Source organism: Nuphar pumila, chromosome 10 (genome assembly GCF_984573655.1).
Source record: "Nuphar pumila chromosome 10, dmNupPumi1.hap1.1, whole genome shotgun sequence".
Lineage (NCBI taxonomy): Eukaryota > Viridiplantae > Streptophyta > Magnoliopsida > Nymphaeales > Nymphaeaceae > Nuphar > Nuphar pumila.
This window is the reverse complement of record NC_143258.1, coordinates 82,146,081-82,218,169: the sequence shown is the minus strand read 5'-3', so window position 1 is coordinate 82,218,169 and position 72,089 is coordinate 82,146,081. Positions and strand designations below refer to the sequence as shown.

General features: G+C 36.2%; 1 protein-coding gene and 2 pseudogenes across 4 annotated transcripts; 2 read left to right on the top strand and 1 right to left on the bottom strand.

Annotated features, from left to right (window-relative positions):
• Positions 1-4,299: 4,299 nt before the first annotated feature.
• Positions 4,300-14,857, top strand: LOC149827055 (cytochrome P450 CYP72A616-like; annotated as a pseudogene). Its single transcript, XR_016434645.1, has 6 exons — positions 4,300-5,532; positions 12,814-13,022; positions 13,121-13,237; positions 13,669-13,694; positions 13,896-14,040; positions 14,445-14,857. The product of XR_016434645.1 is annotated as a cytochrome P450 CYP72A616-like (transcript).
• A 6,978-nt stretch (positions 14,858-21,835) lies between these two features.
• Positions 21,836-22,522, bottom strand: LOC149827054 (vacuole membrane protein KMS1 pseudogene; annotated as a pseudogene).
• Positions 22,523-49,795: 27,273 nt separating this feature from the next.
• Positions 49,796-54,911, top strand: LOC149827053 (transcription factor bHLH144-like). 3 transcript variants are annotated; one of them, XM_090019144.1, is made up of 4 exons: positions 49,796-49,949; positions 51,625-51,765; positions 52,425-52,611; positions 53,335-54,911. In XM_090019144.1, the coding sequence occupies exon 4, from the start codon at positions 53,549-53,551 to the stop codon at positions 54,332-54,334; it is 786 nt and encodes a 261-aa protein (XP_089875270.1). In that variant the 5' UTR covers positions 49,796-49,949; positions 51,625-51,765; positions 52,425-52,611; positions 53,335-53,548; the 3' UTR covers positions 54,335-54,911. The 3 variants fall into 3 exon arrangements, with proteins under 3 accessions (XP_089875270.1, XP_089875271.1, XP_089875269.1); XM_090019145.1 differs by having other exon boundaries at positions 51,580-51,765; XM_090019143.1 differs by having other exon boundaries at positions 49,796-49,990.
• Positions 54,912-72,089: the final 17,178 nt, after the last annotated feature.

Sequence of the window (72,089 nt, the reverse complement as noted above, 5' to 3'; positions counted from 1 at the left end):
AATTTTTTACGTTTCAAAAACCATGTCTGGATGTTGTAAAATCTTCATGTAAAGCATATTTCTTAATGAAAAAATTATAAAGAACAAATATATGAGGTTGATCGATGAGATGCATTGGAGTCCTTAGATTTTGGACCTTCCTTTGGTTGGAGCCTTCTCCATATATATAATGAAGACACTTTTTTTTTTGTTTACTCGCATAGGCAATTCAGATCATATGACAGCATGTTTCACTACAACAAAAATTACTATCTTATGCAATTCTCATCAAGAGGTCTAACTATAACGCTCCAAAAATTCAGAGACTGAAAATTTCACTAAAAATTTTTGCTTTTTTTAAACATAGCGGAAGTTATTTTTAAATCATAAACCAATTCTAAATCTTCGGACTCGTCACAGGTAAAAGAAAAACCACAATAATTATTTCAAAAAACATTTCATTCAATTGAATGAATATCAGAGTACATACAAGCCAAAATCACAAAAATTCAAATACAGTTCAAATTAACCTAATATACAACAAATCACAGTCGAGTCCTTGTGTACTATAGTATCTACTTGTTTTTGTGAACCTAAATTTTTTTAATAAAAAACAAGTGAAACAACTTAATGGCATCGTATGTACTAGTAGACTTCTCTCAGGTCTCTAGTGTATATGAAATTATGTATACAAAATATATCACAGTACATACATCCAAAAGACATTTGTTTCAAGCATTTTTTTCATAATCACAATACATATTCATATGGTAATTTCTTTAACTAAGTCGAATCAAAGTGTAATTAAGTAATCATAAAGAATTGCTTGCATCTCACAATCTTTTATGAATTACGTATATAATAAAAATAATTATAAAAACTGCTTGCATCTCATATTTCTTTTATAAATGTAAAATCAATTTACAAAATTAATAAAATAAATAATTATATATTTATATGCCTACCATATTATCTTTCAAATTAGATTGTTTTTGTATTAAATGTCATGCTAGCAAAGAATTCACAAAATTTAAGTGACTATCCTGATTCAACAACATCCTGAGGCACCACTCGCTCGGTTCACTAAGCATACATACTTTTAGAAGGTATTCATTCACAAATTTATTTCACATTTTACCCCTATAAGTAGAAAGTCAGACACAGAGTAAAGGAACCTTCGTCAAGGCTTCCCGCGACTGGCTATAATCGAAGTCAACTGCTACATATGCACATGGTTGGACTGCTGACATCTTTCAGTCGAGTCTATCCCTGTATTACTCGTCCTTTAGATTTCTTGATATTAGGTTCCCTTTTCAGGGATAGCTTATCTGCTCTTGGGTTTTCATCCTCACAACCCTTCACAGAGATTCCATAAGGATGAATGCAAAGCGTCGATACTACTTGACCGACTCGCTAGTTGTTTTACCATCAAACTAGCTCCACAAATAATAGTGCAATATCTCTTATTTTTTTGAGATCATCTTTCCAATGCATGCCATTAAAAATAAATGGAGCATGCTCAAAATTCACAATAGTTGCACTTTTGGATCAATACCCATAAATTATTTCATGCAGTCAAAATGCATCAACATACAGATACAAAATTTATCATAATTGCAATTAAACATAGATAGCATGAATCATCATCATGAAGCATGTATTCAATCATAAATTGATTCTAGAATCCCTGGTTAGAACTCAGAACTCATGACTCAACAACAATCTTGTATGCAATTTTTAGCATATATATCATATACAAGTCTCATAAATAATTTAATTAGATTTGGGGTTTTGAACCCATAATCCCTGTAAATAAAAATGATGAGTATTTTTTATTAATTTAGGAAAAATAGTGCCATCTCAGGCCTACAATATAATTTAAATTTCTTAAAATAACAGTATTTCTCTTTTGATTATTTCAATTTCAAATTAGACAAAATTGCTCATTCGATCTTATAATTTCTGCTTTTTTACCCTATATTAGATTACGATATTTATATTTTTATAAAAATTTGAACAATATCTGCATTATTTTAGTATGAAAAACCCAAAAATTATTTTGAAAAATTTAACAGAACCTGTCCTAATTTAGTATAAAAAATCTCAAAATTTATTTGAAATTTTTGGCAGAACCTCTATTATATATAGGAATAAATGGACTGAGATTTTGACATAATGACTGTATTTTAATTCATAAAGAAAATCCTAAGAGTTTAGGAGAGAGCTTAGGAAGTCCTATACATCCATACAAGGGACCAAATGAGTCCTACGAGTACATACCTTGTTTGTGGAAGTTTGGGCAACACTTCTCTAGTGTGGTTTCAAAGCTATTAAAATTTTTGGTAGCGCTTTTGCTACACGTTATCAAATTTTTTTATGGTGAACATAGATTTTGGTAGCATAATGGTGTAACATAAGCATATTGCTCGATTTAAATGAAGGGATACACAACTAGGTGCGGGTTGTTTTGGTCTACCACACGCGAAGTTGTGCACAGATGCAGGAGTAAAGGCATGTAGAGAGGTTCACTGCAAAAGAGGGAAGTCGAGAAGGCCACCAATGTTGCGGATCCTCCAGAACTCACGCCAAGGCAAGAGAGGAATTCAGACATTGCACAACACAAGGGTCAAAGCAGTCGGGTTGGCAGTGCGTCAGAGAGATCCAACAAGGGTTAGTCGGATAGAATTGCTAGAGATCAGGACAGTCAGCCGAAGTGGAGATCAGCCTCTTTAGAATGTTGAATGAAATAAAATGCTTATTTTGGCTCCTAAGTGGAGATCAGCCTCTTTAGAAGATTAGGCTAGTTAGACTAAATTCATTAGTCTAATTAGATCACTCTTCTTCCTTCCACTTCACTCTTTCTTCTCTAGTCTCTTCTCTACTTTCGATTAGATCTAGTTGATCAGACTGAGATGCATTTCGTGAAGGACAACATTCATTGCGCACAACGATCACATGCTGATGATGATCTGGAATGACTACAGCAGATCAACACAACATTGGATCACTTGATTCGTGAGCAGACGTTGGAAGAGCTTATTGCTCTTGCACGTCCATGTGATCTGTAGCTAAGTGCAATACCTCACTCTTTTCGATTTGCATGTTTTGCCTTTTGATTTTGCAGAGTTACTATTGCAGAACTTTCGTCAAGGAAGGCGATTATCTACAGCTTCAACGCCAGCAGATCGCACATGCTGCACGGATCTGAGGAAAAGGTGTGCGTCAAACACCGCAGCGTCTATGTGTGGCTAGCCTCGCGTTGTGCTTTGCGTGCAAGTTGTAATTGGCGTTTGAGAACGCTGGAATGTATAATGTGCATGCGCTAGAAGCACCGCCTCTGCGTGCGCCATGACTCCTCACGTTGTGTGCACTGAGCAAAACTCAACACCTGCGAGTGTTGAAAGTACTAAGTGCCTTCGAGCACTGAGCAGAGAGATCTCGACGATGAACAATCCTAGCCGCAACGTAACACCTATGTCGTAAGTGAACTATGACAGGTGCCTAGGCGACGCCTATGGATTAGTGGGTTCATCAACAAAGGAGGGTGGCCAGGAAGGCCTCTGGTGCCTTGAGTGAATCACGAAAAGTACCTTAACAAAGGTGAGGGTGCTAAGAAAGATGCCCATTACTAAGGGTTTTGCAAACAAAAGAGGGTGGCCCAATAAGGCTTTTGGTGTTGCGGTTGTCTGTGTAAATGCACCTTAATAGAGGCTTGTGTGCCTAGAAGTGCACTCTAAGAGGTGTACGGTAGTGAAGTCTCCACGTCATAGGAGGGTGGTCATTTAAGGTCTCCGGTGTTGTGGTTGCACCATGTGAAGTGTCTCGAATACACTTCAAGGATTAACCTAAGCAAGGGGCGTGCGTGTGCACGACTAAGTCGCAAGAGAGTTTAGATTTTCTTACCATTGCCTGAATAGAGCGTAACTTTTGCTGGTAAAGTTCTAAAAACTGATTTTGAACTGCCAGCACTCCTTCAGAAAATTTGAAGATTGTAGATAAGTAGTGGTAGGGGGCACGAAGGTTTTTGCCAGAACAAATCGTAAGAAGAACAATATTTGGGATCAAAAACTTAGAGGGAGGGAAACTAGGCTTAGAGAGAGAAAGAGAGAATAGATTAGAGAGAAGGGAGAACAATTTTTTTAGGAGAGAGAGAGCCCTAGGGGGCTATTTATAGCCCAAGGGGGCAAGGGGGTGCCTCCAATTGGGTGTCCTCTCCTGGTTCGTTTCCTTTAAAAGCATGTTCTGGGCCCATGGTTTCTTAAACATGGTTTTGCAAAACCGTTGGCCTTAAATGGTTTTACAAAAAAAAGTGAAAATTTTGATTATTTGATTATTTATTTTATAATTTCTGCAAACTCTATTTATTTTTACCAAAATAGCTTTGGTCTCATTCCACATAACCAAGTTGCCACTTGGGTTATAAAAATTACCTTTTTGCTCCTTTATGGTTTTGGCATTTACCTGAATATGCCCCTGGGGTGGTAAATCATCATTTTGCCGCTGCATAATTTAATTATTTCTCTGAAAATACCTTTGAGTAATTGATGATGTGTTTTCTACTCATAAATATAATATATTTTTATTGCATAAATGCATCATTTATAGGTTTAGAACCCTCACTTAGATGCATTTGGATTTCATTGAGCTACGGTTCAAATTTCTTTCGAATCGGACTTAAAACGAGAGAGAGATTGCATTTTTAGTGAAACGGGTCGGACCTCGGGGCGATACGGGTCAAAACAGATCCAATTGGCCCATCTGGGCCATGGATCAATGCAAATCACACCAAATCCAAACCATTTTAGACCCAAACCATTTTTGAAACAATTTGCTAAACACCTCTCAAAAACTAGGTGCCTAGCAAATAAAAATATTTTAATCATCTTTTTGGAAATACCAAAAAGAGGACTCTTAGCCTTAAAATCGAATTAGCAAACCCTAATTCGTGTTCTTGCCTTGGAAACGCGTCGCCCAGCTCGCCCTCCTCCTCTCCACCATCTTTAACCTCCCTTCTCCATGGCTCTCCTCCATTGCCCGCCACCACGACTACCTCCATTATCGTCCCCTTATTCTTCTTCTATACTTCCTCTTTTTTACCATTTCTTCACCTTCTCCTTCATTTTTTTTAATATGCGTGCTAACCTTCCACCATTGGTTGTGTTGTGCAGATCCAGCTGTTGTGAGGAGGCACTTCTTCCACAAGGTGCGCCGTCTGCACTAAGTGGAAGACCAGATTCTCCTAACCGGTCTCTTTTTCGCCATTTCCTCAATTGGTGTCCTCTTGAGCAGCAGCCCCAGCCATGTGCATCTATGGACAGAGGAACAGCACTCTGTAGCACCATTTGGAGGCACCTATTATGTCCAGTGTGACGTCCACACTGTTCGAAACGCTGGCCCTCTCTAGCCGGCCTCTCTTCCCCAATCTCACAACTCGGTGCACTCCAAAACAGCAACACGGTGCAGCAGCACCCATGGCAGCTGCAAGCTCGTCCCCCTTGGCTTGAACCACCTCTCCTCGTACCCCTCCATTGGTCGGATTGTCGCTTGGCTACAGTAATTTTTTTCTCACCTCCTCTTTTAGCGTAGAACCTAATGCATGTTTTTCTTCTGTTGTGTGCCTGCGTTTTCTGATTCTCAACTTTAGTATAGGTCTGTGGGTGCTTAGACCAGCATCGTAGGTCGAGTGTAAAGTTTTGATTTTCGCTGTTTTCTTTTTCCTATTTTGAGCATCTAAAGAAATTAATTTTGGTTGAGCACCACAACCGGGTAGAATCCATCTAGCCGGTTGTAGTATAGCTAATCTTAGATAGTTATTGCTTGTTTTGAATTCTGTATTAACTATAGCTTTAGTTAGTTTTAATATAGCAGAAATTTCTGCAGCATTTTAGTGGCTGATTAGTGAGTTAATTAATTTGTATCAATACCATTTTAGTTGTGCATTAGATCAGATCAAGCTTTAGCATAGTTTAGTAGTAGTTGCATGCCTAATTAAGTTCTTAACATATGATAAATTTAATTTGTGTAGTTAGCTTAGTCTCCTTTACATTTTAATTGATTCCATTTTCCTAGTGACTGATTTAGATTTTTGTGCTTGGATGCATATAGATTTTAATTAGTTGGTTTTTGCTGTTAGCAATAGGTTTGGATGTTTAATTTATGTTGAATGGATGTAGTTAGTTAGGAATTCACTTAGAAATATAGAATGGCTATGATGCCCTAATTCTGGTGGAATTTTGTCCACCCGATTTAGACAATCTAGGTGTTTCCATAAGTTGCTACTGTTTGTTTAGAATTCAGTTTATTTTATGGGTTTATAGTATTTCTGAAGGTATTTTAATACTAATTAGTGAATCTATTTAGTTTATAGCAATATAGCTTAATCGAGTATGAGTTTCACTTTGTTTTTGCATGATCTAGATGATATGTCATGTCACTCGATTGTGGTGGTTTGATGCTTATACGTTTAATGTGTTTTGGAATTCTGTTATTAGTAGTAGACTTCGATTAGTTTACTAATTGATTAATAGAGTAATTCAGTCCGATGTTAGGTCGGTTTGTGGCATTTGGTTGTAATTAGGTTGATTCTTGTGTAGCACCAGTTAGGTCTCTTTTCATTAGAATAGAGTTCCATTGTGCATGCTAGGTTAGGCTTGTTAATTCTCTGATTAGATTTATGATTATAGTGAAGTTTAGGTGATTATCAATTGATATACAGTATGTTAATTCATTCAGATATCTTAGATTAGTTATTCTCAGTGATTGTCAGTCTCTTTAGCCTTTGCTTTGTTATGTAGCCAAAGATCGACTAGAGTTACTCTAGTCGATTGTGGTGTTTTCTAGGTTTTTAACTTTCCTGTTAAATTTATAACTTTTGCAGGTTAATAGTTTACTCAGGTTTAGAATTAGTATATACACATTTGAGTTTGATAAGTGGGACTTTAGGATTTATTTTCTCATAGTTTTGCCCTTCGCATCATTTGATTTTTTAGATAGGCTTATCGCGTATTTTTCATTAAATTTGTGATGCTTATATCCGGAGCTTTCGAAGTGAGATTCGGAATCTGAAAGCTTTGCTGAACTCCTAGCTCTATTAGGAATACAACAGAATAAAAAAATCACTCGAATCGAACTCTATTTGGGCCATCTACGAATCATTTTCCGATTGCCTCTCAGAAAAAAAGGGTTTCACGTAGCGCGAGGGCAAAATAATCATTTGCAATTTTGTGTAGTTTTTCTAATTCTATTTTTTTAGCATTTTATTAGGTTTTTAACATTAGTCTAGAGTTAATTGTAACATTAGGATAATCAGTTTAGGGAATTAGCTCTGGTAGTTTCTCGTTTTACGTAGAATTAGATTAACGAGTACTTTTATAATTAATTTATAGATAGTTATTTCAATTTTTATAAATAGTTTTACTAACTTTGTTTCTGTGATGTGCAGGTGATATTAAGTTGCAATAAGAGCATCTCGTCTCAGTGATAGATTGTCGCAACAAGTAAACTAACGAAAATGCCCTTGTGTTCGTAGGCTTAAGTCATTGCGCGTCTCTTCTCTGTTCTTGTTCAATTTTGATTTCATTGTACTATTCTCTATAATTGAACAAGTTCAGTATCAATAAAGTGCAAATTTTAGTTTTGATTTGAGTATTTCCTGTTCCCTGTGGATTCGACCCGTACTTGCCACATTCGTGGAAAGTCAATTTTATTATTTGATTGGTGATTTTCTAAAATGCTTTCAACGATAAAATAATGTTTTAAATTAACACTTACAAAAATCCGATCAGTAATAAAATTACTATTTTAGCCCTGAATAATTTAAATATTTCCTAGCATATATCCCTAAATTTTGAATCTGGATTAATATCCGGATCTATTAAAAATATTCATTTGGATATTATCCATATCTGTTTAAAGGATCCAGTTACTATCTGGGCATGGATATGAATCAGTATTCAGAACAAAGAATGTAGATTCTTATCTTACTTTGATCAACCTTGTAGACCTCAAATCTCATTTAGATTTGACTCAAATTCGATGGGGTTCAAGCTTACTTAAAAAATCACAAATCATAATAAATAATTTGTTAAACCTTTAAAAAACTCAGGTATTATAACACTCTGTGGTCAAAGGAGATAGATGAATGGTATAACATAACAAGGGATGTCAGGTTTGAATCCTTTTGGGGCTACCTCCTCAGGATTCAGTATTCATATGCTTCCTCATCCTCAAGTTTTCACATTTCAATGTGAACTAAGCTTTGAACTAAAACTTTAGTAGTAAAAAGTTATTTGTGAATGCTTCGGAAGTCATATCGCCACTTTATTCTGAACATTCACATTTCATACATCCAATGTAGAAAGCTTTGAAGTATGCAAGTTTTAGAAAAACAAAGTTGAAGTAATCAATTTATATATATATATATATATATATATATATATATATATATATATATCAAATTTAGAATGCCAAGTAGGATTGTGTTATCCTACCAAACACTGGACAATGGGCCAGCCCAGCCCACTAATGGACTGGGCCGATCAGCCCCATTGGCAAAGGGTCATCACACGACCTGCCCATGAGGCCTGTGGACCTAATATATATATATATGCGAATTAAACATATTAGGCCCCATTTATGGTTCTGCACTCTATGTTTTAAGTGTTTTATGATAGATCTGAACCATTAGATGTGTTTAGCATGCTCGATTTAGTGGGAATCGACTATTGAATCATGTTTTTTGACGAAAAAATATGCTTTCCTGAGTCTAGAAATTTTTTTGCATTCATAGCCATTGATTTCGAATCACTGGAAAAACCTGTATACAAGTCAGATTTTGGCGATCCAAAAAGTCGGTTCCCACTAAACAAAACCTATATGAGTAATGTGTTCCTTAGGCTCCCTTTTTTGTTATGTCTCATTAGGCCCCTTCAAAAACCATAGTTTAAGTATTTTTCTCACGTCTAACACCGTAGATGTGATCTATAGGTTTTGTTTAGTGGGAACCGGCTTTTGAATCACCAGAATTTGACTTGTATGCAGTTTTTTCTAGTGATCCAAAATCAATGGCCGTAAAGGTACACGTTTTTTTTACTCATAAAATTATATTTTTTTGTTGAAAAACATGATTCAAGAGACGATTCCCACTAAATCAATCATGTTAAACACATCTAACGATTCAGATATATCATAAAACACTTAAAACCTATAAGCAAAATGAGAAATGGGGCTTAATATGTTCAGTTCTCGGATATGATATATATATATATATGTGTGTGTGTGTGTGTGTGTGTGTGTGTGTGTGTGTGTGTGTGTGTGTGTGTGTGACTATTGTGTTCCTTAGGCCCCCTTTTTTGTTAGGTCTCGTTAGGCCCCTTAAAAAATTGTAGTTTTAAGTATTTTTTCTCACATCTAACACCATAGATGTGATCTATAGGTTTTGTTTAGTCGAAATAGGCTTTTAGATCGCCGAAATCTGACCTATATACAATTTTTTTCAGTGATCCAAAATCAATGGCAATGAAGGTACCAATTTTTTTCTGGCTCAAAAAAAACATGATCCAATTGTTAATTCCTACTAAATGGAGCATCCTAAACACATCTAGCGGTTCAATTCTATCAGAAAACACTTAAAACCTATTGGGGCCTAATATGTTCAGTTCTCTCTCTCTCTCTCTCTCTCTCTCTCTCTCTCTCTCTCTCTCTCTCTCTCTCCAACAACTAGGCCTTTATCCCAAAACAATTGGGGTCGGCGATATGAACCAAAAAAGAAAATCATTCTCGGTCTTTCACATGAATCCTTCTCCTTCAATCATTTCTATCCAATGCCATGTCCTCGGTGAGGTTCAAAGCATTCATATCCTTTCCTATCATCTCCATCCAAGTCTTCTTAGGCCTACCCTGGCCTCTTTTAACTAATATGTTTTTCCATTTCTCCATCCGTTTAACTGAAGCATCATTAGACCTTCGCCGAATATGTTCAAACCACCGTAAACGATTCTCTCTCATCTTATTTTCAATGGATGCAACGCCTACCTTCTTACGTATCTCCTCGTTTCGAATCTTATCTTTTATTGTATTTCCACACATCCATCTCAGCATATGCATCTCAGCTATACTCATTTTTTGAATATGATGTCTCTTGGCAGCCCAACATTCCGTACCATATAGTAAAGCGGGCCTAATTGTCGTCCTATAAAACTTTCCCTTCAACCGCAATGGCATTCTACTATCGCACAACACTCCAGTTGCACTTTTCCATTTCATTCACCCAACCTTTATCCTATGATTTACATCTCCATCAATTTCTCCATACTTTTGAATGATAGATCCCAAATATTTGAAACAATCATCCACCGGTATTTCTTGCTCACCAAGCTTCACTATACTCCCATCACTACTTCGTTGCTTACTAAACCGACATTCCATATATTTTGTCTTACTCTTACTCAACTTAAAACCTCTTGCTTCCAATGTCTGTCTCCATAATTCTAACGTAGCATTAACCCCAGCTCTAGATTCATCAATCAAAACAATATCATCAGCAAACAACATACACCACAATACATTTTCTTGAATTGATCTCGTAAGCTCATCCATCACTATAGCAAATAGGAAAGGGCTTAATGCAGATCCTTGATGTAACCCAACCGTTATAGGAAAATTGGTTGTCATCCCTCCACAAGTACGGACATTGGTTACTACTCCTTCGTACATATCTTTAATTATACTAATGTACTTGAGAGAAACATCTTTCTTCATCATTGTCCACCAGAGAACATCCCTAGGTACTCTATCGTATGTCTTCTCCAAATCAATAAAAACCATATGTAAATCTTTGTTCCTCTCTCTATATCTCTCAATAAGTTGTCTAAGAAGATATATAGCTTTCATAGTTGATTTTTCAGGCATAAAACCAAATTGATTCTTCGATACCATGACAACCTTCTTCAACCTATACTCAATCATCCTCTCCCAAAGTTTCATAGTATGACTCATGAGTTTTATACCACGATAGTTCCTCTCTCTCTCTCTCTCTCTCTCTCTCTCTCTCTCTCTCTCTCTCTCTCTCTCTCTCTATATATATATATATATATATATATATATAAACACGAGTAATGTGCCCCTATAGGCTGCTTCAAAAATCATAGTTTTTGGTATTTTTTCTTACATCTAACACCGTAAATGTGATATATAGGTTTTGTTTAGTATGAACAGGCTTTTGGATCCCCAGAATCTGACCTGTATACAGATTTTTTCAGTGATCCAAAATCAATGGCTAGGAAGGCAGCAATTTTTTCCAGCTCATAACGATACATTTTTTCATCGAAAAAATATGATCGAAGAGTCGATTCCCACTAAATTTAGCATTTTAAACACATCTAAGGGTTCATATCTTTCATAAAACACTTCAAACTAGGGGGCCTAACATGGCAGAATGAGAAAAGAGGGCTTAATATGTTCATCGCTCTCATATATATGGGGTAATGTTTACTACCCTCGTGGGTAAGAAAACCTCCTGCTGAAAAATACATTTTTTTTTCTTGCACATTTGACCCTCCAGATGTGATGTATTAAAACTGACCTTTGCATCAATTTTGGAATTAGTTGAGATATCACAACCAACGTACACATAGCGTGTCACTAAAGTTAGTTGAGAAATGCTTGATACCCTCATGGGTGACACATACACCACAGGCTCACATGCATTCTTGCAGATGTTCTCACTCCACTGTCTAGCCCATGGAGAAATGCTTTGTCACTTGTATGATTTGCTCCACAATTTGGTGGGACTATAGATGTTCTCATTCCACTGTTTATCTTTGCCCATTGCGAGAAATGCATGTCACATGTATAGTTTTCTCCAGAATTTGGTGGTCTACTACCTGGGAAGGACTATCCTTCATGCCCTTGTAAACCAATAACTCTTCTCACCACATATAGCATAAAACCCCTCTTTCTCTCAGAGGTGAACATGGAGAGCATCTTTGGAGTAATTCTGGTTTTGGTCTCCTCTGCTCTTCTTCTTTCTTGGGTAGTGGTGGTGAAGTTGGTCTACCTACTTGTGGTGGAAGCCCAAGAGACTTACGGAGTGCTTTAAGAGGCAGGGAATTCATGGCCCTCCCTACAAATTCTTCTTTGGAAATGCTGGGGAGGCTTCAATCATGGCCGTGCAAGCGTTTTCCAAGCCTATGGAGCTGTCCCATGATATAGCGCCTCGAGTCATGTCGTTCATCCTTGAAACCATGAAAAATTATGGTAATCTTGATATGCTATTGCATAGTTTTTGGTGCTTCCTTTGTATAAATTCTATGGTTTCTATCATTTATTTTTATCTTACAGTGTAACTTGCTTTGGACTTTGCTTGTTTCTTCTACTTTAGAATTGCTTTTATATGAACTGTTTGAAATTCCAAGATCAAGATTTTATGGGTTTCAGCTATGGCCACCCTTTCTTATAATTTTTCCATTCTTCATTGTGGTCTTCCTGTATCTGAAAATGGTGTTACTTGCTATTCACTATAGTGGATTTCTTGGTACCAAAGGACTATTTGATATTCCAAGATCAAGACTTTGTGGGTTTCAGGCAGCCTTATATGCCACACTTTCTTATAATCTTGACATTCTTCAATGTGATTTCCTGTATCTGAAAATAGTGTTGCTACTCACCATAGTGGGTTTATTTATACCATATTATTTCAGGTTAGTCTAGTTGGAATCTTTCTTATAGCTTATTCATGATTTCACTTTGCCCTGCTTGAGATGACCTTCACTTGGTTTCTTGTTGGTTTTGTCCCAAGAGTTCCTCTGGTGTCTGATATGTTGAATGGATGCTCAGGTAAGGCATTTGTAGTTTGGTATGGAAATGTACCAAGAGTCGCCATCATGTCTCTGGCTCTTGTTAAGGAAATGTCCAACAAGTTTGGTCACTATGAAAAAACACCACAATTGAAGCTCTTGGCCACAGGGGTTGTTTACTATGAAGGTGAAAAGTGGGCCAAACACAGAAGGATACTGAACCCTACATTCCATGTAGAAAAACTAAAGGTGATCTTATGTTCTTTGTGCTGCCTTTTTTTTCAGATTATTAATAAATAATAATTGATAGATAATATTGATTTTGATTCTTTTGTTTGACTGGGTAGCAGGGGAAGCTCCCAGCCTTTTCCTCTGAAGTAAAGCGGCTATTTGAATCTCAAGCAGAACTAACCAAGCTAGTAATGCTATCAATTGGCATGAGTTACATACATCCCTGCCATCATGCGATCTTTTCATAATATGTATATTCTGAAGTGTATTCACATCCCTTTTGCTAATGACCTGGCTGCATACAACTTTTGCACTGACTTCTAGAAATTATCCTCCCCATTTTCTTGTCTCTGTATTCTAAATTTTTATACTATGAGAATAAGAAACATTCAAGTTGATACTGACTGAAGCATGAAAGTTAGTAAAAGATTCTAATATTTAGTTGACGGTTAAACACAATTTTCCTTTGTTTTCATTCATCTCTTGGAATCAAACAGTCCCATTTGATTTTATCATTTTTTATCTTTCACTATAAATCCATTGTTTTGCTCATTCTATTCTCCAATCTCACTGACCTTTTAGAGCTACAGTGTTGTTTAATGTCCTTAATGAATGCATTTGTTAAACTGTCTGCTTTGTTTTCTTCTACTGGATTCTTCTATAGTGCATTCTTTCCCAAGACTTATTGCAGTAATTACATATTTTCAAATGTCATTAGTTGGGAGACCTTGTTTAATTATATAGGCTCTGGCCCACAAAAGCTGACATTTGGAGTAAGAAATTATCTGAAGTGAGGCCTACGGTAATGTATTTGATAAATAAAAGAATGAAGGAGATGAAAACAGGAAATCCTGGTAAAAATGATTTACTGAGTATAATGTTGGAATCAAGTACTAGCAGCAGCAATATCCAAGAAGAGGGGAGTTCAAAGAAAATAGGGATGTCAATAGGACATCATAGAGAAATGCAAGTTATTCAACACTGCTCAAGAGACAACTTCAGTAATGTTGACATGGACGATCGTAGCTCTCTCTATGTATCCAACATGGCTAAAACATGCAAGGGGATGAGGTTCTTCAGGTATGTGGAAGGCAGACTCCGGCATTCGACAACTGAAGCCAACTAAAGACTGAGTATCCTCCATCTATCTATTTTTCTGCAAACTTCTTTTTGCATTGCCCTGTGCCCCCAGCCACACTGTATTTCTTGTACCCGTTGACATCTCTCTCTCTCTTAATGTATAAGATTTGAGAACTTGATAATGTTGCAACCTTGCCATATAATGATAAAAATGTATGCTGATAATGTTTGCTATGCATGCGTGTTCACTTCTTCACATGCACCTGCATGTGAGCGGTAATTCTCAATCTTGATTATTTTGTTCACGTGTGTTTTCAATCTTAAAAATCATTATTTCAATCCTGAACTCGTACATGTTACTATGATTCTGAATGAGATTTTGAGATTGTATCCTCCATTATTGATGATGATGAGACACATACAAGAATGAAAGTGGGGCAGCTCACCCTCCCAGCTGAGTTGAACTACATATTCCTATACTGCTAATACACCACAATCGAGAATTTTTGGGCGATGATTCAGAAGAGTTCAATCCGGAGCGATTCGCTAGAGGGGTTTCAAATGCTTCAAAGCATCAAGGAGCCTTCTTCCCATTTGGTTGGGGACCAAGGATCTGCATGGGACAGGCATTTGCAATGATTGAAGCAAAGTTGGCAGTGTCCATGATTCTGTAGCATTTCTCTTTTGAGCTCTCTCCTTATGTCCATGCTCCTTGCCCCTTTATGACCATTGTCCCTCAGCATGGTGGTCATCTTATCTTAAAACATCTATGAAATTATGATTACAAAAGCGCCAAATATGGTACATCTTCTACTGATAAATAAAATATGTCGATAAATTTTCCATTGTGTATGACTTGCATTTCCCGAGTTGAAACCGTATCAGATTGTGGACAGCACAATTGATATTTGAGGTGATCGTAGTTTTGCTAACAAGTGCAATAATGAAGCAACCAAGAAGAGGACAAGTTTCTGTCTGAAGTGATCATAATTTTATAAAGTACAATAATGAAACAAATTATTGACCAAAAAGAGGACAAGTTTCCCTGTGCTTAAACACAAATGAACTGCTCAATGTGAAGCACGTTGCCAGCCAACACCTTAGAGTCGAGGAGGAAGAGTTTGGTTCATTGGGGATTGAAAACTCCTAGTTTATTTCCTTGCTTTCATTATTTGCTTTATTGATTTAATTTTCAATTCTTAATTAAATTAATTTTAGTTTTTATAGTGGACCTACCTTTTGGTATCATTTTTTGCAGGGGTTTAATAGTGATCCTCATTTTTGCACTGTTCCACAACACCCCTCTCTGCTCCCCCTCCCCCCCCCCCTCTTCTGTCGTTACGCTAGGAACAGGGACTGTGGTAACGCTGCCTAAAAGAAAACATCGGGTGGATGTCTCTCTCTCCCTATTATGCTGTGAATAGGGACGATGGTCTCCTTTTTCTTATTTTTGCCCCTTCTTTGATCTTCTCGAGTTTGGATCGAGTTTCATCACATGGCACAAAATTTGTGCATTGAGCACCTGATTGCCCTCCGGAGGGTGATCAGGTACTTAATGCACAAATATTTGTACCATCATATTGCACCTGATATTTTCATGTTCTCTCTCTCCCCCGAGCCAGGATTAGGTGCCATCACATGGCACACTTTGAGTGTGCCTCTGCAGCTGGCTGCCCTTCATCAGCTTTTGGGCTCCACAACTGACTGTCAGTCAAAGATGGAGGGCAGCCAGTGTGATCATTGCAAATTTTTTCTCTTTTCCCTTTCTTTTCATTTTGAGGGAAAAAAAAAGAGGAGAAGAGAAACCCTTTGCAGGGTCTCACTTGACCTTTTAAAAACGATGTTTTGAAATTTACTCACCTTTGTTTTGAATTACAGGAAAATGGAGGGACAAGATTCGCTCGTCCGTATGAGGTTCAACCGTTCCTGGCGCCTTTACCAGGGATTATTGAACAAATGATCGAATTCATGCATTTTGCTTTGCCTAAATTTGTCTGAGAGCTTATTCTAAAATCCTAAATGCACATAGAGTCAGGCTTGTGCTATGATTTTTGAACTTCAGGAATGTGTATGCTTTTCTTGGAAATGTTTTAGAAATTTGGATTTTTCCAAGGTATTTTGAAAATGGATTTGAAAAATTCTTTTTAGAAATGACTTTGAAGTTCAGAAAATGATTTTTGAAAGGTTAAATTTTGAAAATGGACTTTGCTTTGAAAACTTGCAATTGAGGAATTGGAAATTGGATTCACAGTTTGAGAATTTTGGAATCTGAACTCGAATTTTTAAATTGAAATTCAAGATTTAGAAATTGATTCTAAGTTTTGAAATCATAATTGAATTTGAAGTTTGAACTTGAAAGCATAATTGATATTGAATTTGAACTTTGAACTTTGAACTTTGAATTTGGAATTTGAAATTTAAAAATTGAAAATTGAAATTTGAAATTGAAAAATTTGAAAATTGAGTTTATATTTTGAAATTGAAACTTAATTTTGAATTTGAGAATGAATTTGGAAATTGAAACTTGGAATTGAAATAAGAATTTTGAACTTGAAATTAAAATAAAAATTTAGAAATGAATTTAGGAGTAGAAAAAATTGGAATCTAAAACTTTGAATTGGACTTTGAATTTGGAACTCGGGATTTTGAGATTGAAATTGAAAATTGATTTTTGAAATTGAACTTGGAATTTAAGATGGGATTTTGAAATAAATTTCAAACATTTGATTTAGAATTGAATTGAGAATTGAAATAAACTTCAGAATTTTAAAATTGAATTTGAAAATGAAAATTTGAAATTTTAGAATTTTGAAGAGAAATAAAGAATTTTGAATTTAGCATTTGAATTTGAAATGAAATTCAAAGTTAAAATATGAAATTTAGAGATGTGAAGTTCAAAAATAAGAATTAAAAAATAGAATTTTGAAATAAGATTTAAAACTGAATAGAATTGAGAGATAAAAGGTAAATTTGCATTTGTAAAAAGGAAGTTGAAAAATAATTTTGAATCTTAGAAATGAAAACTGTATTTCTGAAAATTCATTTCAAAATCACTTGGAATTTCAAAAATGATTTGAGATGATTTGGAAAGATGGCAAATAATGATGCAAAATGATGAATGCATTAAAAGAATTTGTTTTAAATTAAAATTTTAAAAGCAAATTTCATTCTTTAATAGAATTGAAATGAGATTAAATTTCAATATATTCATGACTATGGTCACAAATATATTTTAATTTAATCTTCATTTAAATTCTAAGAAAGAATAAAATTAATTTTTGTGCTTTTATAGAATTTAAGGCAAGATTAAATTTCAATATATTCATGACTATGACCACAAACATATCTTGATTTAATCTTTACTTTTAATTTTGATAAAAGAGGAAAATACAACAACAACAACAACTACGCCTTCATCCCAAAACAATTGGGGTCAGCGATATGAACCAAAAAAGAAATTCATTTTGAGTCTTCCACATGAATCCTTTTCCTCCAATCATTTCTATCCAATGCCATGTCCTCGGTGAGGTTCAAAGCATTCATATCCTTTCCTATCATCTCCATCCAAGTCTTCCTAGGCCTACCCCGACCTCTTTTAACTAATATATTTTTCCATTTCTCCAACCTTCTAACTGGAGCATCATTAGGCCTTCGCCGAATATGTCCAAACCACCGTAAACGATTCTCTCACATCTTATTTTCAATGGGTGCAACACCTACCTTCTTACGTATCTCCTCGTTCCGAATCTTATCTTTTATTGTATTTCCACACATCCATCTAAGCATTCGCAAGCATTCGCATCTCAGCTACACTCATTTTTTGAATATGATGTCTCTTGGCAGCCCAACATTCCATACCATATAGTAAAGCGGGTCTAATAGTCGTCCTATAAAACTTTCCCTTCAACCGCAATGGCATTCTACGATCGCACAGCACTCCAGTTGCACTTTTTCATTTCATCCACCCAACCTTTATCCTATGATTTACATCTCCATCAATTTCTCCATACTTTTGAATGATGGATCCCAAATATTTGAAATAATCATTCACCGGTATTTCTTGCTCACCAAGCTTCACTACACTCCCATCACTACTTCGTTGCTTACTAAACTGACATTCCATATATTCAGTCTTACTCTTACTCAACTTAAAACCTCTAGCTTCCAATGTTTGTCTCCATAATTCTAACTTAGCATTAACCCCAGCTCTAGACTCATCAATCAAAACAATATCATCAGCAAACAACATACACCATGGTACATTTTCTTGAATTGATCTCGTAAGCTCATCCATCACTATAGCAAATAGGAAAGGGCTTAAAGCAGATCCTTGATGTAACCCAACCGTTATCGGAAAATTGGTTGTCACCCCTCCACAAGTGCGGACATTGGTTACTACTCCTTCATACATATCTTTAATTATACTAATGTACTTGAGAGAAACACCTTTCTTCATCATAGTCCACCAGAAAACGTCCCTAGGTACTCTATCGTATGCCTTTTCTAAATCAATAAAAACCATATGCAAATCTTTGTTCCTCTCTCTATATCTTTCAATAAGTTGTCTAAGAAGATGTATAGCTTCCATAGTTGATCTTCCAGGCATAAAACCAAACTGATTCTCTGATATCATGACAACCTTCCTCAACCTAGACTCAATCACCCTCTCCCAAAGTTTCATAGTATGACTCATGAGTTTTATACCACGATAGTTTGTGCAATCTTGTATATCACCCTTATTCTTATATAAAGGCACCAAAGTACTCTTCCTCCACTCATTAGGCATCTTATTTGTTCGCCAAATCAAGTTAAAAAGATTTGTCAATCATTCTAAACCTTTCTCTCCCAAGCATTTCCAAGCCTCGATAGGTATACCATCTGGGCCAACTGCCCTTCTTGATTTCATTTTCTTCAAAGCCTCTGCAATTTCTTTCTTTTGAATCTTGCGCATGAAGTCAAGATTTATCTCATGAAAAGGAATGGAGAAGTCTCCAAGATCTTGAGCATGACTATCATTAAATAGCTTATCAAAATAATCTTTCCATCTCTCCTTAATCTCCTCATCTTTGACTAAAACCCTTTGCGTTTCATCTTTGATACATCTAACCATACCCAAATCCTTCAATTTCTTATTTCTAATCTTTGCAAACCTATAAATATCCTTCTCGCCTTCTTTGGTATCCAACTTGTCATAAACCTCCTTATATACCTTAGCCCTCGCGTTTCGAACAACTTTTTTAGCTTCCTTTCTTGCTATCATATACTTCTCCAAATTCTCATTATCATGACTCTTACTTAGATTTCTATAACACTCTCTTTTAACCTTAATAGCTAATTTGACATCCTCGTTCCACCATGATGTATCCTTACCTAGTGGTGCACCGCCTTTAGACTCACCCAATACCTTCTTAGCCACTTTTCTCATGTCACCCGCTATCTTATTCCACATTGATTCTGAATCCTCCTCGAGACACCAATCAACTTCCTTAACTACCTGTTCTACAAACATTCCTAGTTTAGCTCCTTTCAGTGCCCACCACTTAATTCTAAGATCTATCCTATGTCTATCCCTTTTGCGGCATTGTCTAATTCTAAGATCTAAAATTAAGACTCTATGTTGTGTAGCTACACTTTCTCCCGGTATAACCTTACAATCGATGCAATAACCCCTATCTCTCTTTCTAAGTAGGAAAAAATCTATCTGACTCGTATTAACCCCACTTTTAAATGTTACTAGGTGAGACTCCCTCTTCCTAAACCAAGTGTTTGCTAAGATCATATCATAGGACAGACAAAAATCTAAAATCCTTTCTCCACTTTCATTTCTTTCTCCTATACCATAGCCCCCATGGATACTCTCAAATCCATCCCTACTAATGCCTACATGTCCATTAAGGTCACCGCCGATGAAAAGCTTTTCTCCATAAGATATCCCTTGTACTACTCCATCTAAATCTTCCCAAAATTGATGCTTAATGGAATCATCTAAACCTACTTGAGGTGCATAAACACTAATAATATTAATAATATCCGTACCTAAAACTAATTTAATAAGTAAAATTCTATCACCCTTCCTACGGACCTCAACTACATTATCTATAAACTGACGACTCATAACAATCCCTACTCCATTCCTATTCCTATATATTCTTGTATACCAAATCTTATATCCCCAATGTTCTATCACTTTAGCTTTCTCAATTACCCATTTGGTCTCTTGAAGACATAAAATATCAATCTTTCTCCTACACATAACATCTACTAACTCTACCAACTTACCAGTTAAAGACCCTATGTTCCAAGTGGCTAACCTAATTTTATGGTCTTGGACTAACTTCTTTACCCCCACCCGTCCAACAAAGTGAGGGAACCCTTGCCTATTTGACACCACACCCGGGCGCCGGTGTGACGCGTCGCTTCTGGGCGACGACCTAGCAACCCTTGCCCATTTATCACTGCCTCCGGGCCTCGAGAGTACAATTCAGAAAATGCATTTTTGAAAATATAATATAATTCAGAAAGGACCTAAAGTATAGGTCAAATTTTATTTCATAAAAGATAAAAATCCTAAGTATTATATACATTTTGACTATCGCCATAAATGTGAATAATTTACTTAGGGTTATTTACCTCTTATTAGAATGGTGCACGTGTCATTCATGTTTTCTCATAGTGCTTTTTGAAAAATAAAATAAAAAAAATGTCACAAGTAATTATGAGAATTCAAAATACAACTATATGCTCATGCATTCTATTCTAAACAGAAAAATAGAAATTCTTATTAATATGAAATTATTACAATTGAAATGAAAAATTAAAATTCTTAATCTAGGAAAAGAAATCAGCATCTTTAAGGCTTCTCTGCAAACACAAGATAACACAAGGCAAAAGAAATGCAAAATATAGAAAAAAAATTAAAAATACAATGTTAAAACTAATATGCATATGGTTATGCCTAAGTTATAATGAAAATGCATATGTTAATGAAGATGCAATGCCTAATGCATGAATGAAATGCATATGTATTTGCCTAAGTGCAATGCTTATGCTAAATGAGAAATGCATATACATCTACCTAAGTGTGATGCTTATACTAAAAGAGAAATGCATATGCATTTGCCTAAGTGCAATGCTTATGCTAATGAAGAAATGCATATGCATCTACCTAAGTATGATGCTCTTACTAATGGAAGAAATGCATATCATCTATCTAAGTATGATGCTTATGCTAATGAAAGAATGCATACGCTAAAGTGAAGATGTGTATGAAAAATACAATGTATATGACAAAAACTACAACACACATGAGGGAATGCATATGTATATGCAATCAAAAAATGCATGTGAAGATGCATATAATGAAAATGTATATACTACCAAGATGAAGAAAATGTATATGCTAAGGCTGGACCGACTACAATATAGGTGCAGAATGATATACAATACATGATTGAACTGAAAGGTAATGCTAATCTGATGTATTTATATAGATACTATGCCTATATGCAAGTGCAACAATACGCAACATGGTTAAACTGATCTAACATGCAGGTGTTACCCTAATGTGATATGTAGTGATTAATGCTACTTTGATGTGTTGGGGACCGATATGCAAGTGCAAAGCTATTGTGCAGGGGACTGATGATATGCGGATGAATAATATGCAAATGACATACAACATACAATAATGCAACTAAATTGTAACACACAGCAGTGCAATTGAGTGACCTGCAAGGGGCCTCTGTTGAAGTTCAACAAAATTTCCAGCAATCACCACATGTACAATCTGTGATGTCATGTTTTGTCAAATACTCATCCCTTATCTGTTGTAAATTGGTGTTCAGGCTGGGTGCTGCAAAAGATAATCCAGGTACAAGACCTAATACCCAGATCAACACTTTCTCTACAAGTTCTAGGAATTGATTATTGCAAACTAGTATGATGAAAACCGTCTGTATGTGAGTTTTGATGATTGCCTTTCCTGTCAAGGTTGCAAGAAAGAATCCCCAAAATGGAATTGCAAATTGTTCATGCATGATTCCAGCAAGGTCAAACAATGGATTTGGTACCGGAGCTAGGGCTAATATTATAAAGAGGTCCAACTATTGAGAATGGGAAAGGAACCATCGTTTGACTTTCTTCAAAAAATCAGACAAGAATCCATCAAATTGATTGGAGGAAGAATCCCATTCTTCCATGGTCTCCAATTTGCCACCTGATATACGAGCTACTCTGGAAATAAAATATGGAGGAGGCTTCCCAAATGTTGTTCCAATACCCCATAAAACAACTTCAATTTGAACCTGAGGCAAGATGTTGCTAACAGGAACCCTAACAAGTGTATCAAGCAACACGGGGAATATAGGACCAAATTCAGAGCAGTCCTTCTCAAGCCATAAAGGACTTATTTTTAATTAAATTGTGTCATATGGTGCAGAGAACAAAAAATTGCATTATGGATGCATATGTAACATGAGAGATGCATATGAAGGATGCCACTGAGAATGATGAAGATGAAATGATGTGTTGTGAGCTAATGGTATGCTAATGATATGTTAACATAATAACAAGTAAGTTGATTAATTAATTAATAGGCTACTGGTAAAATGCAAAAATGCAAGTGGTGGTAGATTAATGTCGAAGCTGCAGATGAAATAAGAATGAATGAAACATAATGTTGTGGTGGATGCACAGAAAATACAAGATGCTAATATAGGTGATTAAACTAAGTGCTGAGTGATATGCTTATGTGCAGGTGAATGTTATCAATATGTATTAAGCTAATATATGTACTGAAACAATATGCAGGGAATGCGGGTAAGTAATGTGCCTAACTAAGGTGCAGGTAAAAATAGTGTATCTAAGATGAATGTGAATATGCCTAACTAATGTAAACCGATGCAGGTGAAGAATGTGCCTAAGTATGTGATGTGCAAGTGAGTGACTAATCTAATTTACGGTGATGTGCAGGTGAATGATATGCTATGAATGCACAACTAATGTATGTACATAGTTAGTTAACTAACAAATGTGAACTAACTAATGCTATGAACTAACTAATGATATGTTGATGTTGTGAACTAACTAATGTGTGAAACTAACTAATGATATGCTAATGATGATAATGACCTACTATGAATGCTCAATGTTGTGAATAGGGGTGGCAAAATCTGACACGACCGACCAACCTGACCCGCCAACCCGCTTCTTAGCTGGGTTCGGGTTTGGCTTAAACGACTTCGTGTTGTAAACGGGTCGACCCGCCTAACCCGTTTATTAAATGGGTCGGGTTTGTGTTAGGGGTATGCCAACCCACTGTTATCATCGCAAAAAATTTTCCCCTCCCTCTTGCGAAGCAAATCCAGTATAGAATTTAAAATTTTGAGTTTGAAATAAATCCAGATTATTTTTCTTGAGAAAATATTTGCAAATTTAGACTCTTGAGGGTAAAAATGTCAACTTTTAAGATTCAGGAGTGATCGTCCTTTATCACTGCATCAAAAGACCATTGACATGAATCGATCTTACACTTTCTATGGGCTAAAAAGAGACATGAAATTTAGTTAATATATTTTCAAGATGTTTTGAAAAACTAAAATGCTCACACATTGGCTGGCCTCCAATTAGTAAAACCCTTGAGGTCCTCCCCCACCCACCGAAAAATACGCCGAACTCTGACCTTGCGGCAAGGGATATGCCACATGTGAGTTTCCAACTGCCAAGGAGGTATTCTTTAGGGTGCGTAAATGTCCGACTTTGGAATGTCAACATCAGGGCTTTGTCAGCCATGGACCATTTGGATGCAAAATAATTTGGTCTTTATAACAAGTGCATGCATTTCTTACTATGGCAGGGTGGAGTCTCTAGAGACATGTGGCGAGTTTGAGATTCAAGATTTCATACATGTTCGGAAGTTGAAAATGAAAGGAAATTTTTAATGGAAAAGTACAAAGTACAGTTTTTTCCAATTGTTCCAAATTGAAAGAAAACTATTTCACACGATTTTTTTTTTCTAAAAATCTAAATATTTAATATGAAAATATATTCAGCAATATAAGCTCGTCTAGATCTCTCTCTTCCACTTTGATTTCACATGTCATACACACAAAAGAAAAGTTTTCATATAAGAACTAAATTTTTCTTTTTTTTTCTATGAGATTCGTCTCACTTCCAAACGTCGTGTTGAAAACAATGAAGTTCATGAACTTGGTCATTCCATAACATGACACAGAGCCGTTACCATCGAGGTTAATTATGTCTGGCCCACAACTTAAATTGTACCAAAAGGTTGAAGCTCAGGGCATGTTTGCAATGCCTGCTATTTTGTAACTTTCACAGGCCTCGTGTGATTATGTATCACATTTTACAAATTTCACAGGGGAATTGCAAACATATAAAAATGCAACCAGTGAATGTGATTCAAAATATTGAAGCCACAGATTCTCATATGATAAATTTTTAATTACACTAGTCAAATTCACAACTATGTGAGAAAGTTAATGTCTAAGAATGTGAATCACATAAATCACTTTATCGTGGACAAAAGAACATGTGATCAAAACAAACATGCCCTAAGATGTCCTCATTCTCCCAGTCTATCTTGTTACCCCCTGATTTGTGGACCGGCTTGACTTAACCAAGACAGGAGCAAGTATCATCTGATTGTGGGGTTCACTTCTTATTGTACCAAATTCATAATAATGCTAATGTATGTATTCTTTACAGCACATAATTTTTTTATTTTTGCAATGCCAAAATCAAGGTCTTTTCAGCCATGGAAAAACAAACACCATTGGAGATGCAAAACATAGGTACACAAAACAAGTAGACATATTTCTTTCTGTGACTTGTAATCTTATGCCAAACAAATACCAATAAATAACAAGCATGTGAATGTTGTTGGAAAAGTTTCAAAAAATTTGTGTTTTATATGTTGGGAAAGTACACATTCTTTATAAAGTTTTGGTGCTTTTATTGTTGATTTTCACATGGATAGTTTCAATGAAAACAAATTAATGAATGACATGAATATAGCACATGTATGTTAACTCACTCATGATATGTGCTCATGAGTTGTAACAAATGTGAGGATTGAGCTAATAACTTTTAATGAGTTTGTAGGTCTTAAGGCTAAGGTATGCATTAATGAATAATTTGACAAACTACCTATGTGAGGGTAGAAGTGTGAGCCACATCTTATAAGAATTGACAATTAACTAGAACACTCATGAATTCATGCAAGAACAAATTAAGCTCTAAATGTTCCAATTTGCAATCCACACATATCAAACTTTTGAAAACTTATGTGTGATTGAAAATTCAGATGAACAATACAAGGAGTTAAGTCCAAAGTACATCCACTTGGCACCTTAGTTAATTTAGGTTTTTCTTCATTAAGTGGGGGTTCAAGTATGAAAGACACTCTCACTAATGCATATATATTTTTTAAAGCCAAAATATTTTGAAACTAGTGGGGAATTGTTAAAAAATTAAAAAAAAAATTATTTATGGCAAGCAGGGTTCTGTGTCAAGCTGAAGGCCCAAGATCGAATCACTTTGCCACATGGGGTGCCTGTTGTTTCGGTAGGGATCCGCCTAACCCCAGCTTGCTTTAAAAAAAAAGTACACATTCTTTATAAAGTTTTTGGTGTTTTTCCTACTTTCCACCAAAAGTTTTTTGAAAAGTGTTTAGTTCCATTATTTGATCCGTTTGCAGCCCTAGGCCGCAATTGAGATGCATGATTGATGCTCGAATTAATTAGGCCCCTAGCAGTTTATTTAATAAAAAATACAATTTACAAAGATCTTCCTAAGAAAAAGTTAATCCAAAGAATACAAGACAATTCTCAAGTGTTAACTCCCAAACCAAAATGCAAGACTTGAACCTAATAATTACTAATTTGCAATGGACCTTGATTTTCAATTACAACAATAAATTTAAGATTAAGAGATCCGAGACCCATTTTGGGTTTCTCCATGCATTGAAGTCTTCATCTTTTTTTTAAAGAGAAAAATCTTTACCATTTCGAGTTTTCATAAACGACTCACCTTTTTAGCGGTGGGAGATAAGAACTTAAGAAGTCTTTCTTCATTATACGAGTTTTGCTATCCAATTTAAGAGAGATTTTCTTATTTGACTCTTCATTAAAATAATCTATCTCATTAAGAAAACTTCATATAATGTCCATATTTAATGAAGAGCGTGTGAGAGTTTCCGCCTATTCAATTTTTATGGTATCAGAGTTTTGTCATACTCAAATTTTTATTGTATGAGAGTGTGCCCTAATTCGTTAGGCGTTTTAACCTCTCTCTTTTTTCAAGTTTACCAAATTATACTCAAGATTTGCCAAGAAAGCATGGGTCCAAATTCTTCCATCACAATGGAAGTTCACCTTGTTATGTCCTACACAAAAAAGCCCAGTTATCCCCATCTTCACTCACATCCTCTCCTTCTTACCCACCAAGCAAGCTATCACAACCAACATCCTTTCTCGGAGATGAGAGTACCTATGGAGTTTGGTCCCTCGACTCGACCTCGATACTGACCCGTCTGGACCCATATTCTGAGCTTGATCAAGATCTCAAGCAGACTGGAAGAAAACCAAAGCATTGTAGATGATTGGCTCTACTTTGTAAAACAGGTAGCAGAAATAGTATTAGAATCCCTTGAGAGAAGGTACATGATGCCTCCTCCTTTCGGTGCAACACCTTTCAGGTCCTGTATCTCAAGAATTGTTGGTTTCTATTGGATGTAAAAAGAGGAGGTGAGAGAATTCAAATATGAAAACATGGGCTGTTTGGAAAAGGTTGGACTTGATGACGTGGAATAGTCCCATATTGACGATGTTTGAGTTTGTTGTAGGCTTTATAACCTATATGTAAATTCTTACACTTGTTCATAAGAACGAGGTTGGGATGACTACCACACACGCGCGCGCGCCCGCTTGATGGGCCGGGTCTGGGTTCGGGTAATTGGCCCGTTAGGGCCATATCAAATCAAGACCAAAGTACCTTTTTGCCCAAAGTTTTTGTGTGTATTTGGATGCTTTAGTGGGTTAAGAGAAATGATAACGGGTCATGACTCCTTGTAGTCCATGTCCATTAAAGAGTCTTGTCTCTTCAGATTTTGTTACGGATCTCGACACTTTGAAGTCCATTAACGGGTCTCGATGCCTCGGATCCCGTAACGGGCTCCTACCACGTTTTGTAACCGTTCGTGGGTTATAAAAGCGTGGTTAGGGATGGGGTTACTCAGATGCTTTACGCACACTTCTGAGGAAGAAAGGCTCTACATTTTCTCTTTTCATGTTGCTCTCTCTCTCTCTCCTGAGTTATCCCGAAAATGAATTTTTCTGCAACTTCGGTTTATAGAGATTGTTTTCGAAGGACGATCCGTCAGAGTGCACTGGTTTTGATCGTTGAGGCTATTGTATCATAGAGGAAGGACGTCGGACCCTGTTTTCACTGTATATGGAGGCAAATCTTCTCTAAGGGGAGTACTTTCGTACGCCTTAGCCTTTTACACAGTATTAACATGCTTTCATTGTTCTTATTGTGTTCTATGCATCTGGTTGTTCATGTATCGTTGTCTGGATTTTGGTGTTATGTAGAAATCGATATGCTTGCTCCCTGTTATTGTTCCAATTGTCTGTTAATCATGATGTACATATTGTTATATTTCCTGATTTATATTATGTTTTATATCATGATGATGATTGTGAAACTGCGTGAAATGCAAAATGATCTAACAGTCTTAGAGAAGATTCAAAGCATGTCGACTTCTTCTACTTTTGTACCAAAAGTGGACATGTCTGGTATGCCAGAAAAGTTTGCCAGTCAGAATTTCAAGTGTTGGCAGCAACGCCTGAAAATCTGGTTCACTATGATAAGGTTGTTGTCTGTTCTGGAACTCGACTGCCCTTTGGTTTCTGATACTGACCCTGACCCTGCAGTGGTCACTGCAGCTGTAGAGTGGGAAAAAAAGGACAGTATATGTCATGGTTGCATATTGTTGGCTTTGTCCAACACGTTGTTTAATGTATATTGTTCCTCGTCTACCATTGCTAAGGGCCTATGGGATCAACTTGACAAAAAATATAATACCGAAGACCAAGGTCTTGAAAAGTACTCAGTTGCCAAGTTTCTGAAATATCAGATGGTTGAGGGCAAGTTGGTCATTGAGCAGGCACACGAGTTTCTGTTGTTGCTCCATAGTTTGGCTGAGGCTGATATGAAACTTCCTGAGAAGTTTCAAGTTATGACCATCGTGGAGAAATTTCCTAAGTCTTGGGTAGACTTTGGTATGTCTCTCAAGCACCGTAGATGAAAGATTTCCCTGGATGATCTTATGGTATCCATTGCCATTGAAGAAGAGCACAGAAGCCAGAAACAGATTATGATGCCAACTGAACAACCTGAAGTAAACCTGATGACCAGATCTTTTAAGGGCAAAGCACAAAAACTGAAATCTGTAATGAAAAACCAGTTTAAACCTAAGGCCAAAACTAGAAAAAGGCAAAGAACAAACCGTGCTGGAACTTTGGGCAGGTTGGGCACTAGGCTAAGAAATGTCCGTCCAAGAAGGCCAAAGCTCATGGGACCACAGATGGAACGCCTCAAGTCAACATGGCGACTGAGGTCGTTGGGACTAGTACTGGGTATGTTTCTATTAACTCGCAAATCTATCACGTTTATAAGGCAACTGAGTGGCTGATTGACACTAGGGCTAATATGCACGTTTGTGCTGATAAGTTTGTCTTTGTCTCATACCAGGCTGCTACAGGCAGATCCGTGACTATGGGCAATTCAACGGCTGCAAAGGTGTTAGGGATTGGATGCATGGATCTGAAGTTTCCTTCAGAACGAGTTCTATCTTTACACAGAGTGCACCATGTGCCTGTAGTTAGAAGGAACATTCTAAGTGGTTCATGTCTTGTTAGAGAGGGTTATGAATTTAACTTAAAATGTAATAAAATTGTTATTTTATATTCTAGAACCTTTATTGACAAAGGGTATTTAGATGATGGTTTGTTTAAATTTCGTGTTGAACATGTTTGCAGTGATAAATTAGAAAATGATGTTTCTTTTGATTCATTGTCTAATGTTACATATAACATAGAATCATCTGATTTGTGGCATAATAGATTAGGTCATGTGAATTTTAATTCTGTGAAACGCATGATGAACTTGAAAATGATTCCTGAGCATTCCATTGATAAAACTAAAAAATGTGAAATTTGTGTGCAAGCAAAACAATGTAGGAAACCATTCCATACGATTGTTAGAGATTCTGAAATATTGGATCTGGTGCACACAAATATCTGTGAGTTTAATGAAGTGTTAACCAGAAATCATAAAAAGTATTTTATCACCTTTATAGATGATGACACTAAATATTATTATGTATATCTGCTAAAATCAAAAGATGAAGTTTTTGATAAGTTTCTTATTTTTAAGAATAAAGCAGAAACACAATCTGGTAGAAAACTTAAAAGATTGAGGTCTGATAGAGGGAGAAAATATACTTCTAATAAACTCGACGAAGATTGCAAATTTGTTGACATAGTTCATGAGTTTACTGCTTCATATTCTCCTCAATCTAATGAGATTGCAGAAAGAAAGAATAGAACCCTAACTGACATGATAAATGCTCTACTTGGGAGTTATGGATTACCTACCTATATGTGGGGGGATGCTCTGAATACAGCTTGCCATATTCTGAATAGAGTTCCTTAGAAGCATAAGGAGAATAGCCCTTTTGAACTCTAGAGAAATAGGAAATCTAGCTTGAAATACCTTAAAGTGTGGGGGTGCATTGCAAAGGTACTTGTCCCAGAGCACAACAGGAAGAAGTTGAGTTCTAAAACCGTGGATGTTGTCTTTTTGGGTTATGTAGAGAACAACTATGCCTACAAGTTCTTAGTAATTAAGTCTGAGATATCCGACATAGATGTAAACTCTATTGTTGAGCTTCGAGAAGCTACATTCTTTGAAGATGTATTTCTCATGAAAGTAGGTGTACCTTAGGATCTTTCTTCTTTAGATATACCTTCAACTTCTGGTTCCATTGTCGAACATGTGGAAAGGATGACAGATGTGGGTATAGAATCATCTTGTTTCCATCCTAGACCCATTGAGTCCGATGAAGTGGTTGAACCTAGAAGAAGCAAGAGACCACATATTACCAAAGATTTGGGAAGTGATTCTATCACTTACCTTATCGAGGATGATCCTCCCACTTTTCGAGATGCTATGGCTTCACCTGAAGCAAGGCATTGGAAAAAAGTCATAAAGAGTGAAATGGACTCTATTGTCTCTAATGACACTTGGGAACTAGTTGACTTCTCTCATGGTAGTTCCACTATTTGGTGCAAATGGATCTTTAAGAAGAAGTTAAAACCAAATGGATCCATTGACAAGTACAAGGCAAGACTGGTTGCCAAGGGGTTCAAACAAAAGAAGGGAATAGATTATTTTGATACATATTCTCTGGTTACTCGGATGACCACTATTAGGGTGCTTATTGCACTGACTTCCATTTATAATCTCTTGGTCCATCAAATGGATGTGAAGACCGCTTTCTTGCATGACGATCTTGAAGAAGAGATCTATATGGATCAACCTGAGAGTTATGTGGCTTCTGGTAATGAGAACAAAGTTTGTAGACTTCTTAAGTCATTATATGAACTAAAACAAGCTCCTAAACAATGGCATGAGAAGTTTGATAATGTTATTTTATCATTTGGCTTTATTGTCAATGAATCTGATAAATGTGTTTATTGCAAAGTTAAAAGTGATGGTTGTATTATTTTATGCCTGTATGTAGATGATATTTTATTGTTTGGTTCCAATATGGGAATTATGAATGAGACAAAGTCGTTTCTTAGTAGTAAGTTTGATATGAAGAATATGAGTGTTGCAAATGTGATCTTAGGCTTAAAGCTGACTCGTTCAGCTGAGGGGATAAGGGTGCGCGCACACGTGTGTGGTAGTCATCCCAATCTCTTGTTCTTATGAACAAGTGTAAGAGTTTACATGTAGGTTATAAAGCCTACAACGAACTCAAACACCGTCAATATGGGACTATTCCACGTCATCAAGTCCAACCTTTTCCAAACAACCTATGTTTTCATATTTGAATTCTCTCACCTCCTCTTTTTACATCCAACATTCCCCCACAAATTTAAAGAATGAAAACAAAAAGAAACCAAGATGCAAAATGGGATAATCTGCAACAGGACATATCATGCTTTCAGTAATGGTACCTTCCGGTTTGAACCACTACCTTAGTTGACTGTATTCTCAGATTATTGGAAGTTTGATGTATCTTGCAAATTGCACGAGACTGAATATTTCATTTTCCGTGACAAAATTAAGTAGATGCACAAGTTGTCCAAATCACACTCATTGGAAGGCATTGGACAGGGTACTTAGATACCTGAAAGAAACTATTTTCTTGAGTTTGCATTACAAAAGATTCTCTGCAGTTCTTGAGGGATATAGTGATGCGAGCTGGATAGCCATGAACTCTTGGAGTTATGGCGTGAGAGGGTATGTATTTACCTTGGGTGGCGGTGTAGTAGCCTGAAGATCAGTAAAGCAGACCATCTTGTTTCGGTCTACTTTTGAGGTTGAACTCTGTGCTTTAGATATTACAGGATTGGAAGCTAAATGATTAAAGGGACTTCTTGAGCAACTTCCTTTAATGGGCAAACCAATTCCTTCGATATTTGTGCATTGTGACAATATGGACACTATTGGAAAGATTAAAAGCACAAAATATAACCAAAAGCAGAGAAGACACATCCAAGTCAGAATAAAATATATAAGGAAACTAGTGTCTCAGTTAGTGGTTGTTGTGGACTATGTTGGATCCAAAGAGAACACAACTGATTCATTAACGAAAGGACTAAATAAGTCATTAGTCCTAAAATCCAGAGAGGGGATGGGACTGAAACCCATCAGTTGTTCATCTACAGTAGCAACCCAACCTATCTGTGTGGAGATCCCACAAAGTAGATTCAATGTAGTAATAACAAGTTGTAGGGTGAACTGTCGTGCCGTGTCGAGCCGAGCCAGGCTAGGCTTGGGTTCGAATAATTGGCCCATTAGGGCCATATCAAATCAAGACCAAAGTACCTTTTTGCCCAAAGTTTCTGTGTGTATTTGGATGCTTTAATGGGTTAAGAGAAATGACAACGGGTCATGACTCCTCGTAGTTCGTGTCCGTTAAAGAGTCTTGTCTCTTCAGATTCTGTTACGGATCTCGACTCTTCGAAGTCCGTTAACGAGCCTCGATGCCTCAGATTCCGTAACGGGCTCCTACCACGTTTTGTAACCGTTCGGGGGTTATAAAAGCGTGGTTAGGGCTGGGGTTACTCAGATGCTTTACGCATACTTCTGAGGAAGAAAGGCTCTGTGTTTTCTCTTTCCCTGTTTCTCTCTCTCTCTCCTGAGTTATCCCGAAAAGGGATTTTTCTGCAACTTCGGTTCGTAGAGGTTGTCTTCGAAGGACGATCTGTCGGAGTGCACCGGTTCTGATCGTCGAGGCTATTGTATCATGGGGGAAGGACGTCGGACCCTGTTTGCATTGTATGTGGGGGCGAATCTTCTCTAAGGGGAGTACTTTCGTACGCCTTAGCCTTTTACACAGTATTAACATGCTTTCGTTGTTCTTATTGTGTTCTATGCATCTGGTTGTTCATGTGCCGTTGTCTGGATTTTTGTGTTATGTGAAAACCGATAAGAGGATGATGGCATAGATCCACAGATGTATGCTATGTTCCAGAAGATGATGAACAAGATGATGAGTGAGCAACCCGGGACCAGTTCAGAAAAGAATCCATTTATGCAGAAGTTCCACGGTCACAAGGATAAGAAATCAATAAAGACTTCCAAGAAGCATATTCAGCCAGAAGAAATCTCAGATGGAACAGAATCAACAGAAGACACCGATGAAGAATATGAGGTGTAGAAACGAAGCTCAGGTTTGACCCTTAACCTGACCGGGAAATGAAATACCTCATCAAAATGAGGCTCAGGTTTAACCCCTTATCCTGACCGGGAAATGAAATACCTCATCAAAATGAGGAAGCTCAGGTTTGTACCCTTATCCTGATTGGGCGGAAAATGAAAAACCTCATCAAATGAAGCTCAGGTTTGTACCTTTAACCTGATTGGGCGAAAAATGAAATACCTCATCAAATGAGGCTCAGGTTTGTACCCTTAACCTGATTGGGCGAAAAATGAAATACCTCATCAAATGAGGCTCAGGTTTGTACCCTTAACCTGATTGGGCGAAAATGAAATACCTCATCAAATGAGGCTCAGGTTTGTACCCTTAACCTGATTTGGCAGAAATGAAATGCCTCATCAAATAAGGCTTAGGTTTGTACCTTAACCTGATTGGGTAGGAAATGAAATACCTCATCAAAGGAGGCTCAGGTTTGTACCCTTATCCTGATCGGGCGGAAAATGAAATACCTCATCAAATGAGGCTCAGGTTTGTACCCTTAACCTGATCGGGCAGAAATTGAAATACCTCATCAAAGGAGGCTCAGGTTTGTACCCTTAACCTGATTGGGCGGAAAATGAAATACCTCATCAAAGGAGGCTCAGGTTTATACCCTTAACCTGATTGGGCGGTAAATGAAATACCTCATCAAAGGAGGCTCAGGTTTGTACCCTTAACCTGATTGGGCGAAAATGAAATACCTCATAAAAGGAGGCTCAGGTTTATACTGAAATTCCACTAGAGGGGGGGTGAATAGTGAAATATGATAATGATCGATAAAATAAAATAATTAAGCAATAAGGCACAACACATAAAACACAGAAGTTATACTGGTTCGGTCAATATCCAGACCTACATCCAGTCCCCAAGCAAACCACTTGAGATTCCACTATAACATCTGAGTTACCGAATAAATAGTACAACACCCTCTTCCCAAGAGGTCTTCTTCTCTCAACAGAGAAGGGGCACACCCTCTTCCCAAGAGGTCTTCTTCTCTCAACAGAGAAGGGCAACACCCTCTTTCACAGAGGTCTACTTCTTTAAACAAAGAAGGAATACAGTGAATAACAGAGTTACAATACTTCCTATAGAACCTTCAGAATGATATGAATGCACGAATGAAGGATTCTAAGAATGTTCTGTTTGTCACTCAGAGGATACTCTTTGTCAAAGAGCTGGACTTGACTTTTTCTCTTTTCTTCCTTTTTCTTTTTCTCTTTCTTTTTCAAGGCTCTCTTTTCAAATCACGAATAGAACTTTTTCTCTTTGTAAGCTCACACGTCTATTCCATTCCTCTTGTTTAATAGTTTATTTGAGTGTGTTTATATAGCCTTTAAAAAGTAGTCGTTACATTTTGGAATTGTAACTTTTTGAAATGTGAAATGTTATGTCATTTCAAAAATATCTTTTAGAGAAGATCGAGAATGCCTTTTTCCAGAAGAGTAAAATAGAGGGTACACTAGTCGTTGTATTGTTTTTAAGTAATACATATTTTATGTAAAAAGTCTATTTCTTATAATAGTACATTGAACGTTGGGTTGTAGTTTTGTCTTTATTCTAATTAATGATTTGAGGTACATTAGTACTTTTTTGCTTTAAATGAGTGTGAGTACTATGAGTGTTTTGAGATATTTATTTGTACATAGTCATGTCAAGTGTTTTCTTTATGTTGTGTATTTCAAAGTCTCCAGAGAGAATGAGGACCAAAAGGAAGGTCGACATTCTTTGAGAAGGATATTTAACAAGGATTTGTTACAGAAGGCATTTAATGCTTTGTAAAGAGAATGATGACTTCAAGTAAGTCGACATTCTATGGTTATGAGAAAAAGTAACTATAGTCTTTTAAAAAAAACATATTTTATTTGTTTTTCTTTTGTGTAGCCGATTTATGTTTTTGTCTTCTTCTTGTATTAAGAAACATTTCATAAAAGAAGATAACTAAAAAACATATTTTATTTGTTTTTCTTATGTAGTCGATTTTATGTTTTTGTCTTCTTTCTAAAAAAATATTTCATTAAAGAAGATAACTAAAGTCTTTTCAAAAACATATTTTATTTGTTTTTATTATGTAGCCGATTTTATGTTGTCTTGTATATAGTGTAAGGTACAATGACAAAATGTCTTTTTCATAAAAGGTTGTAAGAAGGTACAATTATTATATGACAAAATATCTTTTTCATAAAAGGTTGTAAGAAGGTACACTTGTTGGTTTTCAAAAAAGAACCTTTTTGAAACTATCGTATACTTTTATGATATAGTATGTATGAATGAGTATGTAATATGCAATATGCAATATGCAAGTTCCTGAAGGTTCTGTTACATATGACTCTAAAGAAGAAAAAGTCTTCAACTTGAGGTAGCCGATTTCTTCATTTGAACTTTAGGAAAGCATGGCTCATCAAGCTTTTTCTTCAAGGAGTATGATTGCACCATAGTTGTACTTGAACAGGAAGTCTCCATCCTTATTGGGTGAGATATCCTTGCATCAAATACTCGTTAGATTTAAGGCAAAACATATTCAGTCATAATATAACATTATTTCAAGAGAACATATTATCATATCATACAAAATTAAATAAGACAGTGTATCATATTATGTGACATCAAAACCGAGTTTCTCAACATTCTCCCCCTTTTTGATGATGACAAAATATGCTCCCAGTGTCAAAAAGACATTATGCATAGAAATAATAATATGATAAAAAAGTGAAATAATGTTTAAAGAGAGAATGTTTCTCCAATAATGGAGACAGGTTTTCTCCCCCTTTGTCATGGACAAAAAGGAGGGATCAGAGTAAAAAAGTTATTACAGACCAAAAAGTAATTTAAAAGTTATTAAAGACAAAATAAAAAATGAGTCTATCTCAAAGGTGGAGAAGGTGAAGGTGTCCGGTTGGCACGATTCCGCTTGCGAGTCTGCTGCAACAGGGCTTGATTACGAAGGATTCGATCCTGAGTTTGCTCGATATCCATCATAGCAGAAAAGTAATTGAAGGAGGACATTGGATCTGCTTCATCAGAGTCGGGCATGTGCAGGGACCTTAGATTGAAGGTGGTACCATCGAGGACGTGAGAGGGACGGAGGATGACTTCGTTGTGAAGTGGTACGTGGAAGTATTTGAGAATGGGAGTTATAAAACACCCAAAAAGAAGAGGCTCAAATTTCTGATAACGAATAAAGAGGTCGAAAATAATGGATGACCAATTTATCGGAAGAGAAGAAAGGATTGCGTAGATAAGAAGAGAGATTTTTCGAGGAACTAATCCCTGGCGGGGATGCTTGGGATAGATGTTGTGGAGAAGAATCTGGGCAAGTAGCTGAGCATGAGGTTGGAGATTTCTCATGTGCCACGGAGGTTGGTAGCAGTTGGTGCAGAGAAGTATTTTTCGAAGTACCGATCGGTCGATTGGTACTATGGTGTTAAGGTCGGTACCGGTGGAAGGTAGATTTAGAATTCTACCTAGATCGGAAGCATCGAAAATCATCAGCTGTCCTCGGACTTTGCTGGTGATTGAGGTTTGTTCATGATCAGAAGAGAAGTTGGTGTAAAACAGTCGGACTAGTTCGGGATAGTAGGTAGCTGGAGATGAAGATCCTATGAGAGGTTTGAGTTCGGGGAGATAGGTGTCTAAGTCGAAGAACATGAAGTCGTCAAAGTTGATCAATTTTCCTTCATGAACGGGGCGAGAGCAGAGTGAGTTGTAGGTGTGAAACAAATCAGGATACCTTAGATCGGCGGAGGTGATCACATTGGTAGAAGAGGAAGCCATTTTCGAGTGTCTTGAAAATAAAGCACTAGGAGAGAAAGGAGCTAGAACCGAGAGAAAGTTTGTATAAGGATAGAAAAGATCGAATGGAATGGTAAGAAATGAACCAATTGATTAAATAGAAGGAAGAAAATAATTGTTGATATGAAATGAATGACATTGGAAGTGAGTAATTTTTAGATTTTAGTCAAATAAGGAAATCCGTGAGGAGTAAGTTAATAGACTTGTGAATGACAAATCAAATCAATGTTTGAGGATAGTGTATTATATTAGATTGAGGAGGACATAGTTATTGAAATATATAGATTTTACTATGGGTGAGTTTATCGACTAGTGAGAGAACCCATTAATAGAGTATGGGGTGTCATGTTGAATAACAAAATGATTGATCTTTGAGAATAATGGCCTAACAAGACAAACAACTTGTTATTCTATGTGAAGGGATTCTAAATTCGTGAATGGAGAGTTAAAGACATAAAAAAGATGATGTGGATATCTAGAGAGGAGAGAAAGAAAATAAAGGACAACATTTACTTGATTTAGATATGACATAAAGTAAAGATAGAATAAATAAAGGTTCTCGATTTTAGAGAGATATACAATAAGAGAGAGACAAGGTCACAGATGGAAAGAAAGGTCATAGGGTGATCATGTGATGTTGTACTTTGAAAGATATGACATTTTAAAAAAAATGTTTTATGATTAATATTTGTAATTTTTTAAGAGTATACGTGGATATGAGGACATATTTGGACTTAGACTAGTGGTGAGAGAGATGATGAGACAAAAAGGAGAAAGAGTTAAAAAAAATATATAAGAATTGAAATAAGAATAGACATGTAGGAGTCGGATTCAAAAATGTATAATAAAAAAAAAACGTATTCGAGAGATGAAATGAGGAGACAAAGAAATATTTATGAATGAAGAGTAATAAATGTGAGTTGTCATAGAGAGAGGTGAGATGACATATATGGATTTTTGTGAAGGATAAAGAAGTAATAAAAAAAGTTGATGAAAGACATGAGGTTATGATTGATATGAATTATTATTTATATTCTTAAAGAAACTCGACAAGGTTAGGTTAAAACAAGAGTTGACAAGAATGGAGGCTTAATATGTATATGAAAGAGATGATAATAGATAGTTTGTAGGGCTATGATATAACATATGATATAGTAAAAAATAATTTACGTGAGAATATAGCAACTAGATCTTTTAAAGGAACTAAATAGTCATTCGATTTTAACTAATGAAGAGTAATAAGTTCTCATAAACTAAGTAGGACCATTTATCGTAAGAAAAGTTTTTATAAAAGGACAAAAATAATAAAGGAGTAGAGTGATGTGAACATTGTTATGATGGCTTTTAATATAATTAGTTCTTATGGATATGAGAGAAAGGAGATAGGACAAGGAGTTATAATGGATGTGTACTTGAAAGATGACAAGTTTGAATGACATAAAGAATGTGTCTTATAAGAATACGTGAATATGGAAACTTAGTTTGACTAAATAAAAACGATAATAAGGAAAGCAATTTAAAATACGATTTAAACAAGACTTATAAGAAGTATTATATTAAGTGTAATTAATTTATAAGTCACTTAGTTTGCATATTCCTAGTTCCCTTCTAATTCGTGTGAAGTCTTTATGTTTTAATGGTTTAGTGAATATGTCTGCTAACTGTAGATTAGTGGGTATGAATTCTAGTTTAATTATGTTGTTTAAGACTTGTTCTCTTAAGAAGTGGTGTCTTATTTGAATGTGCTTAGTTCGTGAGTGTAAAATAGGATTCTTAGATAGGTTTATAGCACTTGTATTATCACAGAAAATAGTTGTATTTTCAAAATTTAAACCAAAATCTTTTAATGTTTGTTTCATCCAGATAACTTGAGTACAAGCTAGGCTAGCAGCAATGTATTCGGCTTCAGTAGTTGATAATGATACACAATTCTGTTTCTTACTGAACCATGATACCAGTGAGTGCCCTAGCATGTGATATGTTCCACTTGTGCTTTTTCTGTCAGATTTACTTCCAGCAAAGTCAGCATCACTGTATGAGATTAGATCGAATGTAGAGGATTTTGAATAGAATAATCCAAAATCAACTGTGTCTTTTAAATATCTCATTATTCTTTTTACAGCTTTAAGATGTGATTCTTTTGGATTTGACTGGAATCTAGCACACAAGCAAACACTAAACATTATATCTGGACGGCTAGCAGTTAAATAAAGAAGTGATCCTATCATACCTCGGTATACCTTTGTATCAACAGTCTTACCATCTTCATCTTTGTCCAACACAGTAGTAGTGCTCATAGGAGTGGATTTTGAAGCAGTTGAGTTCATGTTGAACCTCTTCAGAAGTTCATGAGCATACTTAGATTGGTTGATGAAAACTCCATCCTTGGTTTGCTTAATATGCAGTCCAAGAAAGTAGGTGAGTTCTCCCATCATACTCATTTTGAATTCCTTCTGCATGGACTTAGAAAAATCTGTTTCGTCTAGCTTGTTTCTGAAGATCCATCTTGTCCCAATGATTGGATGATCCTTTGGTCTCGGCACAAGATCCCAAACGTCATTTCTTTGGAACTGATTCAGTTCTTCAGTCATGGCTAGCATCCAGAACTCATCAATGATGGCTTCATCAATCTTCTTTGGTTCAAGTTGAGAAATGAATGCCATGTTTGCAATCCGTTCTAGCTGAGCTCTAGTTTGAACCCCCTTTGTTAGTTCTCCCAAAATCTGCTTTTGAGGATGATCTTTGATATCGACAAAGGTTCTTTGGTGATCATCTTCATTAGACTTAGCTGTGTTATCTAAAAATAAATCTGTACTTTCAACATCATCATCATTAGTTTGTATATGAACAGATTGATCAATAGATTCACAAAAACTAACATGCATAGATTCTTCAATAGTATTATGACACTTATTGAAAACTCTGTATGCTTTACTATGACTTGAATATCCTAAGAATATGCCTTCAACAGATTTAGCATCAAACTTATCCAGGCTATTTTTTGTGTTTAGGATAAAGCATTTACATCCAAAGACTTTGAAGTAGTCTATTCTTGGAGTTCTGTCATAGAATAGTTCATAGGGAGTTTTATTTAATAAGGGTCTAATGAGAACTCTATTTGTTATGTAGCATGCAGTATTAACAGCTTCTGCCCAAAAAGATTTTGCAAGATTATTGTGTTGGAGCATAGTCCTGGCAGATTCCTGAAGGGTTCTATTCTTTCTTTCTACTACACCATTTTGAGATGCAGCTCTAGGAAAGGCAAAGTTATGAGAAATACCATGCAAGTTACAAAAATTTTCAAAGAGTTCATTTTCAAATTATCCTCCATGGTCACTACGGATTTTAACAATAGAACACGATTTTTCGTTTTGTAATTTTTTACATAAGATTTCAAACTGACAAAACGTGTCACTTTTGTTTTTCAAAAATATTACCCAAGTAAATCTTGAGTAATCATCTACAATGACAAAAGCATATCTATTTTGATTAAGGCTAGCTACCCTAGAAGGACCAAAGAGGTCCAGGTGGAGAAGCTCTAAAGGTCTTTTACTTGAAATGACATTTTTTGATTTGAAAGAAGATTTTGACAATTTTTCTAATTGACATGCATCACAAAAATAATCCTTTTTAAAAGATATGTTGGGTAACCCACGTACTAACTTATCTTTAGCTAGTTTAGACATGTATTTAGAGTTGACATGGCCCATTCTCATGTGCCATAGATGTTGAGTGTCATTATTAGCTATGAGGCAATGTTCTGTGATGTTTTCTAGGTATAGTTCATATATATTATTCTTTCTTATACCTTTTAGGATGATGTTTTCATTTGTGTCAGCTATGAGGCATGCATCATGATTAAAGTTAACATTATAACCTGTGTCACACATTTGACTGATACTTAGTAGGTTATGTTTTAAGCCTTTAACAAGGAGAACGTCTTTGATAAGAGGTTTGTCTATGTTACCAATATTTCCAATACCAATTATCAAACCTTTGTTGTTATCTCCAAAGGTGACGGTTCCTCCTTCTTTATGATGAAGAACAACAAAAAGGTCTGGATGTCCTGTCATGTGCTTTGAACATCCACTATCTAGTATCCATCTGTTCTTCTTCTTTGGAGCCTGCAAAACATTAAGTAAATCTTCTTTTTGGTACCCAATCGGGTCCTTTTTTGTTAGACTTTGGAACCCATATCCATTTGGATTTGGGTTTGTCTATCTCTTTAGAGGAGTTAAAAAGATTATCAATATAATACTCCTTATTTGGTTCAGATGAACTTTTCACAAATGTGGTCTTTTGATTTATACAAGAAGGTTTTTTGAAATGAGAATAGCCAATCCCATTCTTGTAAAAGGAGACCTTCTGAGAGGATAAGAGTTTATTCAAGTTCTCTTTACCTTTAGTAAACTTGAAAACCGTTTTCATGAGGTTCTCAGTTTTACTTTTTAGCTCTGAAATTTCTACTTGCATATTTTTAGTTTTGGAGCTAGTAGAAGAAATTTCAGATATAAGTAAAAGATTTTTCTTTTTTAACTCAGAATTTTCACTGCTGAGTTTTTCATTCTCTTAAGAAAGCTTTAAATTTTCAGATTTTAAAACTTTATTTTTGAAACTCAATTTTCTAGATTCTTCAAATAGATCTTGAAAAGCATCTAGAAGTTCTTCAAAGGAAAAATCAGAGATTTCACTTACCGAACTTTCGTTTGCCATGAAGCACATATTTGCAGTTTCGGCTTCATCATCACTTGACTCTTCACTAGTGGATGGTTCTGAATCATCCCATTGAGCATGCAAAGCCTTTTTCTTGAAGAACCTCTTCTTTGGTTCCTCAGTCTTGGACTTTCTTTTGAGAAGTGGACAGTCACGTTTTAAGTGGCCTGGCTTATTACACTGAAAGCACATGGGATCTTCTTTAAGATCTTTTCTTTCCTTGTGCCTGTTTGGAAGCCGGTTCCTTCTCATGAAGCGCTGGAATTTTCTGGTAAGTAGCGCAATTTCTGATTCTTTATTTGAGTCTTCATTCTCAGATAGAGCTGGGAAAGCTAGAGTTTTCTTTACTGGTTGCTCTTCTTCCCTTCTTTCTTTTATGTGGACTTCATAGGCCATAAGATTGCCTATTAAGTCGTCCAATGTAAGTTTAGATAAATCTTGAGCTTCTTCAATAGCAGTAGTCTTTTTCTCCCAATCAGTTGTGAGAGATCTCAAGATTTTCTTCACCTTTTCAGTCTGGGAGTATGTTACACCCAGAGATTTCAGATCATTGGTGATGTTGGTGAATCTGGTAAACATCTCTGTGATGGGTTCATCTTTGTTCATTTTGAACAACTCATATTTTCTAACAAGAGATGATATTTTGGCTTCTTTTACTTTGTTGGTTCCTTCATGAATAACCTCCAAAGAATGCCAAATGTCATATGCAGATTCACATATAGATATTCTGTTGAATTCATTCTGATCAATGACACAATATAAGGCATTCATAGCCTTTGCATTTAGGTTTGCCATTTTCTTTTCTTCATCAGACCATAAGTTATAGTTTGCGGATGGAGATGTGTATGGATGCTCAACAATTTTCCATACAGCAAAGTCTATGGATTTGAGAAAGATAGTCATTCTGCACTTCCAATATCCATAGTTGGAGCCATTGAAGAAGGGAGGACGAGATGCGTGTTGACCTTCAATATCACGAGCATAAGAGGTAGATGTCATTTGTGCTGGAAGACTTGTTACGTCGAAACCAGCAAACCTGCTCTGATACCAAATGAAATTCCACTAGAGGGGGGGTGAATAGTGAAATATGATAATGATCGATAAAATAAAATAATTAAACAATAAGGCACAACACATAAAACACAGAAGTTATACTGGTTCGGTCAATATCCAGACCTACATCCAGTCCTCAAGCAAACCACTTGAGATTCCACTATAACATCCGAGTTACCGGATAAATAGTACAACACCCTCTTCCCAAGAGGTCTTCTTCTCTCAACAGAGAAGGGGCACACCCTCTTCCCAAGAGGTCTTCTTCTCTCAACAGAGAAGAGCAACACCCTCTTTCACAGAGGTCTACTTCTTTAAACAAAGAAGGAATACAGTGAATAACAGAGTTACAATACTTCCTATAGAACCTTCAGAATGATATGAATGCACGAATGAAGGATTCTAAGAATGTTTTGTTTGTCACTCAGAGAATACTCTTTGTCAAAGAGCTGGACTTGACTTTTTCTCTTTTCTTCCTTTTTCTTTTTCTCTTTCTTTTTCAAGGCTCTCTTTTCAAATCACGAATAGAACTTTTTCTCTTTGTAAGCTCACACGTCTATTCCATTCCTCTTGTTTAATAGTTTATTTGAGTGTGTTTATATAGCCTTTAAAAAGTAGTCGTTACATTTTGGAATTGTAACTTTTTGAAATGTGAAATGTTATGTCATTTCAAAAATATCTTTTAGAGAAGATCGAGAATGCCTTTTTCCAGAAGAGTAAAATAGAGGGTACACTAGTCGTTGTATTGTTTTTAAGTAATACATATTTTATGTAAAAAGTCTATTTCTTATAATAGTACATTGAACGTTGGGTTGTAGTTTTGTCTTTATTCTAATTAATGATTTGAGGTACATTAGTACTTCTTTGCTTTAAATGAGTGTAAGTACTATGAGTGTTTTGAGATATTTATTTGTACATAGTCATGTCAAGTGTTTTCTTTATGTTGTGTATTTCAAAGTCTCCAGAGAGAATGAGGACCAAAAGGAAGGTCGACATTCTTTGAGAAGAATATTTAACAAGGATTTGTTACAGAAGGCATTTAATGCTTTGTAAAGAGAATGATGACTTCAAGTAAGTCGACATTCTATGGTTATGAGAAAAAGTAACTATAGTCCTTTAAAAAAACATATTTTATTTGTTTTTCTTTTGTGTAGCCGATTTATGTTTTTGTCTTCTTCTTGTATTAAGAAACATTTCATAAAAGAAGATAACTAAAAAACATATTTTATTTGTTTTTCTTATGTAGTCGATTTTATGTTTTTGTCTTCTTCCTAAAAAAATATTTCATTAAAGAAGATAACTAAAGTCTTTTCAAAAACATATTTTATTTGTTTTTCTTATGTAGCCGATTTTATGTTGTCTTGTATATAGTGTAAGGTACAATGACAAAATGTCTTTTTCATAAAAGGTTGTAAGAAGGTACAATTATTATATGACAAAATATTTTTTTCATAAAAGGTTGTAAGAAGGTACACTTGTTGGTTTTCAAAAAAGAACCTTTTTGAAACTATCGTATACTTTTATGATATAGTATGTATGAATGAGTATGTAATATGCAATATGCAATATGCAAGTTCCTGAAGGTTCTGTTACATATGACTCTAAAGAAGAAAAAATCTTCAACTTGAGGTAGCCGATTTCTTCATTTGAACTTTAGGAAAGCATGGCTCATCAAGCTTTTTCTTCAAGGAGTATGATTACACCATAGTTGTACTTGAACAGGAAGTCTCCATTCTTATTGGGTGAGATATCCTTGCATCAAATACTCGTTAGATTTAAGGCAAAACATATTCAGTCATAATATAACATTATTTCAAGAGAACATATTATCATATCATACAAAATTAAATAAGACAGTGTATCATATTATGTGACATCAAAACCGAGTTTCTCAACATATACCCTTAACCTGATTGGGCGGAAATGAAATACCTCATCAAAGGAGGCTCAGGTTTGTACCCTTAACCTGATTGGGCAAAAAATGAAATACCTCATCGAAGGAGGCTCAGGTTTATACCCTTAACCTGATTGGGCGAAATCCTCAAAAGAAGAAACCGTGATGGAACCTTCGAATTTTGCACAGTAAATCCGATAGGGGTTTTGCAAAAGGAAGAAATTGGGGTCTCTAAAGCTTGAAAAGGGATTTGATTTTGGGTGCCTCATTGCTGAGACTGAATAACTTTTGAATTTGATGACCTTTTGCGAGAAAGTGATTTGTGACTTAACCTCAAGCCAAAATTGGACTGTCTATGGTGGGACAGTGGGGACACAGGGAAGTGTGCGAATCTGAGAGCCCAGGCGCTCAGATTATACCAAAGAGGGGAAGGAATCTTGAAAACTCCTGTTATCATGTCCTAAAAGGGATAACAACTGATGTCAAGATACGCCAAAGATGAACCGCAAGCCCTTGCTTCACTCTAGGATAGCTAGAAAATATTGTCAAAGTGTTGAAAATTATTATTGATTCAAAATAATTGAAAATGATGCATATTGTTTTGAAAATATTTCCTCTTTTCTACCTGAAGTATTACCTCCAATTGGGCTTAACTCCGTAGAGTCAAGATTCGAATTCAAATTGCTTGCGATTGGCTTTCTTTCATGGAAGCTATCAATTTCCTTGATATGAGCAGAAAAGAGAGTATTCTTGATATTATGAAAGCAATTGGTGAAAGAATATTGATAAAAGAATTTCACAAAATTTAAAGAAGATTCTTAGTAGATTTAGCAGTTTGATATCCTGGGATTTTTTTTTCATGATGGTCTTTTTGTACTCTTTTGGGCTTTCTTGGGCTTTTGAGGATTACATCATCCTTCATTTTGAAGATGTCCTTTTCTCTCTCTCTCTTTTTTTTTTGGAAGGGTACGTCACAAGCTCCTTCATCTCAGAGATATTCTGATCATTCTTTTCTCTCAGGGATTATATTGACGGTTATTGGCTCTTTGGTTGAAAATCTCTTGGTGATAGCAAAAATTAAATGCCTTTTAAGGATTGTCAGAAGGTTCATCGCATATGCTTTCATCTCGACAATGCTTTGGACTTTCCCTATAAGGATCCGTCACAAACTCCGTCATCTTGGAGATGATCCAAATCTTCTTTGGCCCCGGGGGTCTATTCGCCTAATTTGCCTTCATCTTGACGACAGTTGAGAGATCCCTTTTGCAGATATTTAATTGCAGCTTAGGTGATTGAGAAGATACGGAGATTGAGTGGATTTTTCTGTATCACCTAGGATATTTCGACTGCTTTAATTTCCAAGAATGGTCTTTAAAAATGTGTCATTGACTGCGATCAATACCGATCACTTGTGGCTTTGCAACAATATTGAATTTTCTTTGTTGGCCATATCGAGGATTTATTCTTCACCCTTTTGGTTGGTCAATTGAAAGATCTTGAGTTTTGAATCTTTCTTCGCGAAAGCTTTGTCCTTTCGAAAGTAATACTGAAGGTTTTCTGAGGTAATGTTTTTGTGCAATGAAGATTTTGAAATCAACAAATATTTAATGACAAATTGGTAAAGTTTTCTTGAAATCCTTTGTGAAAGCGAGCATTTGAAGCACAACGCAACGCATCCATGACAGAAATTTTCTTCTCCTTTCCCCAAAGGAGAAGATTCAGAAATTTAGAAATAGGAATTACTCTTCTCTTCCCTGAAGAGGAGGTGTTTGCAAAATGAACTTTCGAAGAGAAATTAAGCTATAGTCAAAACTTCCTAACATTAGGCTTCTCTTATGGAAAGGGGGCCGGTAATGGTGAGGTCGGTGAATTGGTCATGAAGGAGCGATTCCATCACACTCTCTCTGAAAAGAGGGTCCTTCATGATGAAATGGCCTAGTACAAAATTGTGGTCACAAGGAAAGCGAATTTTCGCTGAAACTCTCCGTGAACTAAGGGTTCCTTGTATGAAATTGGAATTTTGTTTTGCAAACGGTTCACAAAGACACGAGTCCCTTCAAACTCTCCCTAAAAAGGGTCTAAGTGAACAAAGGATAGCATGCGAAAAAAACGAGCTCCCTCGAACTCTCCCTGTACCAAGGGTCTCTCACAAGAGAAAATTATTGGAATTCGTATTGGGTGACCAAAAGGTCAAAATTTGGAAGTTGAAATTTTGAATTTTTGAAATTTGAATTTTGATATTTGAAAGTGGAAATTGGAAGTTTGGAATTTGGACATTAATATTCGGAAATTGGAAATTGGAAATTGGAAATTGGAAATTGGAAATTGGAAATTGGAAATTGGAAATTGGAAATTGGAAATTGGAAATTGGAAATTGGAAATTGGAAATTTGGAATTTAGAATTTGGAATTTGGAAATTGACATTTGGAAATTGGAAATTTGGAAATTTGGAATTTGAAAATTAATTGACCCGAAGGTCGAAATTGAAATTGATTGACCCGGAGGTCGAAATTGACAATTTGAAAATTGGAATTTTGAATTTTGATGAATGATCAGTGCGAAGACTGACCCCAAGAGGTTGACTGACACGACCAACCAGTGAGACATTAATCACGAGTGCTCAATTTGGAAAGAATACCGGTATGAATACCGGGTTTTGAGAATATGTCATCATGGACATTGGATTTTGAAAATATATCAGTTTGAGCACTGAATTTTGAAAATATACCAATTTGAGCACTGGGTTTTGAAAATGTACTTTATTTTTAAATTGAATCTTTTAAATTCAGAAAGAGACCTAGGCTCTTAAAGTATTTGGAAATTGATAACGAGAATGACTGTCGGGGTCTCAGGATTATCCCTTATCCTGAATGGGTATTGAATTTGGTGCAAATGCATGCCAACGAATACCGACACAAATGAACGCAGATATATGCAGATATGAAAATGGTATAAATGAGTGCATATGTGTGCGAAATGAGAGATTTGTTTATCCTGCCTACATACAGGGTATTTGTAGTTAAAAACAAAATTTTAAAAATGCCCCATTGTAACTGGGAAAAGATAATCTTGATCATTATTCGAAGAAAATTTTGGAGGAATTACAAAGGATAAGACATGATTTAAGTATAGAATTTTTTCAAATGCCGAGCGTTAATAGGATCTGGTGATTCCACTCCATCGGCATTGATGAACCGATATGAGTTACGAGGTAATGCCTCTTTGACAACATAAGGACCTTCCTAATTTGGTGACCACTTGCCACTTGGCCGGTGTTTGAGATAAGTCGTTGATCTGAGCACTAGATTATTGACTCGAAATTTTCTTTCAATGACAGATTTTGCATATTGTCTGGCTATCCTTTGACGATACGATTGAGCATGCTCTGCTGCTTTGAGCCTTTTCTCATCTAGAAAATCAAGTTGTACTAGCCGTTGTTGCTGATATTGATCAAGAGGTAATTCTAGAAGTGATGCGAATTTCAGAGCAGGTTTCTGAACATGTAGAGACAGTACTACTTCAGTTCCGTAGACAAGTTCTAACGGAGTAACATTAGTGGGAGTTCGAATGGTGGTTCTATACGCCCACAATGCATCATCAATCTTCTCATGATAGTCACGGCCTGTCTCCAAAGTTCGCTCCAGGATTCGAATCAGAATCTTATTGGTGGTCTCTGCTTGACCATTCCCTTGAAGATAATAAGGGGCAGAGAAATGATGATGAATTCTGAACCTTGAGTATAATGTCCTCATTCTCTTATTCTTGAAATGACTGTCATTGCCGGACACAATATCATGTGGTATACCAAAACGGCATAGGATATTCTTATGAATGAACGAGACCACATGTCGACCTTCTATTGTGCGTAGGGTAACTGCTTCTACCCATTTAGTAAAATATTCTGTTGCGGCAAGAAAATATTTGTGACCATTTGAAGCAGCAGGAGTAATGGGGCCTACGACATCAAAAGCCCACATGGAAAATGGCCATGGCGAGACGACAGATTGCAAGTATGTCGCTGACGCATGAATGGAAGGTGCATGCATCTGACATTGAACACACTTCTTCACAAAACGATAACAATCTTGTTGCATGGTCCTCCAGTAATATCCTGCTCGGATGATTTGTTTAACAAGAGTCTGGTAGCCAACATGACCACCGCAAATGCCTTCATGCGCTTCTTGCACAACTTATTTGGCTTCTTTTTCGTCCAAACATCTGGAATATTCAGAACCGAACCCACGACGATAGAGGACATCGACAAGAATAAAATATTGAGCAGACATGCGCTGAATTGCTCGTTGCTCTTTCTTTGAGAGTTCTGAAGGAAATTCGCCAGTTTTAATGAAATTCTTGATGTCATGATACCAGAGCTTCTTCTTTTGCTCAGCCTGGTTTATCTGCTCTACTGAAATGAAAACAGATTGATCAAGTCTACCAATTTCAAAGGAGCGACAAGATTCTTCGTTCTTGAAAGACATGATGGATCCCAGATTGGCTAAACTGTCTACAACTTGATTGAAGTCTCTCTTGATATGGAAAAGTTGGAATTCTTCGAATTTGTCGGCAAGAGCTGAGACGATCTTCTGATAAGGAAGTAATTTCTGATCCTTCACTTGCCATTCGGCTAGGACTTGATTTACGACGAGCAAAAAAAGAGGATCGTGGCCATCCGATTTGCATTTTAAAAAAGTTTAAAAGTCAACAAAACCACGTGGCACTCATCCAAAATGCAAACAGACGGCCAAGATGCCCGCATGAGCAAAAACGCTCATTTTCAGCATGACCTGATCTGCTTCCAAACCTTCTAGCACCTGAGTATGTTTTTCCGGTGGTAGGTCTGTAGGACCTGGTATCAGCACCTCAGAATTGGACCTGAGCTCCGGATCTACCTGGGTCTGATGAAGGTCCAATCTGTTTCACGCCCATACTTCCAACCCAAATCCGAATGTGGATCCGAATCTACTCACCCTAGATCCATTAGGTCCTGCTCTCAAGAAGGCACGTCTCCTGATGGCTTTGATTGAGATCTGACGGCCAAGATCGTGTCCACCATCGGCGCGAGATCAAGACGAAAATGTGAATGATCATCCAACGGCCAAGATTTATCAATCGCCTGATCTGAGGCACACTTAAACCACCGTCTAACCACGGTTAAGTCTATCTCGGGTTCGAACCCTAGCCTAGGGTTAAGCCTTTCGCTCCGCGAGATCCCTATATAGATGTGTATTCTCTCTCTCGCTCGTCATTTCTTCTTCATTTCTTAGGGCTTTTGTTCCGATCCTGGAACTCCATTGTTGATCTCGTAATATCTCTTTTTATCTCGGATACGGCTCGATTTCTGGGTTCTTATCGTGGAAACTAGATCGAAGCACTAGTTTTGGCGAATTTCTTTGTGTTGCTACAGGTTCGGCTGAGTATCTCTTGTATTTGGAGTTTTTTCTACAGGTTGGAAACGGATTTGAGCGTTTTTTATGATTTTTTCGGCTTTTTAATTCGTTTTCTTCCTTGATCTCGTCAAAATTTGGAATTTTTGTTGAATTTTTGTTGGATTTTTTGGTGTTTCTAGGGTTTCGGGTTAATCGGCGATGCGTTCTCTTGGTGTCTAGGGGATTTTACTTGTGTTTAAGTTTTGTATGGAATTAAAGTATAATCGAGCGTTAAAGTTGCTTTTTTGATGGTTATTTTTCTCCTTACATTCTCCATAATGGTCTTTTTTCAAGGATTTGCATTGATTTATTTATTTCGTTCTTTTTTTCTTGAAGTGGCTTTCTAGTTCTGCTAGTAAAATTGTGAATTTTCCAGTATGTAGGTTTCTCTTTTGATTAGAGGAGATCTAATATACTGTGTCTAGTGCATATCGTCATTATGCACTCTTTAAGTTTTTCTTTTTTCTTTTCTTTTTTTCCAAGACCCTATTTTCGCTATTTTATTTTTAAATTCAAATGATTTTGATCTATTTTCGTGGTCGTTTAGCCTATTCGAGCCGTTGTTTGGTTTCTTAATGATTTTTTTGGCTTTATTTGCTTTTCTGATATTAGAAATTTGCAATTGATATTGAAAAGTTTCTGAATTTAATATGTCAATGTCCGTGAAGTTTATATTCAGTGCTTTGTTGGTTGCGTTTTTCTATTTTAATTTGCCCAGTGAAGTTTGAACGTACTTTGCAGCCTTGCAATAGGAGGACCAAATATTAAGAATGTTAGTCGTTCTATTCGCCCAGGGTTATGTAGCCTATGATAGATCCATTACCCAAAACAAAGAGAGGAGGGATAAAAATGCTTTAGGTTACACTTTTGAACTTAAAGGAGGCAAGGCATGTCTACCAATTCTTCTAGGGAAACCAGCTTTTTAGATTTCCTCTTCTCCCCCTCCCCCCCCTCGATTTTTAACCGATCTTATGGTTTAGTGGCTTCTGCTACAATGAAATTGTTGCTTCTACTTGTTAAATTCTGTGTGTGTGAGAGAGCATGTTGGTGCATGTGAGTGAGTGTGCACGTGCGGATTATTGCATGCAAGTGGGTGCATGTGTGTGCACACATGTATGTGTGCGTACATGTGCCTAGTGTGTGTGTGTGCCTGCCCGCACTTGCAGGCCTTATATTAACGTCTATTTACACTATAAGCCATTCCTTTTTATAACCTTAGAGTGTCAGCTGATCCCCATTGCCTCCCGAAACCATGTATGAAAGCATGCCCTTCCTTGACTACTTGTGTGACTGCTTGGGCTGTTGGCATTTATGCTTAATTTCTTCTGACTTAGGTTTAATTGTTAACTAGAGGACATTAAATCATCTGTAATAATTTTCATTGCTTTTGAATACCATGCTAAGTCAAATTTAAATTTATTATCTTTGAATCTTCAGAAACTTCTATTTCAGTCATGTACGGTGTCTGCTAGGTGATATCTGAGGATATTTTTATTCTGTCTGATAGTTTCGTTATGTATTCACATATATTCTCTTCAATATGTTCTGTTTTTGTAATTCATCCTTTCTGAATGAATAATATCAGAAACTGTTATTTTATCATGTTAGGTGGCGTTTAAAAGATTTATGACTCTTTTTCATATTCCCGAGCAGGTCTCTGCTTTGAAAGACAGATAAAGGAGTTAAGGACATTCACCATTATGCCTTGGTTGCCTTGTTTTGTGAATTTCAGTCACCGATCTGTCCGATTGTTTGTGATCTTTCGTGTTATACTGTAAAAGTTCAAGCTTCCTGGTAAAATCCATGACTTTTAATTTTATCTGATTTTCTGTTATTACCTTACTGCGACTTTGTCATCAATTAGTTGTTGTGGAGGAGAAGAAAATAAAAAATAAAGCTCATCTTTATGATCTTTTCTTGTTTCTTGGCTTTGTGAAGGTTATAAAATTGGCTTCAGTAATATTTATTCATTTTTTTCCGTTATTTATGGCACATTATCCTCAACACTTTGGTGAAAATTGTAAACTAGTTTCTGAAGATCAAATTTTTGGATATATAACCGTCACCCTACTTGTGCATATTTGTTAGATGAGTACCTCTGTGGCCTTTGACTGCTTTACTGGTTTGTGTTGTATCTTATTTGCCTTTTTCACCTAAATGTTTAGTATCAACCCTGCTGTCTTTGGCATTTAGGTTTGTGCATTTGCATCAATCATATATCTGATTGTCTAGATCTTTATTTATTTGAGCTTGGTCCATAGTACTCTATTGTGGCGGGTTTAGTCGCCCTTGTGTGTTGGTTTTCCATGTCTTTCATTTGTCACACTTTTTCTTCTCTTTTTAGCACATCATGCAAGTTGGTCGTGAGGAAATTGAACCACATATTTCTTATGTTACATTCTTTTCCATTTTCATAAAAGAATATGTTGCGATTATTGATCATTTGTTTTCAGATTCAGGTTGTGTTACTGCCTCAAATCAAAGCAACAGAGGCTTTCTTTCAATATTCATATTGGATTTTAAGAAGTTATAATGTACACCATAGTCAATTTGAAGAAATTCCAAACGGTGAAGTCAGTCAAGAATCTTATGGTGATTGTCACTCTAATTGCATGTTTCCAGTCACTTCAAATTTTCCAGGTAAGTTTCCTTTCAGATTTGTCTTTCATTTGATCCGCACTGCATTTGTTGGCTCCTTTGTAACTTGGGTACTTCTACCAGCCCCTTGTACCCATGTCATCCCAGTGTTGGTACTTGGGTACTTCAGGTATGGGTCAACTGAGTTGTGGACTTGGACTTAACCCATTTTATTTATTTCATGATACAGTCGACATGTAGATATCACTAGGAATCAAAAGAGTCCAATGTTAACTATATACTTCTAATTATTAATTAATAATTATATATCTTTAACATGTTTTGGGCCATTAGTTCGTATTAGCAGCTTACAACTTCATGTGTAGAGAATTTTGTAAGATATAGTATAGTTGTACTTTTCTCTATGTGTTTGTTTATATATATATATATATATATATATATATATATATATATATATATATATATATCCTTTTAGAAAATCCTGTCATACCCTTCGTACACATTATTGTACCCTGTACCAGCACCAGTACCTATGTGACATAGGTTGACTCTTTTGTTAGCAGAAATCAACACAGCTCACTTTGGTTCACTCAAGTTGTGTTCGACTGTTTATCAAACTTTGGATTGATACTCACCTTGTGAAATTTTCTACATTTTGCCCATTCATTAACTAAAACTGATATAGCAAACTTGTTATGCATTTGTTCTTTATCAAGCTGCAATTTGTCCTTTTCCTACGTTCAATTTCTACATTTTCTTTTTCAGGCTGAATACTTCCGACATTTGCTGAAGCCGGTTACGTAGGTTAAGTTATAATAACCTAAATCTCTTTTGCTTGTTTGACTCGTTACACAAACTTGTGGAAATGGAAGCATTAGAATGGTTATGATGGAATAAGCAAACACCCTCTTTCACAGTACAACCGTCAGTTTTCTATTCTTGTTTAGCAACAGCATTATCATATTCTGTTTAGGCTGGTATGAATATGAACTCAATGTCTTCTCATCCTCAATATGGATTTGGGTGGGGCGTTGATGTATTTTCTGGAGTGCTGGATAGTAGGCACAATGTCTACACTGAAAAAGATTGTGCCTCTGCACAATTGCATGAAATGTCATCGCTTGGGCAAAATAAGGGCAATTGTGACATACCTGTGAATCACGGTTTGGAAGGCAAAGCTTGTAACATCGTTTCTGATGAAAATGTAATTGGTGCACAGAAAGCAAATGTGGTTCATGAGGTTGAATTCCAAGCTTGCAACATCTGCCCTAAGAATTTCATTGTTTTCGACCAGACTGATTGTAAGAGCAGGATGATGTTCCATCCTTCACTGTCCGAGAAAATTGCTACTTTGGGCTTTCACAACATTTACCCCCATGAGAATCATGGTAAAAGTAGTGAGGAAAGCTCTTTCAAAGAAGACACTAGAGATATTGATGCATTGCTGAGCTCCGATGATGAAGAGGAGGAAATTAGTACCGGTCGTAGCCCATGTGACCATCAAAGTGGCGGTTCAGCAGATACTTTGTCCACTGCAACTTCAAGAGACATCTCCACTTTTGAAACATACGAACCTTATGAGCAGAATCCTGAAACTGCTAGTGTTGATCCAGACTGCACACATCAGAGTGTGCAAAAGATGATAGAGGTACTGAGGGAAATTATACCCGGTGGTGAGAGGATGGATACAGCAGCAGTTATTGATGAGTCTCTGAGGTATCTGAAATTGTTGAAAATGGAAGTGAGAGAGCTTGGGTTGGGGTGATGCAGGTTTTCAAGGGAGAAAACTACCAACCCTCCAGTATAACATCCTCTTCTCTTTGTCTTTTTGTTAGTATGATGCCGTGCCCACCATGAAAGGTGATATCTGATAACAGTTTCATCATAGTTTCAGTGTGTTATTTTAGGGTTTGTCGAGTTTTTAGTTCCAACAAAGGTCCAGATATGGGAGTTGATGATGACTTCTCCTTTTACTACATCCTGAAGATCACTGCATGTGATTACAAAGAAAAGTTGAAGCTACCTGTGCTGCTGCTGAATTCAATAGAAACTCAAACCTATCTGGTGGACCGACAGTAAATGGACTCTTGGGGCATATTAAGCCGTGAAACTCTTGCCTTCAGTTCAGACTGTGTAGGAAGCTTATCAAGGAACTTGTTTTGTTACAAATCATTTTATTTTAATGTCTTTTAACTATAAAGTTCTGTATTAACATTTATGGGTATTGCCACTACATCGACTTGATGACACAAGTCATTTGAAGCATGGAACATCATGACAATTATGTACTAGTGAACTCTGTTGTTTTCTTTAATTTAGCCACCAAATGTTAGGTCTAGTCTTATAGATGTGTTTGGCCTTGTTATTTATCATGCTACTAGATTTAATCATCAACAGTATGCGATATAAGATTCAATTTTCAAGATTTATTTTTCAAGACCACATAAAACTAATGGTTAATGAAAATAAACATGGGTTAAAAATGGCTCAAAACATAATGTTGGAGCCTTTTTTGAACTTTATCTTTCATAAGAAATGCCTGGGGTTTGTCAGTCGGACCAGTTTATTATTATTATTATTATTATTTATATATTTACATGGAGAAACTGCCTTCAGGATCAGAGACCTAGCCGCTGGCTCTGCTTGCGGTACTTATGATCACTGTCCTGGTCGCGGGTAATGATTTGCTTATAAAAGATGAATGACGTTATGTTCAGTACAGCAGTTGAAATAAAAATAGGAGGGGGAGAAGAAGTGGGAAAGAAATAAAGAAAATCTTGGGTGGCAAATCCATATGGTGTAGGAAGTAGTCTAGAGAATTACTGTAATGGATTGCTTTGGTTCTTTCTCTCGTTGAAGTCTGCATTAAGCATGCCAACTTCTTGCGTTTTCGAGTTACCCATAGTGAAAGATTAATTGTTGGGAATAATGTTGATTCAGCTTTAGCAACCTTATCTTTGGTTAGTTTCACTGCTTTGGATCAATTAGATCCTTGAACTTTACTCATATCCGCTAGCTTGCAAGGGTCTATAGCTCCTCACCCATGTATTCTTCGTAGAGTTCATCCTACAAACCAAAACTGTTGAGAAACTTATGAAGCTTGTCTTGGAGCATTTTTACTTCATTCTCAGAGGATCGTGTTTGGAGGTTCCTTCCTTGGAAGTCAATTGGTGAGATATGTTACATTAAATATGTTAGAATATGATCCAAAAAAATTCTGGTATATGATGATAAACTATCATGATTTAATAAAAGTAACATGGTCCCTTTTTTTCGTTTACTATCTAATGTGCACGTTATGTTATCACATTTGGCTGTTTGATTTGCCAGATTCCACTGAATAAATGCTTTCCAAACGAAGTTTAGCTAAATGTGGTATGGAGAAGCCAAATTCTATACAGCTTTAACGAGACATATCTTTTCCGATACCCACAATTCTATAGATGTAGCAAAGATCTGAAAGGCGTTTGGTCTTATGCACTTATCCAGGGAAATTGCCGTGGTGCAAATGCCAAGAGTAACTTTTCATCAATGAACTGGCAAGGAAAAAATAGCCCATTTTTGTATGAAAATGGGCATTTTCCCACAAAGAATTAAAATAACGCTTCTAAAGTGGGGCCCAATGGGACCCACATTTCATACTAAAAAGCTGTTTTCATTTCGCACTTTTTTTTTTTTCATTTATAACAAAGGAAACAACCCATCCACGATGGGTTTTTTTTTTTACTGGAAGGCAAGATGGGGTTAGGCAGACCCCACCAGCTATTCAACTTACCATTGGGTTTTGAACCTGAAACGTCCCACCACAAGGGGACGTGCACTGGCAGCTCCTACCAATCACGCGGAGCACCCGTCGGTCCATACATAATGGTTGGGATGCACTTACAGATGCCCCCACAAGGGACCTCAGCCATCCCTTCGCCAACTGCTTTGGCAGAGATCTAAAAGTAAAATCACTGGGTATCCTGCCTTGCATAATATGGATTCCAAACATTCATGATCTGGATGTGAATGAGTCAAATTACTTATCCCTCGGTCTATTAGTGAATCATCTCCTGATTGTGAAAGATGTTCCACTAGAAATATTCTTGTTATTGCTTCGACTCATGTTCCCCAAGCTCGGCTTGTATAAACTCGTTTTACATATTATATATTTTATACATATATAATATATATTATATCTTTAAAATGTATATTGTATATATTTTATACATGTACATATACTATATTTATTAAAAACTGTTTTAAAAAAAAAATATCTCAAAAAAACATTTTTTTTTTAGAAAACAAGCCAGCTCGAGATCAGCTGGTAAAGCTCGGCTTGGCTCATGACGAGCTCATGAGACAAGCCCGAGCAGAGGTTACCCTTAACGAGCAGAGGCCAAACTACCCAAACTGGGTTCGTTTACCAGCCCTACCAGTTCCCATCATGAACGTCTTAATTCCCTTTGCTTCCGTGACTTTGTGGCAAAGATGAACATCCTTCAAGTTGGAGTGTCTTAACCTGACCCACCTAGTCAAGTGTTACGGAGAAACCACCCCCAAGATCAGAGACCTAACTGCGCTGGCTTTGCCTGCTGTACTTAAGATCGCTGTCCTGACAGCGTAGAACTCAATGGACTTCCTCCTTGTCCCCCAGGAGTCGCCATAGCCACCTCCTCTTGAAGAAGCATTTTCATATAATGTTTTCTGGGCTTTGTGGATTTCAAATGAGCCCGTTTTTTCGCACTTGTGAATGCAACAAACGGGCCCTTAGGAATAATTATTTTCACAGGCAAGTGTTACTGATTCGTAGTGGAAGTAATGTTTGAGAAATCCAATGAAACAAACTAAAACTATTGGAAAGTGAGAGAAACGATGAGCCTGGTGTCAACACAGATCAGTGGGGGAATGGACAGCTTTCCCTTTCTTTTATGCTTTCATTCAGTTTGGTCAAAGGGGGGCAAGTAAAATGGCCCCATCACACCACAAAGGCACTCTGCTACAAATAAGTCCAAACACTTACAAGCCACAATAAAACTTTAGTGTCATTTTTGATAATTCCTATCATTGACTATTGAAACCCACAAGCCTGCTGTTGTTTCCCATGACAATTATTACCATATTGAACTAGTCATCGCTTTTAAGAAAAATATTAAAGTAGCACTAAAAGTTTGGTACCTTTCTATCATGAATATTTACATATTCCCTTTGAAGTGGTATGTGAGGTATCCATGATGAAATATTAGAGGAAAGTACACGTTCATCAAGCTAGGAAATGATGGAGATTTGAACCTAATTCATGGTCATGTTTATGAACAAGAAATAGTATAAAAGATGAAGCAGTGCCAAGATTATCAGGAGATGCACACGAATTATAAGTTTTTTTTTTTTTTTGCAAATTAGTTGCTGCCTTATTTTTCATTTGCAAAATCATATCTCGTGCCCTGTTGCAAAATGAGATAGGCAGGGACTTTTTTGCAAATTGCCAATAAGAAAAACTATTTTGCAAAAACAAAAAAAATAATCATAATATGTGGATGTGATGGGAGAAACAAGCACTATGCACCCATTGGTCTGGCTTCCTACCCTCCCCACAATAAACCAAAATCTCAGTAGGTTGCAGCTGGTCAAGTTAGGATCATGCTCTCTGGGCAATTGTAAATGAATTCCACAAGAGCTACTTGAATTTGAAAAGAATCACCAATGTAGACCAAATTAATGAATTCATGGACAAAAGTACACCTAATGTGCAGTTTCCTGCTCTGATGAACTTTTTCAGGACTGTTTTTTTTTTTGTGTGTGGTAAGCATAGTCATTGATGCTGTCTATGCAACTAGATCAGAGAGCTTTATACTTTTAACTAAAAAGGTGTCTGAATGTTGATTATTTTTTGTTCTGTTTTTTTTGTTGAGGGAGCTTTCATCATTTAAAGTTGAGCCATCCATTTTTCACCATCTCGTAAATCAAAATTTCAGGTATATAATCATGATAAAACCTCTTAAAATAGTAAATAAACCATATTAAACACATTTGTATAATATTTTTTTTTATGATAAGGAACCCTCGCCCTAACAAGGAAAACCCCAGGCGGGGCTACCTTGCCTTACATGTCTCACCTCTAAAAGCTTCAGAAACACATTTGTATAGTTATGTCTAACATTTGGTGGCTGGATCCATGCAAACAAGCCTCTGTACCACCATATGATATCATGCTTTAAAACCATCATATATATGAGACAATATTGGCTACAGTCATGGGTAAGAAACCCTTAGTAAAAAATTATAGTATTTTTTATTTTTAATGTTTTTTGCACATCTAATCCTTCAGATGTGATCTACATGTTTGAGTTAGTAGGAATTGGTGCTTGAATTATGTTATTCTACCATGTATCTAATATTTTTAACACTCATAAAATTATATTTTTATGTTCAAAAAATATGATCCGAGAGTCATTTCTTACTAAATTTGACCATGCTGAACACATCCGTAGGGTTAGATTTGGCCAAAAACAACCTTCTACTATGAGTTCCAACTAGGGGTTCATATCCTCCGGTAGAGACAGCCCATTCCCCACATTTTCTTAATTTTTTTCATGAATCAAGTAATATAAATATGACCTATATGGTTTATTTAGTCAGAAACATGTTTTAAATACTCTGAGTGCACAGTATAAGCAAATCTTTTAAAAGTTTCGAAATTTAGTGGTTCATAATGTGTGAAATTTCATGATCCTAGTAAAAATACCATGTTGAATGCAACTGCGGGATCAGATGAAATACTTGTACCTGTGAGTGTTAGATAGAGAGTGATATATATATATATATATATATATATATATATATATATATATATATATATATATATATATATATATATATACCGGTAGCTGCATGATCTATAGCAGCCTAAATAAAATGCACATGCGCTGACCGTCCTCGCGTGTGCGTGATGGTCTGACTCAGCCCACGAAAACTCACAAAAAATGCAAAAAAAAACAGAAAAACAGGATTTTAACAGCACTTTTGATGCGCAACTAAAGGTCCTAGTTCCACTGGGACCGTTAATTACAATGCTTCAAAGCATCACTAATACGTCAATGGGATGCACCTGGTATTAACTAAAACCTTTTTTAGAAGCGTTTTGAAGCGCCCTAAAAGCCCTTTTTTCTTGTTTTTTACATTTTTTGCACGTTTTTTGTATTTTTGTGTGCAAGTGGGTGATGGCCGGTCAGCACATCTGCGATTTTTGTTTAGGCTGCTATGGATCAAGCAGTTACTTGTTACTCTCTCTCTCTCTCTCTCTCTCTCTCTCTCTATATATATATATATATATATATATATATATATATATATACTGCAAGATGCCGCAATTTAAGACATCAATTAGCTATGTCTTGGCAGCCAAATTCTACATTCTAGATGGTGCATTTTGCTGACTAATGATCAAAGACTGCAATTTTCATTCAATTCTTTTAACGCAAATAATCTTTCTGACCTAACCGTAGCATTCCGGAATATGGTGTTTATTTACAAGGTTGAACCATTCTTACGGATTTGTCAAATGCAATAAGTAAAAGCATTCAAAGATAATCATAGTCTTTGTATAAATTGTAGTCTAGCATCACTATAGTTAGTAACGATAACTGCAATCATTAAGTACTTTATTAGGCACCAACCCCAAATATTTCATGATCAAGTTCTTTAGGGGTGTATTAAACACAACTAGTAATGTAGATTGTTAAATAAATAGTCAAACCCAAATTGCATTTTGAGCAGTTGAGTCATGTCATCAATCACTCAGCCCAACTATCCTTAGTGAGATATATAGTGTGAACATGGGAGAAATTGGCACATAATTCTTTGGCTTCAAAGCCTCAAAAAGAGATACCTCTTAATTTCCATGAAAGGCATCATAAATATTGGACTTAATCTCATAAGATATTGGATCTTATCAAGATCTAGAATGACCCAACTTTTTTTGTTTAATAGGTCAGGAATTGTTTTTTAAGATTTTTATGGAAAATGGGCTAATAATTAAGATGTTGGATGTTTCTTTGAAAATTGTAAAAATTTTAGACAAAAAAATCTTATGTAATTTCTTTATTTATGGACGATAAACACCCTCCAGTATAGGAAAAAATAAAAAGGTGTTGCGCCCACTTCATGTTGACACCCAATATCTTTCTTTATTTGATCGAAGTTCGCAGCTTTAATTTATCATGGTAAGGAAATTGGGAATTCATATGTGAGGCCACTAATTTCCTAGGCATTTCCCTTTAATTTTTATCATTTTAATTATGTACAATTTCTTTCTCTTCAAACTCTTGTGCACCTCATCAAGATGCGGTATAAGCATATTTTGTACAGGTGTGTTCATGCGTACTGGCACACAGCTGCGTGCATGCATAGGGGTGTCAACGGATAGGGTTTAGTTTGGACCCAGGTGAGACCAAACCCAGATCTGATTTGATATGCTGAAACCGGGTCTGAACCCTGGTCCAATCAGACCCCCGATAAGAGAAACCATACCCAGATCCTATCCGGTAAAATAATATTTTTGATCTTTTTTCATTTAAAATTCATGGATCTTAGTTGGAACTTGGGTCAGGCACGGGTCTGGTATGAAATTTTACAAACCATAGTTGGCTTCATATATTAATGGGACCCTTTGAGTCTGACCCGGATTCTAATCCGACCTCTTTACTTATCACCAAACCCTGACCCTGTAGGGTTTGGTACGGATCAAACCAGACCCATTGACACCCTACTCATGCACCATATTAAATTTTCGAATAGGTGCATTCTACCTATGCCTTCCCCCCCCCACCCCCGTGGGCGCGCGCACACACACACACACACACACACAGGCATGCGCATGTGCATACACATCGTGAACACTACTTTTACTTGACAACTTATCATTAGATTGGTTGGCTTCATTATTTATTGAAGTGCATTCTTTTATAAGAAGAATAAAATGTTTATAATTGACTACGCACTTGAGACTTGACTGGTGGTCTCTCTCTCTCTCACGCACGCATCTGTGTGTACACACACACGAATCCTTTTCTTAATATTTTTCAAATGCCTACTTGAGGTATAAAATCACTTTTTTTTTTGGTACTCATGTTGGCGTTAAAGAAATAAATATCAAGGGCATCTGATTCATTTTGTTGATTAAACAAAGGTCAGCTGAGTGATTTTAGGATCAAGTTTGTCTTTGCATTCTTCTTTTTTTTCACAAAAAAGAAAAAACACTATAGGTGTCTAAATGAGGGCTGCTTTGTATGATTTACTCTAAAGATAAATAGGTGTGAAACAGAGACTATTGATTTAGTCTCCACTGGATTTGGAGTGTATTGATTATTATAATATTGATGATGACAATGATCTTCATTTAGTCAAGTTAGAATTGGTCTAGTCTTCATTTGGTCATGTTTGAGTCCTTTGATTGGGTGATCTTTATAATTAAGAAATGAAAAAAGTTACAAGACTGTCTGCAGGTAAATGTCTTGGCAGGAATTTGAGCTTGACCAAGTTCTTTGAAGATTCAGTGATTCTCAGTCTCATTATTAGGATACAGAATTGACTTGCATAATTTAGGGCCTTAAATGGGAAAATTTTGATCTGCAATTGTTTCGCAAATTGATTGGCATGACCGGGTCTCACTCATGGATCCTATTCTATTGAATGTATAGATGATGCACTGCAATGAATGGTTGCAAGATCATTCTAAGGCTCAAGAATGCGCTTGATGTTTGGTAGAAAATTCACAGTGCTACACGAGCACTTGAGTCATTTTATATGTGTAATATGCGAACTATGAATTATTGATCTGTGATGTTTTGAGCACACCTATGAGATTTCCCTTAAACTGAGCTTGTGGTCGATATTGACCTGTGGGGGTACCATGAACATAAACCACAAATTGCATAAATGTTAACAGGATAATTCAGTTTCAATTCTGCAACAAGATCCAATAATTATGGTCCAATCTTACCAATATATATATATATATATATATATATATATAGAGAGAGAGAGAGAGAGAGAGAGAGAGAGAGTAATGGGTAGGTGATAAATGATACATGCTAAATGAGTTTTTCAGGGTTTTTTTGTTTTATTTTTAAATTCTGACCATACAAATGTGATCTATGTACTATAGGGATCAGCTCATGAAGTGTTAGATTCCGACACATGGGTGAGTTTTTATACGGTTCAAAAAATCAATGGTCCAAAATCTTTGTAAATTTTTGAGGTTCGAAATATCAATTTTTTCATCCAAAACACATGATCTAGGGATAGATTCCTCGTAAATCGACCATGCCCAACACATTTATGGGGTTGGAACTGTAAAAAAAACACCGTAAGATCAGAAAAACCCATTTAGCAAATTTCATTTAGCACCTACCCATCTCTCTCTCTCTCTCTCTCTCTCTCTATATATATATATATATATATATATATATATATATATATATATTCGGGCCTTTAGAAGTATTCATGTTACATAATTGAAAAAATGTTTTCTCAGCCAAGCCAGATCAAGATTAATACTCACATGTTCAACTGGTCTAGGTTGGTGCCACTTTCCCAGGGCTTACAAAGATCGATGTTCCTAATCCAACTCCAATGCCTGACACATAGTTTGAAAATGCAGCTCGGTGAGCTCATAAGTTGAATGTGATCCATTGAAAGCCCCGGATGGATCCAATAAAATTCCACAGAACCTCTGTCGGGGTTAATGTATATATAAACACATTTTGATCCAGATCATGCGGTTTTACATGGATTTTGATGAAGCAGATGAACCCTAGATCCATTTTCAGCGACAAGATGGGGCCCTGAGATAAGGTTAATTTGGGAATCACATCTGCGGTCTGTGAGACCGTATCAGACCAATTAAACCAGTTCATTTGACTCTTGTTTTGTTTCAATCCTAGACCCAGCCACCATGCATTCAAAGGCTGAGCTAGATAATGTGGACCCACATGTTCGCATCACAACCTTATGGCCCACAATGATCCAAAAGGGCCACATGATCCAAACTTTGAACTTTGAATGGCCAAACAAACAAAATGATACATCAAGACTCTTGATGTATTGAAAAAAAAAAAGATGTACTACTATTATAGTGGGGAATCTGGAAATAGCCAATTTTCTGAAAAATTGGGACAAGTTGGGATATTTTTGTTGCAATTTGGGGCATAATTCATAGCTTACCCCACCTCTTTAGCTATGTCTAGGGGTGGGCAATGGGCCAAGCCAACCTTGCCCCACGATGGCTACCGAGCTCGGATCTGCCCACGGGCTACCAGGCCGACTCAATGGGCTTGACCTATCTAATTAATTGTTTAGTAGCAGATTGCATAGTAACTCTATAATTATTACTATTTACCTAATTAGTTACATTGATTATATGAGAAATAGAAAGATAATTAGATGAATACATTATTCTTTAATTTAATTCATTGCTTTTGGTATTATAGAAATTAAGTTATAAACTTCATTAAAAAATAACCTACAAATGGGTTTGGGCTGGGCTGGAACCGAGCCTCTGAACATTGGCCCATTGGGCCATGGCCGGGTCATGAGATGCTCTTCAAAACTGAGCCAGTTAAGAACAGGGCCAAAACCCCGCCCATTAATAAATGCGTTGGGCCACCGCACTTAAAACCTGATGGGCTGAGATCTAATTAACGGGCCTGGGCCGATGCCCAACCCTAGCTATGTCACATGTATCAGCAATGTTTTATTGTAAAATGTTCAAACAAACTGAAATTGATGGTATGATTATGGTAAAATCGTAAGTTTTTTTATCTTTTCAAATATATTGTCATTTAAGTGTGATTTCATTTTATAATTTCATTGTTTTTCTTCTCTTAAAATTTAAATTAACCAAACTTTCTTAATTTTTAGGAAAATATAACATTTAAGTCACTGCAAAATCTTACTTCCCTAGAAAATCTTGAAAATGAGATCTGTGACTGTTTTCGGTAGATAAATGGAACAACCCCTAAAAAGTTAGCCATCTATGTCATGATTGGAACCGAATCAATTGTTGGACCAAATACAATACCCTTAAATGACTACTAATTAGAAATTGTAAACGAGCCAAACAAACCGAACATGCACTATTCTGGCTCAGCTCATTTACAGCAAGCCTTTACTCGGGCTCGACCCATCTAGCTCATTCAAACTGTGTTGACCTGAGCTCAAGCCAAAACGAGCTGAACCCAAGATGGCTTGGGTTAAAAGAAAGTGCCTCAATTCTCCATGATTTCATAGTCAGATCCAGTCCTGCATGTGGCCTCTTTGTTAAAGATCACTCGTCTAACCAGTTGAGCTGCCTTGGTTTTCTTTGACATATATATGGCATGCATAAATGTTGTGTAATAAACTATCTAAACGAGCCTACAAGAACACCTAGTGTTCATACTTCCAAACGAGCTTGATGTGAGCTGAACCTAGCTTAGCCGCAAACAGCTCGGTTCATTTGCCAGCCTGATACTAATAACTCATGAGTTTGGCTTATGGACCCTGGTCCAACTTAAGGTAATGGCAATTTGCACTGTCCATGGACCATGCACACTTGATAGGTACACAACTCAAGGACTAATAGACATGGAATTCTGAGCCAAGCCTGGATGCTTTCAATGGCCGTCAAGTTTACTTATGAGTAATGACCAAATTAAAGAGTATGGCTTCAAAATATGAATTACTCAGTTTCAGGTTTGTTAAACCAAAGTCTTACTTATTACCCTTAAAGATGCTGGGAAGGTGCATAAATACCACTTTTTTGCCCAGATCTTACCTACTATGTAAAAGTGTTTACCTAATTGGGCAGGAATATTTTGCACCCGATATTACATGTGAGTGGGTTGGACCTAGGTTGGATCCAGATCCGTATCAAACAGGACAATGTTTACATTCAAAGCAACAATTCAACCCCATGAGACATATGAATTGATTTGCTCTCTCTCTCTCTCTCTGGATGTGCCAATTCTAGGCTTTTTGTCTTTCCCTTTGTCTATGGGCTTTCATATACATTTGAATCTATCAAACACAAACTTTTTCACCTCATGCCAGAAGGCATATTTTGCTTACCCGGTTCAGGAAGATTGTGGTCTGTTTCACACAGTCTATGCAAACCAGATGAGGTTTCAAAATTGAAATGCTCACGTGCAATGCACGTGCATGCGTGTGTGTATGCATTCAGACTTTAGACAGTGTTTTGAAAGATCATGCTGTAGGTAGTTTTGCCTGCATAGATTTAATTTGAATGGATCCAAAGATCCAAAATATATAAACCACAAGATCTAGACTTGTGATAACAGCATAGTTGGCCTGCCCAAGGTCTACGCGTGTTCATATTGGAACAGGCATGTTGGCAAATATCCATATGGTCCAAACAGATTATTGCGGTGCAGTTTGGTCATTGATTATGACTACCTGTTCTGAAATGGATCTTGCCAAGCCTACTATGCTCAGTCCAAACCTACCAAGTAGCAAGCTGAAAATGTTAGTCCAATCAATCCAATTTTGTAGTCGTTGGACGTTTTCAAATTAAACACACTGCACAATAATTTTGTACCATCCAACTCATTCTACAGAACTCACTGCCAGCCAGCCACAGAGAGAGAGAGAGAGAGAGAGAGAGAGAGAGAGAGAGAGAGAGAGAGACTAATTCATGATTTTTAAATTTTCCATGCAACTTTGTTCATGTAAATTAAGTTTACCAAGTTCATGAACTACGTCTTTGTTGTTTGGTGCTTGTTGCTTGATTGATGTACTGTTTGCTCTCTTTTTGCTTCTCAATGTGTTTCTTTTAACTTCAAGAGAGAAAAGGACTAATTCATGAACTCTTATGTTATACCAAACAGGACCTGGAAATGAGTAGAATAAATTAGTTGGGGTTGCATTCTAACTGGAATAGAATCATCCTTAGACCAGTGTTCTCACATCACAATCTAAGATTCAAACCTTGGGATTATTTAGTTCACCTAAATTATTGATTTGTATAAATAATAGTGCATATGGCCCTGGTCATCAACTATAATTTGGCCGTATTTTTTTCAATTTGTTGAGCCGTGCCAATTGTGGGGCCCTTAGAATACCAAATCTTCAAATAGTAGAGACACGTCCATTCACAAAAAAAAAAGGTATAGGACCCACCCCTTTGAGCAACAAATTGTTTCTTCTCAAGATTTTGAACGACTTCCAATTGAAAGGAGAGGAACCTTTCAAATGTTCAAACATTGAAAGGGGATTTAATTCCACACAAAAAGACTTTGAATAATTCAAGGAAACAAACTGTTAGGGTCTCCATTTGATATAATCAATAGAAACCCTAGAATTTCCCAAAGTGTGTAGACCCTTCTATCAATACCTCCATGCCACAACAAAAACAGAAATAATACTAAAGAAATCAAGATGAAGGGAATGATTGGGGTGTTGCCTTTTCCTTACATATGTTAGGAATATATATAGTTGACTCATGCAATAGACCCGTAAACATTATGAAATAGGTTTTCCATAAAATAATCTAAAATTTAACATTATTCTTAATATAGGCCAAGGTGGGAGTTGTTGTGCAGGTATGACTGATTTTGAACAAGGTGAATAAATTCCGAATCGAATGTATCTAACCTTAGATGACAAAGCCTGATGAGTTTTCTTGTTTTGTTTATTGCTATTTGTTTCTTGCTTTGATCACAAGAATGAGTGCTATATCTCCATCCACACATTTAAAAATTGCTCATGGGCTTAGTTTTTATTATTACCAACGATTCACAATAGAGAGATGTGATCCTAAACGTATACATATAAAAAGGCGTGCCCCCATGCCTCCCTTCATCACAACGAAAAATGTGTTCTTTAAAATAAATATATGCTTGGCTGGTAGGGGCAGCTAGTGCACGTCACCTTGTGTTGGGACGTTGCAGGATCAAAACCCAATGGTATCGTTGTATAACTGGTAGGGGTCTGCCATGCAAACCCCATCTTGCCTTTAAAACAAAAAAATTATTTTTTTAAATAAATAATCAACTTAACCCAATTTGTATGATGTATAAACATCTGTCTTCGAAATCCAACATCCGTAGAAAACAAAGAGCTCACCAGTCAGACCTCCTTAATAGCAAGATGTGAGGAGGTGACATCATTCCCCTCTCTCAGGTAAAAAATGCCCTAGGTGCGATAGAGCAAATTACAATCCGTGTATATAATTAAACATATAACCCACGCAAAAGTGAGCTAATAAGCGAACCAACCTTCATTTTTTATAATAAAAAGAGCTAGGCGCTGCTTACCTGGTAGGGACCACTTATGAAGGGTTGAGATCAGCTGATATTTAAAAAATCACGTCACCACCGATGATTTTTTCAATATCCACCATACATTATGGTGATAATAGACCACCACCACCACCACCACCATGGAGTGTCCTTTTGGACTTTCTCAAGGGCATTTCCGTACCACCAGGTCATTTTTTGTGGTATATATATATATATATATATATATATATATATATATATATATATATATATATATATATATATATATATATATATATATATATATATATATATATGGGCATGCCCTCCGTACAAGATGTCTGGTGGTGGATATTGAATTTTAATATCATCGGATCCCAACCCGACTTAAGAATGTCTGACGAGACATCACAAGTTCAAAACTCACAGGTGGCATTCTTTGCCGCAAGGTCGACAATGGGGGCGTATTCTTCATTGGGCAGCGGAAGACCTCAAGGGTTTTACCAACCGGAGGTCAGATAATTAATGTGCAGTCGGTGATGGGTTTTTTTTCTCTTGAATTATTAAAAAAAAAAATCAACTTAACCAAAGGTAGGTACGTATTCATGAGGCCATGCTAAAGTTTTAATTAGTTTTACCAGAATTTGAGAACAAGAATCTAATAGCTGATCGAAGCCATCCATCTTTTTATCAAGTGGCAAACTTTCTGTATAGCTCTGTTAAAATCCTGTTGTTGATGCCTAGCTCACATCTCTCTCTCTCTCTCTTTCTTTCGGAAAAAGAGCACAAGCGATAAATTGACAAAGAATATATAAAGGTTTATTTCAGTTTTAATGTTTTGAAAAATAGGTCGAAAAAGGAAAATTTGATATACATATGTGATTTTTTTCCCCTCTTAACCAAGCTAGGGTACTACAATTCAAACCGGAGACCTAGCAAAATTGGATTTACATTAAAGTTTTCTTTTTGGGAAAAGTAATTTTCTTAAGCTTCCTAATTAACTCTTAGTGTGTGAAAAGGTTTACACCTATATGTGTGAATGGTTCAACATGGTGCATGTGCCTCAGATGGGTTGGGTGTTGGGGGCTTTGTATTTAATTTCAACACATGTGAGCTTCATGAGCTTGTGCCTCAGATGTGGGGGGTTTTAGGGGTTTTGTATTTTCTACGCATGTGAGCTTCAGCTCCCATCAACCAGATTTCCTTTCTCATGCTTTGGACCTAATCAACAAAACCTGCCCTCTTCCACTGAAAAGGACATGCAGTAGCAGCAGCAGCAGCAGGTTTTACCAACTGGGTCAACAATATCATGCTCTCTCTCTCTCTCTCTCTCTCTCTCTCTCTCTCTCCAAGTCCAATCCCTACCAAAAAGTCTTCCTCCCCCACAAGCAACAGCCAACAATCAACCCCCAAAACAACCCTTTTAAGCCCCTCAATCCCCCACATCCTTCCTTGACCAATCTTCCCTTCTTCCATGAAATATCCTTCATTTTTTTCTTATTTGAAAGAATCATTTGGTTGGCATCAAATATGATCTCAATGCATTTTATGATAGTTATGTCAAAGACCAAGTTTAGTTAAAGATTAGTTGCGTGCACAAGTTTATTCTGGAGGCACACATTTATAACAAATAAATCTTTTTTAAGCGAATCATTAACTTGATTGGTATCAAATATGGATTTTATGATAGCCATGTCAAAGATCAAGCTTAGCTAAAGAGGAGTCGTGTGCTCTTTTAGTATTCTATTGATACAAATTTATAACTACAAATAGACCAGAACCAGTACATATTAGAGAAAGTCATAAAAAGACTGTCCCCCAAATAAAAAAGAAAAGTTATTATGGTTTTTGATCATATCTTGACAGTATGGTAGACTACGACAAAAGATTGACATGGTAGAGGTTGGACACTTGGCTTTGAATGAGATGCTGTCATCCTGTTATTTGAGAGACATAGAAAACCAACTTATTAGAGAATGAAGTATTAAAAGGATCTTCATAATTTTGTTCATGAGGTGCTTAAAACCATGGTTGTGAACCTGTTTTATTAATGAAGATTATCAGAAAATAACCAATAACATATCAGTTGGGAATTTTGTAGCAATAAAATTAATTCTAATAAATCTAGAATGCCATGATATTTAATAAGGTTATCCTTCTTCACCATCTTACTCCTTGAAATTGGAATAGAACCAACATCTAAACCCTTCTTCACAAACTTTTAATGTAAGGCTGGATTTTGAAGAGATATTTCATTTTTAACATTACTCTTCCTTCTCTAGTTAGCTCCCACGATAGACCTTTCCAGTTTTCTCTTTTAAAATGAAACTTTTTAGCTAGTTCAATGCTTTTAAAAAGAAACTCATGGATATGCATAAACCTTCTGCTGCCTAAACTTCCCCATGTCATCGAACAATTCTTCATATAAAAACAAAAAGTAATGAGATTGATATCGATGATAATAAAGAGGGTTACATTTGAAATTAAGTTTGAAGTGGATACAAATTAAGCTTGTGAACAAAACCAAATCAAGTTCAAACTTGGAAGGCTAGGATCAACACAAGCTCGAGCTTGAGCTTGAATTATATATATAACTAAACAAACCAAATAAGAAGAACTCAAAATGTGATTAGGCTTGGCTTGTTAATTTAATTATACCCCTATTCCATTTGTTTTTCTTGGTATGAACACATCTCACTAGTTTCATCTTGTCAGACAATCCGGTGTGTTTATTTATTTATCTTTTGAAAGAAATAAAGATTTATTATTAAAAAGCAAATTAAGAAGCTGAATCATGGGGATTACAATTATAGATGTGCGTTTGCGTGCATGTAGTCTCGAAATTCTTTTTGGGGGCAAGTGTGGCAACTTCGTAACGTCCACACTTGTGCCGCTGTCTCAGAAAGAAAGGGTCACAGCCAGTAGGTAGGGAAGACTGTTGATTAGATTTTACGGTAAGGGGTATTTTAGTCATTTCGTATGAGACTAAAGATAAGACCGCCCACCACCGAATGCGGTGCAAATAATTGACTCCTCTCTTGTATTCACGGGACTCAATCTTTTTCCTAAATAACGAAACTACCCCTACATGCGAACACAATTCTGTGTAAACTGACGGGAGTACTCTTGATTAATAAGAATTTTTCTTTTTTGTTTGAATCAATACTTCATGACATATCTATGTTTGGAGTTGGATCAAATTCACTAAAGGGGCGACTGGGTGCCTCGGATCTGAGATCCAAGGTGGAATGGGACATGTTGATGGGTGGTGGGCCTCATGCCAAGACCCGAGGTTTCTCAAACATAGGATCAGATTGAGGATCTGGTATTTTTTTATATATATATATATATAAAAGCGATGAGAAACAAATCCTGAATCTAAGAACAAATTGTCCTTGAAACTTAAATCAATCTCTCCCTGATTTGGGAATCATGCACACAACAGCACCCTAATGTTATACTTTTTTATTTGTGAAAAACTTGGTAACATTCTTTCACCTAGAATTATCACATAAATTTTGGGCCCGAATTTATTACATACAATGTGGATAATAAATCGGACCTTCATTCTTTCTGTTTGCATTGCACCCTTGAGTTTTTTTTTTTTTTTTTTAATGAAAACAAATACTGAGGTCTTTACATGTGGTACCTGTGGACTGCAGACGGTGGACAAGGTCAGGCAGCATTGAGGTTCATATTATGTAGTGATACAGTGGACTTCGACTTTCTAGAATGTCAACTTTGAAGGGTATTTTTATAATTTTTTAATGACACAGCTGCAATCTTTGTAACCTGTATATATATTGTCTATTTTAAAATAGAATGGTAATTTTCAAATGCCCACAAAATATATTATCCTATTGAATCTAATACGTACTAGTTTTTTTTTTCAAATATCCTCAAACTTTTTGAAACGCCAACCCATCTCGCACAAAAAAATAATAATTAATTAAAAACCACCTTTGGCTTAATTTTAGGTTAATGTTAATTATAAAGTCAAAATTTATGAATTTACCTCTAGAAAAAATGTATCTACAATTTTTTCTTATGCTTCATATAAATCATTTTCTACTTATAAACATACCAACTATTCATTATTTTCAAATTTGGAAGATTACTAGAAAAATAAAAACAGCTGATTGCTTAAGACGAGAAAGTCAATAAATGTGATTTGGTGTAGGAGTAAATTGATCATTTCTATATATAATTTAATGCAAGTAAACTGGAGGTCAAAAAAAAAAAACTTTAGGTTATTTGGTTAAC

Bases quoted from the DNA above. Each gene is read 5' to 3' on its own strand.
- LOC149827053 (XM_090019144.1), top strand. From the start codon at position 53,549: ATGAATATGAACTCAATGTCTTCTCATCCTCAATATGGATTTGGGTGG.